General features: G+C 46.6%; 3 protein-coding genes across 3 annotated transcripts; 2 read left to right on the top strand and 1 right to left on the bottom strand.

Annotated features, from left to right (window-relative positions):
- Positions 1 to 30,493: 30,493 nt before the first annotated feature.
- On the top strand, positions 30,494 to 32,779 carry LOC146236671 (uncharacterized). Its single transcript, XM_084686596.1, has 5 exons — positions 30,494 to 30,582; positions 31,155 to 31,463; positions 31,700 to 31,817; positions 31,926 to 32,033; positions 32,614 to 32,779. Exons 1-5 carry the CDS (start codon positions 30,534 to 30,536, stop codon positions 32,777 to 32,779), a joined length of 750 nt encoding a protein of 249 aa, XP_084542722.1. The 5' UTR covers positions 30,494 to 30,533.
- Positions 32,780 to 33,994: 1,215 nt separating this feature from the next.
- tyrp1b (tyrosinase-related protein 1b) lies at positions 33,995 to 38,862 on the top strand. The gene is made up of 9 exons (XM_084686595.1): positions 33,995 to 34,039; positions 35,235 to 35,590; positions 35,834 to 35,942; positions 36,046 to 36,259; positions 36,379 to 36,583; positions 37,499 to 37,666; positions 37,956 to 38,135; positions 38,276 to 38,422; positions 38,568 to 38,862. Exons 1-9 carry the CDS (start codon positions 34,026 to 34,028, stop codon positions 38,771 to 38,773), a joined length of 1,599 nt encoding a protein of 532 aa, XP_084542721.1. The 5' UTR covers positions 33,995 to 34,025; the 3' UTR covers positions 38,774 to 38,862.
- A 3,229-nt stretch (positions 38,863 to 42,091) lies between these two features.
- LOC146236669 (multiple PDZ domain protein) lies at positions 42,092 to 65,572 on the bottom strand. The gene is made up of 43 exons (XM_084687403.1): positions 64,460 to 65,572; positions 63,950 to 64,116; positions 63,320 to 63,568; positions 63,129 to 63,197; positions 62,872 to 62,994; positions 62,549 to 62,743; positions 62,323 to 62,425; positions 61,984 to 62,075; positions 61,400 to 61,610; positions 61,075 to 61,155; positions 60,617 to 60,696; positions 60,302 to 60,448; positions 59,372 to 59,551; positions 59,054 to 59,215; positions 58,408 to 58,617; positions 57,654 to 57,806; positions 56,180 to 56,300; positions 54,105 to 54,303; positions 52,441 to 52,767; positions 51,385 to 51,582; positions 50,968 to 51,148; positions 50,738 to 50,848; positions 50,511 to 50,570; positions 50,141 to 50,212; positions 49,807 to 49,912; positions 49,306 to 49,541; positions 49,001 to 49,092; positions 48,792 to 48,867; positions 48,595 to 48,663; positions 48,356 to 48,448; positions 47,935 to 48,009; positions 47,357 to 47,821; positions 47,150 to 47,233; positions 46,794 to 46,987; positions 46,469 to 46,616; positions 46,198 to 46,278; positions 45,991 to 46,072; positions 45,801 to 45,832; positions 44,570 to 44,692; positions 44,323 to 44,427; positions 44,071 to 44,177; positions 43,850 to 43,973; positions 42,092 to 43,153 (listed from the first exon to the last, which is right to left on the bottom strand). Exons 1-43 carry the CDS (start codon positions 64,473 to 64,475, stop codon positions 43,007 to 43,009), a joined length of 5,946 nt encoding a protein of 1,981 aa, XP_084543529.1. The 5' UTR covers positions 64,476 to 65,572; the 3' UTR covers positions 42,092 to 43,006.
- Between the last annotated feature and the right edge of the window lie 4,428 nt (positions 65,573 to 70,000).

Here is a 70,000-nt window from a genome sequence, read left to right as displayed (position 1 = left end):
GCTTCGTAGTATAAGCCTCTGGTCACACCCAGAGGTACTGGTAAACAAACCAAAAGATAACACCTACCGACAGTACACAATGTCCACATTCATCTCTCTTAGGTTAGTATAGGTTTATATGGTTACTATAGGTTATTATGTGTATTAGAGTTTTAGTATACTGTATTGTATATTGTATATTATTTTGTATTTTTAGGAGGTTAATCATATTTGAGCTTTTCATAGATGTAATCTGTGTTCTAACTACTTATATGTTATGTTATACCAGGTTGCTTTGCGTTGGCTTGTCCCAAGTATTTCAGTTCTCAGTCTAACCTTGTGTTGTTCTGACAATAAAAGACTTGAACTTGAACCGCATGTGTTGTCATACATGTTTTCATTTTGACTGTATTCAACCACTCACAACTGTTAGTGTGTCAGCACTGAACTCCGCATGCCCTCCCTGGAGTGCTGGACTTATTGAGGAGTGCTGGATTGTATCATCTAGTCGGGCCTGGGCCCAGATACAGATCGAGGCTTGATAGTTTGATTAAACTGTAGCCGGCCAGGGCTCTGTCACCTACATGGGGGCCTGTCTTAAATCAGGGCCAGGGCCCAGATTGGGTATTGACTTGTTGTGAGAAGACTACATCCATCACGCTGAGAAACGATAGGGACCCGCCCCATCTCTCTGCTCAAGGTGACGTTAGGTTATGTTTATCACGCAGATGGGAGGCGTCGTGGGAGTGCACACACGCGCGGAGATATCGACACACACACGCGCACGTTCTAACTTGAATTCTATGAAAGAGGTGTCTGGCCCACGGGCTGGAGGCCTTACGTTCGAACAAGTGGACTTGATATGCACACGGACACACACACACACGCTCGCACACACATACACACACACACACACACACACCTACTGCGGAGGTCTTGAGAAGTGTCTTTTGACTCTGTGCCTAATGATAATAAATGAGGCATCATGTCCATGGATTGAAGCACTAAGTCATCTGCTTCATCGACAGGAGGAAGACTAGGGGACCCAAGGTCACCTCCCTGTCACCATTACTCTCCCTAATGAGAGATCTCAAACACACACACACACAGACAAACACACACACACACACGCACACTTAAGAGAACCAGCTAAAAGAGATGTGTTTGCTGATGCCCTACTAACCTATTACTACCAAACAAGTATAGATATACCAGTCCAGTAGTAATAGTCTAGTGGCAGTCTGGAGAGACCAATGTGGCCCATATACTGTGAATGCCCCCGCCCCCTCACATACGCGCACAAACACACACACAGACACACACACACACACACGTGTATAGCTACCCTTGTGGAGACAGACAATTCAGTCACATTCAAAACCCTGTTTTCCCTAACACCTAACCCTAAATGTAACCCTAGCCCCAACCTTATCCCTAAAACTTAACTTAGCTCCTAAACTTTCCAACCCTTAGTGCCATTCTAACCCAAACACACATACTAATCCTAACCCTAAACCCCTTAAAGACCCTAGACATAGCACTTGGACATGTGAGGGCCAAGAAAATGTGAAAAATTGTGAGAAAAAAAAATTCCGGAGTTCAGGTCCCCACAAGAAAAGCTTAACAAGCAGACATCGTACTCACTTTACACACACGCACACACACACACAGAGCACACACACAAACTGGGAATTGGAAATACAAAAAAGAAGAGACTATCTGAAGATGACCACTCAGCGATATGTGATTCCTGTCATTTAATAGAGTATTAACCTTCTCCCAGACATGGGAAACCTCTCACCTCACACAATGGAGAGGTCGGAACACTTACAGTACATTAGAGCACTCTCTTCACACATGTATGTACACCACACACACACACACACACATGCGCATGCGCACACACACATGCGCACACACAGATTAGAGGACAAGTTTAGACCAGAACTGTAAAAAACTCATTTACACCACATTCAAATGCATCTCAATTAAGCAGAAACACATACAGGTGCCAAGGGAGGAGAGAGGGATGTGAGAGAAAGAGGGGGAGGGAGAGTGTGAACGAGGAAACGAGAGAGAGAGAGAGTGTTGAGAGCCAGAGAAAGATAGCGAAGTAAGGTTTGGGTTTTCTCATCTTCTCCTGGAAAACATTTCGTTTAGAGATGAATCCGATTCTGGAGGTGCGTTCAAGCGCTGCCAACTCCTAACTAACTTCAACCTCGTTATCTCAGTCTCTCTCTCTCGGGGAGCCACCAGGGCTGTCCCGGATTCAATAATGTGTGTGCGTGTGTTTGAGTATGTGTGTTAGTGCACCTGTATATGTGTGCTTAGTTTTGGAATCTGTGTGTGTTTGTGGGTGTATGCATGTGTGCGTGCGTGTGTATGTGTGTTTGCGAGCCACTGTGATTCATAGCGCTCTGGATAAGAGTGTCTGCTAATTGACCAAATGTAAATCATATGTACAGTATATAGGTAAATGCTGTGTGCTTAAATGTGCGTATGGGTGTTTACATATAGTGTGTGTGTGCGGGAGTGTGTGTGTGGAACACGTGCGCAGTTGTGCATTTTTAGAAAGCACAAATAACAACTCGAGAAAACCCACCCAAACTGTCACAGAGAAGACAACGTCTACCATTAGCATTTCTTGCATGCTGCCATCATCTCACAGAATGCACCATGTGTTGAGAGTGTGATAATGCAGTCACACGGCTCTGCCATGAACGCTGTCATTCTGTCAGATGAGAAACAGCCATGGACTCCAACATTCTGTCTCTGGAATTCAGCAGACCTATTTGTGACGTCATCATTCTACGACTCCGTCCCGTCGATCTTTTGGGCATCACAGTCATCATCGATGTAAGCCTCATCACTGTCACTGTCAAGACTTGTCACTTGTCAATCGTCTGATATCAACCAATGGGAGCTCTTTGAAGTGTGGAAAGCACACCCTCCTTAGGGGAATATGGATGAAAGTTCTTGATGACCCCAAAGAAACATAATAGATACTTGGAACACGGATCAAAAGGGTCACCAACCACAAGCAGTCTCATCTGAAAATCAGTAAAACTTGCTTTGTGTAAACCCTTTATAACATTTGAGAAGGAGTGTATGCTGGCCAGTCATCTTAGTTATAATGCTGTTGGCCTGTTCCAGCCAAGCTGAAATAAGCATAAATGTAGTTGCATAGACAGCCATGTCAAACGCTGCCTATCAGGACTAGTCTGACAGGAAAATATATAAATATAAGCTCACAAAACTGCTTACAGGGTATTCTTCCCTGTCCGCCTGCTTTGAGTTAGCATAATCTGCCCTTCTCTGTTTCTTTTTCTGGTCTTCTTTTACACACACTCTCTCGATTTCTCTCCCCTCTTTTCCTCTGTCTCACCATGATACACGCATACCCATACTAGGCCTACATTTATGCACGTGCACGCACGTCCGTACAATCCAGTGCAACGCTTTAATTGCTTCGATTACAAGACAATAAAACATCAGCAAACTATTCACAAAAGCTCCATAAACAATTTATCGTGTCTATTATGTTCCTATAAAACCCTCCGACCGCCCTCAACTATCCTACGGATTGTCAGCTCAACGACAGACACACGAATAGTCATTAACTCAAATAGGGACCATTAAGACAAACAATGTTACAGCGACTGGCAGTGAAGACAAGTTGGAAGTGAGATTGACACCAAAGATGAGTGCGTGTGTGTGGAGAAAGTAACATTTTATCGTTGTGAAAGAGCTATAATACAGACGCGCTTAATTGCCAAACAAACAATAAAGAGGAAAATGATAAATTCTGCCCGAGGCTTGTGAGTTATTATACCGCAGGTTTCAGAGAAGATCATTTTAGTGAAATCCTTTTCGAAATAGTTAGGCTACTTCGGTGATTGAACTATAAATGAACTGCAGAGCAAATGCATCCACTGTATAAATATAGGATAAAGATTAGGAGGAAAACCAGGGTCCCTAGATGCACTCACCCGCCGCTTCATTCTTCCCACTCACACACTCTTCGTTCACCTCATCCCCCTTAAGACGCTCTCTCCTTCTCTACCGTCTCTCGGACTGTTTTTCGTTCTTCACCTATATATTTTTAATGTGTACCGAGTACTTTGTTTCACAAAATGTTTCTAACCGGAAATTATTTATTGATCATACATAGGGTATTATTATTAGTATACAAACAGTCAATGGAACAGAGTCTTGCTTTTCGCGCGCACGTCGGGCGTGTGAACAGTCTTATTTTAGGCGTATTTTCAGGAATTCAGGTGTGCTTACAGTATAATAGGCATTCCAATGTAAATGATCAATGCATACACGGCAGATACAAGATCAATTTGGAAAGACTGACCACTGATGGATCCAAAAATAATAATACCTCAGTGTTTTATCCATGTCAAACTGTCAATGATAACTTCATTACATGATATAGAAAACTTACCAAAATATCCGTCTTAATTTTCGGTGTATGGAGAATCCCAAGGAGTTTCCTTATCTTTCTTCACCCAAGTTAGAAACAGCGATACGATCCTTCACTCCCGAGAACCCAACTGAACTGAAAGAGAAGGCAGACCACATATAAGGCTCATAGATGAAGCTATCGAGATCAGGACCAGAAAGTGAATTTATAAATTGCATCAACTTATTGGCTGAATTTCTCTCAAGCGTGCAGCTGCGTATACCTACGGTGTTATCGAGAAGACTGGAGACGAGGTGAACGCGTTAAAGGGCAAAGAAACAGCAAGAACGCGAGTCTCTCGAGCGGCTGTCAAATTTGACTGCAAACTGATGCTGATGATGCGAGCGGAGATAAGATAGCCTACTGTACGGGAGGAGAGAAATAGAGAAGGAGTGGGGCATGAGAAAAGAGAGAGAGCGATAAAGATGTCTCTCTATCTAACCCTAACCCATATCTAGATATATATGTAAAATAAGATCTAGATAGAGATACGTAAGTAGTATACATGTACATGTGGTTTATACATTTTCTTTGATGTTTCGGTTTGCATCAAGAGAAAGAAGACCCGTGAATTTTGGCCAGATCCCCAACATTAGCTCCAAGTGTTGAGCTCGATCACGTGATTGCTCAGAGCAGGTGTGAGTTAGGTTATTGAATTATGCATTCAAGGCTATTTAGTCTTGCCTACCTGTCGGGAAAAGAAGTTCACCTCCAATCTAAACTAAAACTATATAACAACGTAAAAAATTACAATCAAATATGAAAATAGCATAAAAAAACCTTTTGGTTCTCAATCCTTTGGTGGAATCCTTAACACAGCCACATATACACTGTTCAATATTATAAACCACAACCATCTGGATAATCATACCCTTTTGCTATTTGCCATGCATATCCCTCATATTCAGAGCATGTAAATATATCTGACTGACTTTGAAAGCTGCACATTAGGCCCACAGGTAGGACAGAGTGAATGAGGAAGTGACACAAGGATGGAGAAGAGGCGTGTGGAGGAGAGGGAGAGGGAGAGGTATGGTCCGTGTCAGTCTTCAGTTCAGACCCGGGGACTGGGAGAGGAGGAGAAAGGAGGAGTGCTGAATCCTTTCTTTTTGTGATATCCCTTTCCTGAGTCATCACTTCATCCGTCCACCTACCCCCCACCTCTCTCTCTTTCTCCCTCTCTCTCCGTCCATCTCATTCTTTTCCTGTCTCTCTTTCTCCCTCTCCCTTTCTCTTTCTCTCACCTCCCTCCCTCTTTCTCTCTTTTACTCCCTCTCTCTTTTGCTCTCTCTCTCTCTTTCTACCTCTCTCTCTCTCTCTTGCTCTCTCTCTCTCTCTCTCTCTCTCTCCCTCCAGGAGAGCCTCTTCTGTTTGTTCCAACGCTCAAACTGATGTCTGCAGTATCCACTTCTCTATTTGCAGAACATGTGGGAAGATGAGTGTGCATGTGTTTGTGTTTGGTGTGTTTGTATATAGTGTAGGTGTGTTTGGGTGAGTATTTGTGTGTTAAAGAGAGAGGGGGACAAAGGAATACAGTAGTGAAATAGAGACTGACGGAGGAAGAGAGAGAGAGAGAGAGAGAGAGAGAGAGAGGGGGTGAATGTACCACTGTTTGAAGGTAAACTTTTGTGTCTGTGTGTGTAGTTGACACACGGATCTGTATCTGTAATTGAACACAAACATGCCATAGTTGAAAAACAAAAGAGAAAGTCACTTCCTAAAGTCAAACTGACAAGAAGGTCAAACAGGAAGTGTAAAGACAGAAACAGTTCTTATCAATAGATGTTCACAAAGGTGATTCTAAGTAGAACTTTCCTAAGTGTTTCGAGACCAAAGTAAAAATAATGGAAACAAATGGAAAGGACTCTCCAGAGGTGTGATGTCATGCAGTATAAGTCACCAAGCAAACTGAGGTGATCAAATGGTGAGCGCCCAGCTCTTACCGAAGCACGGGCAACATGTTGCCGGCAGTCTGAAAGTCTGTGAGTGCCTCTCTTCATCCTAGGAGCTTTATACTCCACAACATCATCCTGCCCGTTCGACAAACCATGAACGAAGCAAGCTGTCAACGCACTGTACTGTACAGATGTTGTGAGGAGTTTATTGTGCTTTTCTACAGCCAATCTTGTGACTTTATAAGCATTCAGTTCTACAACGATAAAGGCAGGGCTGCATAATGCCAGCACACTGTACCACCTGGCACTGCGCCACGTGTGTTTTTAGACACGTCCAACCATCCTCCTCCTCCTCACTCTCCTCTTCTTCTTTCTTCTTCCTCTGAAAGAAAGAGAACACAAAGCCTCCACAGACGTCTTGACGGTGATTTGCTTATGAGGTTGGCAATGATCTGAGAGTCTGTGTTTGTGTGCGTGAGAGCTTGAGTGTTCATGTTTGCAGCAGGAAATTCCAAAAGTAGGCCATACAGACCACCCAGCAGTTTGAAAGCTCAGGGGTACGAAAGCTACATGATCTAAATAAGAAAAGTGCATTTCAAACACCATTAAGAGAAAATTATAGGCCTTCACAGAATACACTGTAATACACACATACACAAACACACACACACACACACACATAAACAAACACAATTTGCCTACAGCACATTATATTGTGTTCAAATAAAGACATCAAACATTTAATCACATTCATGCATGCGCAATGATATTTCAGGTCTGGTATTCATAAGTATTACTGTGGGCACACCTAAGATCAACAGCTATTTTCATATAGAGGGGAGATCTCAATGACAGGTTCAACCTGGCCAGTGTGTGTGTGTGTGTGTGTGTGTGTGTGTGTGCTTGTGTGTGTGAAGCAGAGAGAGTGATGAGCTGCAGAGCTAGACTATATTGATCCAAGTTAGAGTATAATGGATATGAATGGGATTAGCCCTGATTGGTTTTGACTTGGTGTCTTGATTTGCCCTTTGCCCCCACAGTGATTTCATTTAAGGAGTATGTGTGGTGTGTTTGTGTGCGTGTACAGAAAGTATGTGTGTGCTTAGGGGAGCGGGGTCATACAGTCATCATGTTCAATTTGTCTTGACAATTCTGTGGCTTTATCCTTAAAGCCATTGCATGTGTGTCTGTTGTTAAATACATAACATTTAACAATGAGATCTCAATTTTGCGTTACCCTATTTTTTAAACAGTCGTCAGTCTAAAGGGGTTGGGCTGGAGCATTCACTGTTGGGATGAAAACATTTACAGTTTCAAATTAATGTAAAAAAACGATTCAATGATTTTAGAACAATTTTAAGTGATGTCAGAGTTGTATGTTCTATTAAGGTTTGTTGTACTCTAATGATCAATTTAAAATGTTAAGATCTTCTATGAATTTTGAGCATTTTTTTTGTGAGCACGACATTTGTGCACAAGCACAGTACCCTTTGCACCACCGGTTTTAAAACATAGAATTGCCTATGGGTGGAGGGGTGATCACCCCAGGGGCTCTATACCTGGTAGGCAGACGGACACCAGTTCTTGGGTATTCTCTATGGAGATGACCAGGGCTATCAATAAAAACATACATCAATGACCTCATATCCTTTGCACACAGGTCCTCCCTTCACTTTTATAACTCCATTTAAACATTGATTGTTTCATTCCATTACCAACATTGTGCCGAGACAAGATGGTCACCCTCAGCGCCTGTCAAATGTTTTATTATTTTAGTAATAACATTTTTGTATAAACTGTGTGATTAAAATGTTTATTCGATGATATATATCTTTGACCAAAGGTTAAAAGCAGTGTTAACGCTTGGCTCCTCCTGTGAGATCTGACTTGAGCATTGCCCAGTTCAGTGGACCATAGACAAATGAATCGCTACACCTGTGGTGTTTTACAACGCTAGGTTGGTTTATTTGCAAAGCAGTGGACCTGTTTGCTTATGCGGTGTGAGAGGAAGGAGGAGAGGAGAGAATTAACAGATTAAAGGGAGAGAAAAGAAATAGAGAGAATTAGGTGTGGAAGGTTAAACTTATCTGTGTCCTCAGATGTGTTGATCTAACTCTGAGAGAACTTTATTATCTTGGTCTTTCCCACGTTAGGAATTTGTGTGTGTGTGTGTGTTTGTGCATGTGGAAGGTGGGGTGGGGATGTAGAAAGAGATAAGAAAAGAAGATGTGAGAAAGAGGAAGGTGAAGAGATACAATTTGAAAGAAGGAAGTCGAGGGATATCAAACGAAACAGTGAGTGGGATGAGAGAGAGACAGAGACAGAGAGAAGGACGAGAGAGATGGAGAGAGAGACAAAGTGAGAGGAAGAGAGACAGAGAGCTTTGAGAGGAGCGACACAGAGCTGCTCTCACCTAGTTGGAGATGAGTCACAGGACTGAGAGCCGTTAATTACGCCCAGGGCTGAACCAAAACGCTGAGAACAGGAACAGCTGTCTGCAAATTTACATATCACACACTGTCTGAACAAGGGAGGGAGGGAGGGAGGGAGGGAGGGAGGGAGGGAGGGAGGGAGGGAGGGAGGGAGGGAGGGAGGGAGGGAGGGAGGGAGGGAGGGAGGGAGGGAGGGAGGGAGGGAGGGAGGGAGGGAGGGAGGGAGGGAGGGAGGGAGGGAAGGAGGGAGGGAGGGAAGGAGGGAGGGAGGGAAGGATTGAGGAGGTGAGAGAGGGCGGGCCGAATGATAGAGAGTTAGATGTGTTAGGGTTTAAAAAAGAAGGCGGGTTGGGTTAGAGGGGGAGGTAGAGAGAATGAGGGCAAGGGAAGAAAAGGGAGGTTGGTGTTAAGGGGGAGAAAAAAGGGGGAGAAGAAAGAAGTTGGTGACAAAAACAGATGGTAACAAATGGAAAGGTTAAGAGAATTGTACATACCAATGTACTGTTTATGTAATGGAAAGGTTAAGTGAATCATACATAGTCAGATCTATCTATGTAACTCAAAAGATAAGATACAATATTACTTCAAATAGTGGTCTGGACTGTCATGGTGTATGGTAAAGCTAGTGCTGGGTTAAATGGACTTGCTTTGACTCTTAAAGGCAAGAGACAGCAAAATTAACATACAGCTGCCAAGAAGCTAGCCTGCAGCTGCACTTGTAGCTTTCCCCCCCCCCCCCCCCCCCCAAAACAAGCAAACAGTTTTTTTTGTGTGGAGCAAAATCCCAAACCTACAGAATTCTTTAAATGGGTTGTCCCCTTTCACTAATACCATAACGCAAGATGCTAAATCCACAAACCTTGACATGAATGAACTAACTGAACAAAATGGCTGCTCAAAGACTTTTCGCAATATACTAAGAACACAAAATGTGTTGTTCGTCGCCTCAATCCTGAGCTCATGAGATCTATTCTAGCCTCGCTCGTTGTGAAAAGAAACAAAAAAACATGCAAAACCTTTTTTTTCTCCAACGCTCACCAGCACACTGCCTGGAGTTAAGTGAAAGATAATTGTACTGACATTTTTCTAACTAGGCATACAGGGAATCAACTCACATTTCACTGGTATGTCATTGAGTTTCTCTGTTGTTTGATTTCAGTGTTATAAAAACAACTATAATACTTTCACGTTGATACTGCACATACAATATAAAGAGATAGGGTTCTAGTGATACTGTAAGTGTAGGATAATGAAGGTGTTAGCATTGATTTGATCCTCAACCAGGAATTTGTTCGGTGCAATCAACTGTGAGATGACACGAGAGAGACACAACATGGGTACATTTATCTGCCCAACAACAGACTAATGTCTCACATGCACAAGGATCAGACATGTCTGATTCCCAGGCTAGGTCAGAAAAGTACTTAAAAATCGTATGTAGCCCACTATGCATCATATATACTGGTTCTTGCTGTTTAATTGTAACTTGTCTAACAACATGCTCTTATTGTTCTTCCCTTTGGGACTTATTTGGTTTCACAATGTATGCTTCATGTTTGGCTACCTGCAATGTTTGGGGTTATCTCGTTGTTATGATCAGTGACCTATGCACTTTTGTAAAACTCTCTTGGAAGTCGCTTTGGAAAAAAGCATCTTCTAAATGCATAAATGTAAATGTAATGTAAATGTAATGTAAATGTAATGTAAATGTATTACAGTATTGTCTCCCACAGGGGTATCACATTGATCTCTGTGCACCAGGCTACAGTTTCAGTCACTGGCCAGGTACACTGTACCTCATCCCAATACAAAGACGGGAAGGGAGATGTCAGACACACAGTAAAATGACAGGAAAGCGACAGAAAAAAAGAAACTCCACCTCTATAAATCAGAACGTTGCATTTGACAGCCTGTGATGGAGGGCAGGGCTGAGAAGCGGTGACGCGGTGCCTAATTTGTCGCCCCCCCGAGATTTATTTGTTGTGATTTCCATTTTGAGTCTGAACAGCCATCATGGTGTGTGTGTGTGCGTGTTTGGGGGGCGGGGGGGGGGAAGACACAATAAAAAATGTGTGTGCTCCACTCCTCAAGTGGCAAGGGCACGTCACAGCTAGGACCGTGAGATAAACACAAATGAGGCTGCTAGGGTGACCACAAGGGCCAGTGTTGTTCCCTGCAGGGGGCTGGGGGGGTGCCGAGTGGGAGAGCCTGAGTGGGTGGGGAGGGGCATAATAAGAGGCATGTATTTATCTTAGTATGGATTTTTTATGTACTGTATATATCATTTAACTAAACATACAATTTAACTTACACATGTTATGTACAAATCTATAGGGTTTACAAGAAAGGTGTGACATTGTATAGTATAGTATAGTATAGTATAGTATAGTATAGTATAGTATAGTATAGTATAGTATAGTATAGTATAGTATAGTATAGTATAGTATAGTATAGTATAGTGATACAGCACAACAAGCGTGGATTCAGTTTGAAGATCATGACAAATTCATAGACAAGACATGTTATCAGCTGACATGAGTGAGCAGGCACAGTCATTATTAAAATCAAGTGTGATGTGGACTGGCTTTAATACTCCAATCCAGCCAGGCACTTTTACACAGCAGGTCAAACAGGTGCCAACACTGTCTTGGTTCCTTAATGAACAACAATGAGCAATCATCAAACATTTTACAGATCAAACATCTACGTAAAGAACATCAACAATACCCATTTATTGTTACTTACATTAGGATTAATGCTCTGGGGAAGAAAAGAACCTGTGCAGCTATGAAATCTAAAAAGCTGGAAGTAGGACACAGTAAATGTGAAATGTTTACAGTGATTCTAGGATGCTTCGATTTCCATTGACCATCAACTGTCATTTAAGATATCAAATGCAAGAACATTTAAGATCAGTGAGACTTCCCCTCTCTGTCTCAGCATCCCCTGATGCAGGGAAGTTTCCCAGCTCGGTGGATGAAAACGAATGGCTGAACAAACCCAATGGGCACAAGCATTACAATGTAGATCGAGGTGGCAAGAGAGAGCTGACTTCTGCTTAAAAAACTGTGAAAGACTAAGAGTAACATCAGTGGTAAGTAGTTGACAGCCATGACCACAGTGATGAGCAAAACGACTTTAAACGCCCTCAACTTTGTGTTAGCCATTTCTCCATTCCTGTTCCCCTCCCCTGGTCCGTTCTGCCTCAGTGCTCTGAGGATCAGAACAGAACAGAGAAACTGGATGGAAAACACGACACCTACGTAGCCCAGGTGCAAATACAGGACATGAGTGAGAACATCAAGTGAAAAAAAGCCAACAGAGCATCCAAACACCCCCACCCAGGTCACGCCAGAGCAGACCACCTTGTATCTCAGTGGTTTATACCTGAGAAAAACGACAGGATGGACCACCGCCAAGAAGCGCTCCACACAGATGCAACACTGGAACATGGGGCGACTAACGCAGAGAAAAACACTGGTAAACACAATGAAAGTCATAAAATGCACGTTTGAAAGGTATGTAATTGCATTGAAAATGCTAGCTACACAAGACAACGCCTCTGTGATAACTAAATTGACCAGGAAAATCTCTGAAGACGCCACAGACTTCCCAGTTCCCATCAGTATCAGCCACAGGATGTAGACATTGGTGGGGAGGCCAATGACAAGGTTGATAACATTGCTGACAAAGGTAATTAAAATATTTTTAGATTCTGTAAGTAGCTCAGAAAAAGTAGGCAAGTCATTCAGTGTTGAAGTGTTCATGTCTTCACAAAGAGTCTTCACAAGTCTTAGTTTAGCAAAAATCCAATATGTTGAAGGGTTACCTAACGATGTGAAGGCAGATAAAACATTGTCCTTGAATCTTTGATTACACTGATTAGCACTGAAGCAAGACTACAACAATGTAATAACTTGTACAGAATCTAAGGAGTCTATGGAGCACACAAGGTATTCAGACATGTCTTACCAGGATTAGAAGTGCTGTCTTGTTGCTTACAAAGTGGTAAGTGTTGTGTCTGAAGACCCATACAGTAGCTCAATTCAAAGTTGTTGTGGGGTTGCATGAGGGAGGGAGCAACATAGCAAATAGAAAAGCATAGTATAGAATGGGCATGTGCTTTCCTGCCATTCAGAATACATGGCAGTGTCAAGTCTGTACATTACATTTCTATACACATCCAGAAAGCTTACTCCTGAATAATACAGTGCACTTTGTAACACCTGCATACTGTGTCATTCCTGTCCAAAAACAACATGGGAAAAAGTCCAGAACAGATTTGCAAATGATTTAACATGACAGAAGGCCATTTGCTTTACTTTCCAGGAAGATACAGTGCTGAACAAGGAGATAAATAGATATATGGGGAAATTGAATTGATGTGTAGTTTCATAAAGCACGATAGAGATACACAAACTATGGAGTTAAGACAAGTTAATATGAACAAATCAGAGTGATTTAAGCAGTCCTTTTCGGCTATATGCAGAACATGCCACAACATGGAAAACAAATCATTTTGTGCAGTTCCTGGAAGTGAGAGTTCAAATGTATTATTGGGAAGGAGGCTGATGATAGGTATAACACAGATGCCTTACTAACTTCTTCACAGACCTGTAATACATCTGTGACACGGGTTTGCCCTAACCTAAAGTAACCCTGTTTTGGGAATGGGTATCAATCTCGGATACAGGCCAGTTTCCCCCATGGAGGTCGAGCAAAGGCTGGACAAACCCAGTGACTATGGCAGAAGTAGAGCAAATATAGGCAGCCAAAAAGAACTGGCTGAAGTTGAGGTGATATAGACTGAGGAGGGTTACAATCAATGGGAGATAATTCACCAACATGGACACTAGGATCACTAGAATGATCTTAAAATCTTTCCTCAGAGGGTCTGTTCCCTCCGGTTTCTCTCCCCATCTCCAGGCTTTGGTTGCTTTAGGGCTCGCAGGACAGCAATGGAACAGAAAATGTTCACAGAGAATAGAAACAGATACATCTCCACGTAAAAGTATTTGGCCACCCTCATAAAGCTCACAAATATGGAGGTCATGCAGGACCCCAGCCCAGCAACCAGACCAGCCCGAGCAGATCAGCCGGTATCTTAGGGGTCTGTACTTCTGGTAGATTACAGGGTGGACTACCGCTAGATATCGCTCCACACACATGCAGCACATGAACAACGGTCTCCCAGAAAGGATGACACCGTCAGAGAAACCATGGGCGCAGGAGAGATCTTTGTTTTCAAAGACATATAGCTTGACCTGGGCTAACACATTAGACAGGCAGTAGAAGATCTCAGCCGTGGCCAGGTTAAGAGGGAAGAACTCTGAAGCCACAAGTCCTTCTGCTCCAGTCAGGATCAAACACACCACACAGACATTGGTGGGGAGGCCCAGCACAAGGTTGACTATGGTGGTCACAGTTTGAAATGGTACCAAGACATTGGGATTAAGGGGGAAGTTTTTTGGGGGAAGAGAGGAGCTGTTCACTAAACTGATGTTCATCCTGGCAGAGGTTCTGTTGTTGTTCCCAGTGTGATTATGTGTGATTACGTTCCAAGGAATCAGCATCTTTGGAAACTGATAAAAGATAAAACAGGAAAAAGAAAGTTAAAGAGAAGCATTCAATATTACTTGGTTAGATAACATTAAAGTGTCTGAGGATTTCTGGAGGAGTGGCTAAGAATGAGTCCATAGAAAGTCCATACAAATATACAATAATCTGACAGTCTGCACTTTAATCTCATTGTCATGGTATTCTATCAAATGCACTATGGTACTGGTCACCAAAATGACCAACATGTATTTGTTGTCCCATTACTTTTGCAGAATGGTACAGTATTTTATAGCCTAATCAAATTGATCAAATAATAATGATAAAATTGTAAAATACCTGGAAAGATGGAATGCCTTGAGCGTTTTTTAAGACTGTAGAGAGATGACCCTGTTTGGTTTAAATACCCAGGTATGTTTCTGTAACATAACTCTAAGTTGCAAATTCAGAAGGACACATGCATATAGGGGTCAGGTGGCTGAGCGGTTAGGGAATCGGGCTATTAATCTGAAGGTTGCCAGTTCGATTCCCGGCCATCTCACATTATGTTGTGTCCTTGGGCAAGGCACTTTACCCTACTTGCCTCGAGGGGAATGTCCCCTGTACTTACTGTAAGTCGCTCTGGATAAGAGCGTCTACTAAATGACTAAATGTAAATATAATGTAAATAACCAAAGTGTTCCATGTTCCATAAAGGCCAGGTGACAACTGGTTGTCCTAAACAAAGACTAAAGTCAAGACTAAAACAAATATGCAACATAGTTTTACGGATATAAGGTTGTATCCTAATGAACTTGATACAGATCAAATCATCCATATGGTATTTTAGAAGGAACATTATTTGAGACAAATTTGCATCAGGTTATAAGGCTAAATGTGTTACATCAAAAATGACAAAATAGGTTTCTGTAACATATCTTTAAAAAGCAAATTCAGGTGGCCAAGAACCACCAAAGTTTTGCATAGTTACCATATGTGAGACCACTGCTTTTCCTAAACAAAACACAGGTGTTTTGGTAGGAACAAAGCTGCAAACTGATTGGAGGGGTAGGCCAACAAGATTGTTCTTCCTACAGGTATGACTGGTGTCCAAGGAAGAAACATTTAAAGAGATTTAAAACAAACTGAAGAAGCTATCAGGATCAAACATGATCTGGAAATAACATGTAAGAAACATCCTGCTTTTTATGGGTTCAACTAATCAAATTCATACCAACTTAATCCCCAATGTTATATAGTGAAATTGAATGTGGCATGCAAGGAGAAGCAGTCCTTTCTCTCCCTCACAGGGTCTCCTGATACAAAACACGTTCCCTGCCCTGTGGAGGTATGGACAAACCCAGTGGCCACTGAGAAGATGAAGGAAACAGAGAGAGACACATAGAAGGTGGGTTCATTCACGTACGACCGGAGGGATACGGTCACCAATATTGCAAGACAGTTCACGACAAAGGACCAAGGCAGAATGATGAGAATGATGGAGAAAGCCTTTCTCTTCATGCTGTATGACCCGTCTCTCTCCTTGGCCCCGTCTCCTGGTCCAAGACGTTTCGGAGCTTTGAGGACAAACAGGCAGCAGAACAGCTGGACCAGAAACACAACTAGGTACTGACCCATGTTGATGTAGTAGAACATGGCAGTAATGATAAGTACAGAGCCAGGCAGCTTGATCCGATGACCAAAACCCAGACCGAGCCCGAGCAGACCACCTTGCACCGAAAGGGTTTGTATCTGAAGAAGACCACGGGGTAGACCACCGCAAGGTAGCGCTCCACACACATACAACACTGGAACATAGGACGACTGCTGAAGATAAATCCTGTGTTGACTGCCTCGAGGGATAGAGAGCACCATTGAAAACATAATAGTCCAGAAGAATTAGGATGTCAAGCAGGCAGTAGAGGCTCTCGGCCACGGCCAAGTTGAGGGCAAAGAACTCTGAAGCCATGTGGCCTTCTGCTCCAGTCAGGATGAGCTTCAGCACGTAGATGTTGGTAGGAAGGCCCAGAAGGAAGGCGATAACATAGCAGAGGGAGAATATCAGCACATCCACCTGAGGGTTTAGACTGCTGGAAGAGAAGGAGGCATACGAGATGTTGTCTACAGAGGTGTTCATGTCTCGGATCATTAGGAAGTTGGTTTATTGGTGTTATTCAGCTTTCCAGCCCTCCATCCCTTTATATCTCTTGATCCCGACACATTGCCATGGCAATGATTACCCAACCGGAACAGAAATCCTGAGTATGCAAAAAAGATGGTCCCACAACTTGTACAGTATGAGTGGATGAATGGAGAAGCCATGGGATGAAGGGCTGATTCAATTTGATTTGTTCCCCCAGCCAAGATGTAGTGCCATTGAAGTCTTTAGATGATAAGAGAATACATTATTTAAAAAACAGTTAATTTGATTGGTAAAAGACAGTAAATAACAATCTCAAATGTTTCTAGTTGGTGCAAGTAATAAGCAACTTTAACATTGCAAAGTGGTTTTGTATGGCTGCAACAATCACTGTGATTTTGTCTGAAATTTGATCTACGGGTGTTGTTATTTTGGAATAAGTTTCACGAGACACCCTACTTAGAAAGAACAAAGGAGGTGGAAGATTCTTTCAGCATCTCCAGTATTAGATCTTTGAGCATGACAACAGCCAGAAGCACAGTGAGTACTACAATGAATCTACTCTGCTCAGCACTATGCAGACAACTCTAATCAAAGTATGCATCTGCAACCCAACTCACCTGTCTTTAATGCATGAAAAAAAACAAATGTGGTTCATTGCCCAGAACCTAATTTGCGAATGCTGGAGGACCTATAGATCTACAGAAATGGAATGGCAGACAAACCCTGACACAGGGTAGTGTGTGTGTGGTAGTTGTTCAAAGTGTTCTACATGAGATTTAGAACATGTCATGGTGCAAGTTTAGGGGCACATGATGTGTGCTTTGTTAGATGGGGTTTTAAACTTGGGGACAAAGTCCAAAAATGCAATTTTCCAGACCAATTTTATTTATTAATGGGAATTAGAATTTAAATTCTGTCCTGGAGTCGAAATGTGACCTGAACACCAACATTTAACCAAGCTTTACATGTTTAAAATGACCTGTAGTACTATTTATCCATCTAGATGTCCAGTGATCCAGTTCCACTCAAGATGATCCACACATCTTGCTGTGATCAGTTACACATAGGAACTGCTTTCTTCCGAACTGCAAGCTGCCAACCGTACCACTGTGCAAAAGAAGCATCTACTCGTGTGGAGTGTTTTCAAGGCTGGATCCAGCAGGGTTTTCCACACCATTTATTCTTTGTTCTTTGTTGACAGTACTAATTTGTGATGGTTACTGTAATATTTTCTAATCAAATCAAATTTACAGTATTTGTATAGCCCTTTTTACAAGCAATGTCACAGAGGGCTTCACATACGCCCATAGAACTGCCCCATCAGCCAACCTCAAGCTTCAAGGAAGACAAGGAAAAACTCCCAGAAAAACTTACTAGAGAAAAAATGGAAGAAACCTTGGGAGGAGCAATTCAGTGAGGGATCCCCTTACTCAGAGACGGTTGGCAAAAGAGAGGTGCAGAACACAGGCTAAACATAATCATACATAAGGAAAGTGTCAATGGGTGTTGAAACACCAACATCCAGTGCTTCAAAATCCAAAACGTATTTTCTTTATTGCTACAGTAAATGATTTTACTGTGTATACATGAACACATTCTTCTTTACATGTAACTACACCCTGGATGCTGTGTTTAAAATGTTTTTGTTTTGTGTCTAATGATTGCTCCATAGTGTTTATATATTGATTGGTTGTGTTTATGATCTGAAAGCAATGTTTGATTTTGAGCACAGGATAAATGGTTTAGAGAAGAGTGTTTGATTTTGCCAGAAAAGGTTTTGGGAGTTGAGTTTGAATATTTTATTTTGTGTTTGCAGTTTTGAGAAAATGGCTGACTGTTTCAAGAAATATGTCTTAGCAATCGAGAAACCCTGTAAATAAAAAGCGAAGATGGATCTTGGTTGTATTGCATTTCCGTTTTGGCACTCGGCTTGGTCCATTGATTTAATTCAATTACCGTAACTCCAGTCAAAATATCTCAAACAGTCGATCTCCCCAGATGTTTTCTGTTCTCAACCTGGCTCATTATAACTGAAGAATCAGTCACCATCACCAAAGGATTTTTGCTGAATGTTGCTGATTTTGAAACAAATACAAAATAGGTAAACTAGCACCCCATTTTTTTGCTTACGTGGACGGTAGGAACTCTTGGCAGTTACAGGTATGGTTAAAGTTAGTCCAAAGATAGACGGTAATAGACAGATGGTTCATCCAATCAGCAAGTATTTGCTTGAAAGTTTCCAAGGATGGCTTATCAGAAGGTTATGTGTGACAAACCATCTGGCAAGTCAGGTTAGCTTGGTACGTGGTAAAAAAGTCGTAATGCTCTTAAAAAATTAGATTAGATTAGACATTTACAACACAACAATCTTCAGGGAGGCTGTGGAACTGCATCCAGCATGCAAAAACAAGTCATTCTTTCAAAGTCTCCTGATACAAGGCAGTTTGCCAGCCTTGTGGAGGTAAATGACAGGCTGGACGAACCCAGTGAGCACAATGGTGGCAAAACAAACAGACAAAACCAGATAAAAATCATCGGGCCTAAGGTAGGACTGCAACGGGACAATCACCGCTATTGGAAGGCAGTTTATGACGAAGGACAGCAGAATGATGAGAATGATGGAGAAAGCCTTTCTCTTCATGCTGTTTGACCCTTCTCTCTCCCTGTCCCCATCTCCTGGTCCAGGACCTTTCAGAGCTTTCAGGACAGATAGGCAGCAGAACAGCTGGACCACAAACACAACTAGGTACTGACTCATGTAATAGTAAAAGAACGTGTTGGAGAAAGACATATACAAAGCCAGGCAGCAGGACCCAATGATCCACATATACATGAACCCAGAGCAGACCATTCTGTACCTCAGGGGTTTATACTTCAGAAAGACCACTGGGTAGACTACGGCCAGAAAGCGCTCTAAACAGATGCAACACTGGAACAGGGGGCGACTAGTGCAAATGAATCCAGTGGACAACACCCTCGCATGGTAAAAGGAACCCATGAAATAATGAAAGTCCAGCAAAACCAAGATGTTCAGCAGGCAGTAGAGGCTCTCATTCACAGCCAGGTTGAGGGCGAAGAACTCGGAAGCCATCTGGCCAGCGGCTCCGGTCAGGATCAGCTTCACCACATAGATGTTGGTGGGGAGTCCCAGGCTCAGGTTGAGGGAATAGCAGATGGTGAAGAGTAACTTGGTCACATCCATGAAGTGGTGAAGGTTTCCATAAGACATGGAGATGGTTGAAATGTTCTCCGTGGAGATGTTCATCTCTCCAGCACCTTGGAATGCTGCTTGTTAGATGATCTGCTTTCAGCTTTCAGGCAGTCATGAATACAAGAAGAACCAAGAAGAATAAGATCAAAACGACAAATGCTCCCTCACAGAGATCTGTATTGCACAATGTAACATCATCATTCTTTCTTTCTTCTTCAACCATTCAATTTCATTTGAGGAATAGCAGATTGAGGGTTTACCTGTGTTGACCTGGACCTTCTCCTGTGTTTATCGTTGCTGATATTCTGCTTGAAAGTCTGACTCTTATAACAACACATGGCCAGGCCAATGTTCAGCCTTGCTGAACCAGATTCCTGATTATGCAAAAGGAAATGTTGGGATTTCCATTCCAGCCTGTATGGCCGGATGTTCAAGGTACAGGATATGAAGGTCGTCTCGCTCTAACCAAAGGTGACCACAGATGAAGCCAACTCCAAAATCCATGTTCAACTGTCCTGTTCTCTGTCATTTATCCAGTTCTGAATAAGTCCTCTTTTTTTCTTGGGTCTAACAGTGTTGATGCAAACACAAACTGTGATAACAGATGGGGAATCCATGATATTTTGAACATGAATGTAAACATACCACATGAATCGACGTGTGATAACCAACACGGAGAAACATCAGCAAATTCCAAATGTTTGCTAGTGTTTTTTTACAGCGTGGTCTGATACATCACATTAGCACTGGCTAAATTTGAAGAATCCACTGAGCAAAGGTATGTCATCTGTCACCAGATATTCTTCAATCATGTCCTCCCTCCCTCCCTCCCCCTCAGCCACCTTCTTCTTATCATGCCTTGTGTTTTTCTGCTCCGGCACAGGAGCAGAACCTCAGCTTTCATCTCAGCACATCACAGGGCGTTTTGTTAGAAGCTGGTGTTTTTTCCCCCTATTATACATTTCATGTCTTTTTGTTTTCTTTATACTGTATATTTTCTATATTGTAAAAACAGACAGCTGTCTCGTCTTTGATTTGTAGGATGAAAGTCTTCCTGGTGTGCTCCAGCTAACTGGTTTACTGGTTTACTTAGGTGAGATATCACGGGCCCCCAATCAACACATGCACACACACACACACACTCACACACACACACACACACAAGGGCATAATGTGGAGATGCACATGCACTGCATGCATATTTACGCACACACATTTACCAAGGAAACCAACGACGAAGAGAAAACAGAAGATTGCTTGCTCGACTACTTTTCAGAGGGTGTTTTTGAGAGAGGGTGAGAAAGCGAGTGGCGGGGGAGAGGGAGAAATCTGTCATCTCCCTTCCTTGTGTGTGATGGAGGTATAAATAGCAAAGTCAGTTCTCTTAAAGTCAAGATGAAAACATATGCTTTGTTTTCCAGCGCGTAGCCATGGTAGGTCTTTGAAAACAGCCTGCACGGAGAGAGAAAGATCCATGATGTTTCCTGAATACAAGTAGAGGAGGAACAAACACAGACACTGCCTGTATACAGGAAAATGGGAGCCTCTATTTGACAGACAATGGGCCTATCTCTGGGGACTGCCAATATCGTTTTTTTTAAGTAGAAATTTGATTTTATTACTTTGGTTACGTTTTAATCTGGAAAGTAGGGTGTAAACTATGGTGAAAGACAGGGAAAACGCAAAACAGTCATCTTCCCATCTTTTTACCTTTATTTCACCTTTTACCAATTCTATAACCTTTGCTGAAAAACATAGTGCCAATATCAAGAGCAGTCTTACATTTTGTTTTTTGAGGCTGGCAAATAAGCATGCATAGCCCATGTTGTGAACATGAACTGATGCCAGTGAGAGCACCACTGTTGATGACTATGAGGATTGCAAAGCTTATTCATGAGTTTCTTATCAGATTCCCCAAGCCTGTGTGTTGTGTAATTGCCTAATCAACATCATCTAACACATACTGTCTTTGTTCTCCTTCTAACAAATTCTGATGGGTTCAAAGGCATGGAAAACTGTGTGTGTGTGTGTACATGTGTATGTGTATGTGTGTGTCTATCAGGGGACCAATTACATCCCTGAGTTGCACTTCAAATGAGGCTCATCGAATCAGTGCCCCTCCTCGATTTTGCCTCAACGGAAATTGAGGAAAGTGAACTGTAGCCACACACACACACACTAACCCACACATACACCACACCAAATTCCTCTGTCGAAACTAACCCAAGCATCCACATCCACGGATGTGGTATAGTTATGTAATAGATTCTCTCTGATGCACCAGCTACTTTGTATGATAGGTGAGGCGGAGGCTGGCCTGCCCAAAAGCCCAGCACGACACTGAACTGGCTCAACACACAGTTCTTAGGCGCTCACTAGCCGCTAAACATCAACCACACGCGTTCCAAGACCCCACCCCCCAAAAAAAAAACAGAACAAGAATACGACTCTAACTGGAAAACATATTTTTCCTGCCTCTACACCCACACCAGCACGTCTAATGAGAAGGAGAAGCAGTCGCTCGGAAGACAGCTTAAGATAAAAGTTAGCCCTGGCAAGTGCACGCTATGTCAACACATGAATCCATAAACACAGCCTACCCTACCACCAGTAATCCCTGTATTCAATAATCCCAGTGAGGCTGATACAGTAATACTAATCTCCTACTCGTTTTCCTAGGGCCAGGGCATTATTCCCAGGTAAGCCCTATTCCCATGCCATGCCCAATCCCTCTCACACACCAGATGCAGGCAAGGAGGTTCAGAAGTGTGTGTGTGGGTTGGTTGAGAGACAGTCTGTGTGTGTGTGTGTGTGCGTGTGAGTGAATGTGGGGCGGGTGGGAGAGAGATAGAGAGAGTGTGTGTCTGTTTGTGCCTGCCAGCCTCACTATGAAAGCCCTAAGGCATCCTGACCCATTTCTGCCTGGGAGCAGCTCCTTTATCAGACCTGATCCCAGCCACCGCACCTTGAAAGACTTTTAGTTTGTGTTCACTGATGCAAGTACACACACACAAATTGCTGTGTGCCAAACGTGGCTTTATCAGCATGCAAAAGCAGCCAGATTGACACACACCTTAACATATTTGGTGGATCCACTCACAGTTGTACAAACATGATTTAACCAGAGAGAGAGAAAAAAAAGACAGACAGACAGACAGAAAGCGAGAGAGAGTGAGAGAGCGAGAGCAGGATAGAGTGTGAGAAAGAGAGAGGGGGGGGAGAGAGAAAGACAGAGATAGAGAGAGAAATCCTAATGATTGATGATAGGACTAGAATATCCGCAGCCACAGCAAATCAGACAAACAGGTTATCTGGGGCCTCGAGGCGAAACAACTTCAGATGCTACGGTGGGTGCTTAGGATCATTAGCTCTCACACCATTTACACACATATGCATACACACACACACACACACACACATGTTCTGCTGAGAAGGCAGGTGAGCAGACCGTCAACAGAGCAGAGGAAAAATGAGTCAATGGAGCAGCAAAATGGAGCTGGAATATGTTCAGTTCTGTAGCAGAACAGTAGGAATAGAGTGGATAACAGCCCAACAATTCTTAACATTTCTAGGAATTGACTAAAAGGAAGTAAAGGAGACCTTTCAAAGCACTACATAGCCACAGCATGAAGACCTTGACACATTCAGCAAGTGATACATCATCTTTTTGATGCCGTTTTGTTCTTCAAAAGCAAACAGGGTAGGTTTGGAACTTGGAAAGCACTCTGTCACAGACTGTTCCTTTAAATGTGCTTGGTTTGGTTGTCTTGCTACTGTAATGGTGGAACGTGTGTCGTCTTTCCCAATGACGTAGGTGCCGAGAGGAGTATTCTCAAACCATGATGTAATGGTATGAAGAGGTAGCAGCCTCTCTCCCTCTCTGCCTCTCCTGTCTGCTATCAAGGGATTTCAGATTCAAAGCCCCTGCAGCGCCCTCCACTGGTCAGGACAGGGCAGTGCAGCAAGTTGCACAAAATCTGTACTGTCTGTCAACCTGACTGCCGTTCTGTCTACATGTCTACCTATCGGTCTGAGTTTCTGTCTGCCGTTCTCTTTTCCCTGTCAGCCGCTGTCTGTCTGCCGGCCTGTTATTTCTTTATCCGTCTATTGACGCCTCCACCCTTCCATCCCACGCTGAAACTCAAGGTTCAGATTATGTACCTTTTCCTATTCCCTTTGTAGAGAGCAAAAGGGCTTTTGTCAGACAAACCGTCAGGTCCCTGACATGCATCATTCATTCGACGCAAGTTTTCTCCTTCTCCCCAGCCACCCACCCTACCCCCTCCCCCCTTTCCCCTCCTCCTGTCTCTCCTCCTCTCCTCCGTCTCTCCATCAAAGAGTGAGCAGGGGTCCAAATGGTGCCGGAAACCAAAAACAACTTGAGATCGTCTCCTCTCCGAGTTCACCCCCCACCGCGACAAACACACACAGACATACACGCGCACACACTCCCCCCGCACCTCGGCCCTCCTTCATCTCCCACAGACTCACACTCAGAGCCAAGCGTGGGTCTCTAGTGGGTGTCCTCTCCTTGGCTTTCCACCAGGGCTGACATCACTCTCCCTCCAAAGTGCACGTCGGCCAGGGAGAGGAAGCTCACGACATAAATATCCAATTACCAACACATCAAACGCACAGCAGATGAAATATTGATAACGCAGAGGCATTTATGTAATCCACAATGGTGACTTACATAAGCGTTCTATTTGCTGCGCAGTGGAGAAAGTGCAACGAGGTATTGTTTTGTTTTTGAAGTTGTCGAGCACGCCGCCCCAGAAAGAGAGTCGAAAATGAATGACCGGGCGTCGTTTGTCAGAGGGTGAGGGATGACGAGAGGCTGGGACAGCTGGGGTGCAGATCGGGGTGTTGTGTGCACACGCATTGCACCCAAACCCAGGTTCCCATGCACTGGCAGATTTACAAAAGAGATTCTCTCTGAGGAAAACGTGACACACCTTCAGCCTCTCGGTAACTAAGACAAAGTGCTGCAACAACTGAAAAGCAAAACAATAGAATCGTCTGGAAGTGAAGCGTAGCTTAGTTCAGTATATGTATTTTCAAAGTAGGAAGCGGATCTTTTATCTGGAGGGCATGCAGGCGGCTGTCAAAAGCACCATCTAAATGCTAGTTTATATGTGTGTGAAGATGACAGTTCTGTGTCCTCTTAGTTTCCCTCCTTTGAACAGATGATCATGACTCTGTACACAGATGTAAACAATCTGGGAAGTATAGATACTCCCTCTAATTAATGGTAAATTGTCATTGCTTAATGGGATTCCTACTGATGCCTAAGAGAGAGAGAAAGAGAGAGAAAGAGAGAGATAGATAGAGAGAAAGTGTTTTTTGGTGTGTACGTGTGTGTGTGTGCATTTGTGTGTATGACTGTGTCTGTGAGAAAGATAGTGAGCCTTTGTATGTGTCTCGTGCGGGTGTGTACTTGAGTTGTTTTTGAAGTTTTTTTGCGGAGAGAAAAAGGCTGAATAATTTGACTTGTCTGTTATCAACAAGCTCACTCATTTTCCCTTTGAATCTCTTCTTCTACCCCACTAAGGCCGAATAAATTAGAACGCGAAACACGAATAATAATGATGCATATATTATTTCTGTTGTTGCAAGTAGTGGAAGTTGTTGTTTTTGTTGAGGTTGTTTGTGTCGACGGGAGGCTCAACTATGCATATGCAACAACCTCCCAAAAAAGGTAACGTGTGCATTTCGCTACATTTTTTCGCTACATTTTCTTGTAGTACATCATGGTGACCTAAAAAGATGTCCTAGATATTTTGGAAACATCTTTTTTAAATTTGTTGAAACTACATGAGAGACACACACACCCATACCCTATAAAGAGAGAGAGAGAGAGAGAGAGAGAGAGAGAGAGAGAGAGAGAGAGAGAGAGAGAGAGAGAGACATAGAGAGAGACAGAGAGAGAGAGAGACACAGGGAGACTATGCAGTGTAAGAAATCTTTTCATGTTGTGCCCAAAAAACAATTCCGCCACTAAGAGAGAGAGAACTATTGACATTGGGGGCCTAAGTTTCACTGTATGACATCATTTGAGGGCATTTGAAAAATTATCATATCGCCCATCAAATGATTATATGTATTATTGACTATAGTTGTTATAAAATATGTTTTTAATATTAATAATACATTTTATTTGCAATGCACCATTCTTGCACTCGAAGCATTACAGTACAGTAAACATTACAATCATAAAACATTATGTATAATAACAATATGAACGGACACAATAAAATTTACAATTAAAAACAAGATTAAAAAGGTATGTTTTGAGCAATTTCTTAAACTTAGTATTTCTGATGGAAACAGGTAGTAAGTTCCACAGTTTAGGATCAGTGCATGAGAAAACCCGTCCACCATGGTTTCCAATTTGCAGAGAGGCTGGCATTGGTCCACTCAAGCATCCTGTGATCCAAAGTCTATAAGAGAGCAACATGTCCATCTAGTGGCCACTAAATGACCTAACACTGTTTGCCCATGGGAGGCGACAACCATTAGACCCTATTTCATAAACAATGTTCCCGATGAACAACATATTAGTCTTAGAACATATTGCATTTAAATTGCTTATGAATGAGGAGACTGACAGGCTGAATTGGGTCGGATTTAGATTAATCCAATATTTGTAAACCCTACATCACTTTCCTCCCTCTCATCAGTCTCTGGTAAAATTCATTGGGTATTACCACATTTATAATAGGGATTACAATTTACGGCTTATGTGCATTGACAAGATATGTTTAGCTTGCCAGCACCCTGTATGTGTGTGTGTATGTATTGACAGAACAGTATGTGTGTGTGTATAGCCTCCTAGAGAGCAGGTCTGAAATGCCGGCGTTATCGTGTGAAATACAGCAGCTCCTATGGCCCCTCCAGCACACAGACGCCCAGGACAGTCCCTCCGTCCTGCAGGGTGACGCAGACACACACTCTCCCACAGAGACACCAAGGAAGTGCCCGCGGCCGCGCACGTTGGACGCAGTTCCAGATTCTCATGACTTGCCTGAGAATGTTCAAGTGTGCGTTTGTGTGTGTACGTACTGTGTGTGCTTCAAGCCCACATACATCTCCTTTACTATAAAGAGAATATCTTATAAGAGTTTCTAGGAACTCCCCTATGAACCCATTCTACTTCAGTCACAAGCCAGCTGTGAGTTAGTACACTGCCTGGTGTCGCCAAGCACAATGTGAATCACATGTGACTGTATTAACATAGTTACCCTTTCAAAACTAATCTCTCATAGTCACGAATACGAGAAAGGGAGGGGGAGAGAGCGAGAGACATACTGAGGTGTACAGGGAGAGAGAGAGAGAGAGAGAGAGAGAGAGAGAGAGAGAGAGAGAGAGAGAGAGAGAGAGAGAGAGAGAGAGAGAGAATTGGAGAGAAGAGGAGATGGGAACTAGAAAGACGGAGAGAAAAGTAAGAAGGAACAGGGGAGATGGAGTTTTTCTCAAACAAGACACTACTAAGACACACCAGCCTAACACTAACATCAGGATCATGCTGGAGTCACTTAATACATTGAATCCAAACACGGGTCTGTGAAGCACAACAGACATTGACACTGCCAGGGCAGTGAGCACACACACACAAGAGAGAGAGCAAGACATTTGAAAGGTCTTCATTGTATGCTCCACCCTGTCCATGCTTTCCCAGAGTGGGATAGTTAGAAACATAAGTCCCTCATGGCATTCCGTACATACTTTCACCTAGTGCTGACAGAAGTATATGTGTGTGTGTATGTGTGTATGTGAGGGAATTACTATTTGTGTGTGTGTGAAGGAGTGAGTGTGTATATGAGTGTGTGCGTAGGAATGAGTGTGTGTTTTTAAGGGTTGAAAAATAAAGTTTTACTGATCAGATCATTTTATCCACAGCTTCTCTTCACCCCTCCAGAAGGAACTCCCAGAACTGACTGAGTGCTGGAGGACTGAAGCCAGACAGCTTATCAAACATACCTCTGAATCCCCATTGAGCCCTTCTCTATCACTCGGGGTAAATCTTTTTTGGGGGCCCACATTTGTAATCTCTGTAATCTCAGAAGCCGTACTCACAGACAACATTGTGGTTTCAGAATGTTCCTCTCATTGTGTGTCTGTCTTCACCTGAGACTTGAGATTAAGTCTTATTAACACTCAGTATTAAAATTGTTAGAACTTAGACGTGTTCCGTTTAGAACTTAAATTAAATGTACATTTTACATATAAACATTGTGGGTGTTGTACACAATCAGTGGGTGACTATGAATGGGAATTAGTCCAGACTTGGACCTGCCTTGATATGTAGATTACAAGACTACTTTGTTTGGACATAACTGTCTTTATTCAAACTGCTATGCTTTGTTGCCGAAAGCTGAAAACTGGTACAGTACACCTCAGAAGATGTATACATTTGACATGCCATTTTGTTTACTATAATGCAGGAAACTGGAATCAACAAAGCTGCTAGACCAGCTGTGACACACTGAATTACAATGAGAACAGTTGTAGTAGCCAACATGTTAGCCACCCGTCAGACATGCAAAGTGCTTGTTATGCAACGTGATGGACAACAGTTTTTATTAGCTTCGTGGCACACCAGGGGGACATGCTGTGGCTAGAGACATACCAAGCCTCCACAACTCTCTCTGACCTAAAAATAAGTGCCATCTTGTAGATAGAAGAGAAAAACCGCTGTCGGTCTAGAGAAGCTCTCTCACAGTAGGCTCAACAGACGACCATGTTGGCTGTTTTGTTGTGGCCTGAGCAGTGTGTGTCTTTCTGGGGATCCAGGGCCTAGGCCAGTCCCTACACCCTCATAATCACACACACTCCTCACAGCCCACCTATAATTGCTGCCACGGTTCACAGCGGCTGTGTGACATACTGCCTGGGCTTCACCAGCTCTATCGTAAGAATCTGACATGCATTTAGCACCAGCATGCCACTTTCCCCGTCTGCCTCGTCCTCACCCTGTCAGGAGTCCGGCCCGGGACACCCCCAGAGGTGGCAGTATGTAACATGGCGGATCCACGTCACACAGTGATATTGTTGACCTGGGCCAGTTCCATCTTACTGTCCGACCACCCTGCGGGCTGTACACACTCCACTGTGCGCCTTGACGTGGTTGGACACACATACTCACTCATAAACACACTTGACAGAGAGGAAAGGGAGTCTTGTTTGCTTGTTTTCGGAGCTAATCGTGGAGTTTTTGTTTGGACACCATGGAGTTCCATACCTGGAAAGGCCTGATTGTGGTTTTACTGATCCATCACTGCAAACCTCAAGGTAGGATGGCAACCTGGACTAATTACATGCTAATATATCACTCTATGAACCATATTAAATAATGGGAGTAATGATTCACTTTCCATAACCATCCTCATACATTGATGTTGATAAAGTAACTGTATGCATAGTGTAACCTTCTGAACCTTTTGAAATGAATGTCTCTATGCTATAATGATATGCTATACTTGCTTCACTATCTGAATAATCTAAATTAATTATAGTAATAATTCACAGAAATTAGTAAACATTCTTGTACATTGATGTTGATTTCAACTCCAGACTGATTGCATGTATTGATTTTATTTTACATTTAAATACTAATAATCAAAGTAAAAATAATTATCTCAATATCAATGTTGCTAATAAGAAAAATCTAAAATCATAAAAAATGTATTCTGTTTTCATCCATCAAACAAAACTATGGGACCTTCTCCCCCTAGACTTGTCCACCTCCACCCTCCTCTCCACATCCGAAACCACCCAGGAAACTGAAACATCTCCCCTGGACCCTGAGCTCTCCCCTGGGGAGGTGGTCCCAGAGGTGGCCCCCCCAAGCCTAAGGGAGGTGGAGGATGCTGTGCAGGAGGCCTCGGAGCTGGGTGAGGAGCGGGGGGCAGAGGAGGTGCTGAAGGAGCTGCTGGAGAGAGTTGTAGAGGCTGCACTGGGTGAGACAGGCAAAGGAGGGGGAGGAGAGGAGGTGGGGGAAGCTGTGGAGGAGGTCAGGGCCGAGACTGGGTTAGAAGCGGAGGTGGTGAAGGAGGAGGCAGGGGTAACAGGAGGAGAGGTGGTGGCAGAGGAGGCTGCTGGCTTGGGGGAGGAGGTTGATGAAGGGGAGGTACACGCTACTAAAGCAGATGGGGAGGAAGCCCTTGTGGAGAAGGTGGAGGTGACGGAGGAGGCGGCGCAGGGAGAGGCAGCTGCTGGGGTCGCGGAGGAGGCTGTGGTGGAAGAAGGTGGTGCTGGAGAAGGTGAGGAGATCATCGAAGAACCAGCAGTTGAACCCGAAGTTGTTGAGGAAGCCGGAGCCACACCGGAAAAAGGAGAGGAAGAGACAGAGGTGGAGGAGGCTGGAGGAGAGGTGGAGGCCATGGTCGAGGAGGTGGGGCAGGAGACAGAGGGGGCCACAGCTGCTGGAGAGAAGGTGGATCAGGAGATAGTGACTTATCTGGACTCTGCCCCGGGTGTGGAAGAGCAGCTTGTAGGAGAGGAGGGTGAGGGGGCAGTGGAGGAGGCAGAGGCCCAGGGAGGAGCAGGGGATGGTGGGAAGGAGGTGGCCGGGCAGCCCCTAGACAACTACGAGGAGATGGAGACCACTCAGTCGGTGGTGGGGGAGCCAGTGGACGAAGGGGAGGGCGGAGAAGAGGTGGAGGAGGTGGTGGTGGGAGCAGGACAGGGTGAAGAGGAGGGGGTCACAGAGGAGGGAGGTGAGGGAGAGGCAGTGGGGAAGGGGGAGGAGGGAGAGGGGGAGGCAGTGGGGGAGGAGGGAGAGGGGGAGGCAGGGATGGCAGCTGAAGGTGGGGGTGAGGATGGAGATAGTGTGAGGGAGGTGGTGGAGGAGGAGGCGGCGGGAGAAGAAATGGACGTTGCCGCGGAGATACCGGTGACCACGGACCAAGAGCAACCAGGTGAACTAGTGACACCAGATGAGTAACAGACCCATTTACCCCTGAATAAAGCTTCACAGCAAATGAGAAACAGTATTGGACCAAAACAGTTAAGAATTGAGTGGAACACCAAAATGGCATCAGATCACAATATAGATATAGCAAATATTGAATATCTGTTAAGTGCTTGAACTACTGCAGTGGTAGGCCTTGCAAGCATCGTGCCCTGCGAGCATCACGCCCTGCAGCTTTGGCTAGTCCTTGTTTCCTGCGATAACTAGACCAACATGTTCTCATAGGTTTTAACCCCTTGGGATCACATATGCTTAGAACAGAGATGACAGCAGGCTGCAGGCCACATCAGAATGTGAACAAGCCCTAGACTTAACATTACTTGATTACTTATTATTCACTGCCAATCAAGAGTATTTAGCATTTGGGTATACACACACACACACACACACACACACACACACACACACACACACTTGTACCCGTACTCTCTATATATCCTCCCACATTCCAGGTTTTCATTCTAGGGGGCCCCTGTCTCAATTTTCACGTGTTTGCCAAATACCGACCTCCTTTCCTAGAAGTGGTGCCAGATCCAGGAGAGCCCTCCATAGAGGAGGAGTCTCAGGACCTCACCATCACCCTCACATCCTCGCTAAGCGGAGGGGAGACCAACGCCGTGGGCGGAGACGACAATCTGGTGGGGGAGGAGTCTAACCATGACAATGAAATCTTCACCTCCAAGGACAACCTCAACCTGGAACCTGTCAAGGCCGCGCCCACACTCGACAACTCTGTGGAAGAGATTCCGGCCACGCCCCCTCAGCCTGAAGAGGAGGAGGAGCTTGGAGAGCCCATTGAGATTGGAGAGACAAGCACCAATGTTTCAGGTAGCTATGGTTACAATAAAGCTCAAGCACAACATAGGCCCGACTTTGATGACACAGGAGATATTCCTACATCAGCGTGTCCCCAACATAATATAATCACTGTAACACAAGTAATGAATACTATACTGTGAGTAGCCAAAAGCCCTCAATTCCTCCCTCCTCTCTACCACCTTCCATCCTCCTCCCCTCCCTCTCCCCTCCTCCCTGTCCTCCTCGCTCTCCCCCCTCCCTCCCAGACGGAGGCCTGGGTCTGGAGGCCTGGAAGATCGGAGCCATCTCCGCTGCAGTCTTCCTCGTACTGGAGACCATCGTCATCGTCGTGTACGTCCTCAAGTGTCGAAACAGAAGCAACAGGTGGGCCTGAGGGTGAACTGCTGACGAGGGTTGGAGCGTGATAGTGTGCTCTGGACAGCTGGCAGTACGCTTATGATGATGATGATGTGACACTGTGTGTGTGTGCAGTGCCCCCGCCCCAGAGAGAGCCTGTGAGGAGGCGTGCGTGGAGGCAGAGCCCGCCACAGGAGTCTGCGAAGACGACACACTTCTTGCCGGCAACGGGGACGCCCAACAGTGAGTGTGTACCCAATTACACTACATTACCCAGAAAGCCTTGTGTCAAAAAACAACACCACTCCATGTCTCAATAACTTAGGTGGTCAAGCTACTGAGAACAAAAAAACCTACGCTATTAACAGAAAGCTGCACAGTCTGAAAAATAACTGCCTGTCCAGTTAGCAGGGAAAAATGGAGCGCTGACCCGAAATGAGTCAAAATCTGCTCATTGGTGTGTGTGTGTGTGTGTGTGGTGGAGCTTGCGCTGGTGTGCTTCTCAGCTGATCTCCAAGCGCTTGTGTAAACCCAGAGTAGAATGGGCACCGGCTGGGTCACATGAGTGGGCTTGCGTGTGTGTCTGTGTATGGTTCCTGATTTTACAACCCCGTTGCTGCTTGTAATCTGACTGGGCAGTGGAATGGATATACTACGCCAGTGTGTGGCTATGTGTGTTGTGTGTGTGTGCGTTTTAGAGCAGGAAAGGTCAGATCAAATCAGGCGGCATTGATTCTCGTCAGTATAATGCCAATATTTAACAGTATTCTACCCTCAATCATGAACTATGCCATGCGTCTTTCTCTCTATCTCTAACATACAGGATAGCAGCTCTAGACCCCTCGGATCTGTCCCAGGTTGTAACTCAACAACAGGATGTGGAGGAGGAGGAAGTAGCCATGACAGACATCCAGCTGAGCTCCATAGAGCAGTGTGTGGAGCCGAGCCAGCCAGCCTCAGAGCAGGACCTGCGGACCTCAGTGCTCTAAGAGACGGCCTGCAGCCCCCCCCCCTCTCCCCCCCCCCGCCCCCAACACATTCTGACTTCCGGTTCTCCCACCTGTAGCTAACTTTTGTCCCCCCCCCCCACGACCCCGATTCCACCCGCCCTCCAATCCCACCCTCCCGTTCGCAAACTACTGTGACTTCAGTTCTTTCTGTAATGTCTACTGTATGTGTGACCCTGTAGGTGCTAGTGTGTGTGCGTGTGTGTGTGAATACAGAACATGTGAGAGCAAGGTAGAATGACTGGGTGTAAAAGTGTGTGTGAGAGTACGTGTGAAAGTATGTATGAGAGTTTGTGAGCATGTGTGAGAGAGAGTGAGAGCAAGAACTTATGTAGATGAGTTATGTAAAATCTCTTAAAATACAATGTAAAAGGTCCTGCTAAACCTGTCTAGACTGTTAGTATTGGCCAACCAAATTGATCATGTGCATTCTACAGTACTTGATCCAGTATCAATGTTCTATGGTGAATGCATGAAAACCTTTTTCTTTTCTTTTTTTTGACTGTAATATTGTCAAAAGCCAAAAACTGATGATGGTCATGACATAAAACGATTGAAGTTGGATGATTAAGAATTGATGACCTTTGTCTCATCATTTGTAATTGACGTGTACAGAATAAAATGATGTAGAAGGTGCAGTTGTCCTCTCTTTCCCCTTTTCCTTTACTCTCTCCTGCCTCGTTTTTTTGACACAGCTCATGTACCTATAGGTGTATGGGTTAAAGGAACGTACATGCTTCAAATGATTCACACGATTGTGTGTGTCTGTATGTGTGCGCGTGTTTGTGCGTGCTTCTCCACAGTAGTTTTTGTGAGCTTCCACAAATGCCTCTGTGGGGCTTGAATCACGAGGGGGTAGAACTGTGTGTGTGTGTGTGTGCGCGCGCATGAATGTGCACAAGAGTGTGTGTGTGTGTGTGTGTGCGAACACGAATATGAGCAGGCTTATGTGCACCCATCTGTGTGTTTTTGTGACAGAGTGAGGGCGTTTTGTGCGTGCCTGAGTGAGTGTGTATGTTTCTGTGTGTGTGTTTCTGTGTGTGTGTGTGTTTCTTTGTGTGTGTGTGTTTCTGTGTGTGTGTGTTTTCCAGCATGAGCACGAGGAGCTCAGGGAGGAAAGGCCTGGTCATGTGATCATGTGGTAGAGAGCTATTTAAGACCAGAGAGACCAACAGGCCTCCCCTAGGGGGTCTGCATTGGGCCACAGAGAGGGAGAGAGACAGCCATCATGCACCATCAGAGGTAAGACAACACTCCGCTCTCCATCATCTCACTTACATACAACAACAAGAATGATCATCGAATCAAATGCATGCATAATTATACCCAAGTACATCAATGGTCATCAATAAGGCACTTTCCTGCTCAGAAACCCTATTCTCTCTTCTGATCAAGCTACTGGGAATAATAATTATTTTATTGTTGGAATGTTCTGGAACTTTCTGTTGGAATTCATAAACCACCATGCTGGTTAATCCTGTATACCTGACTAGTGAGTAACCACAGAGGCAGAAGATCCTGAAGATCCTTTTAGACTAGGTTCACCCCCCACAGACATGCACGCTTGGCTTTCATAGACAAGGACTGAATTCCAGGAAACGCACTTGTTGCATTTAATAACATGTTATTAAATGATCATAAATTGTTATGAAAGGTTATTTCGGACCATTCTTTAAATTTGTTGGTAAACAGTGACCGCAACTTGAAGTAGAACTAAATACTGTAATTGTACATTGCTCCCTAGAGTTGGAAGTGTTTGTCCAGATAGTGAATTAAAGACGGTTTTCACAGGTAGTTTGCTACAAGAGATTGAGAAGACTAACACTGACAGAAAGAAGAATAGCAAACAACACAAACTGCTTGAAGGAATATTCTATGTAGTTATATTTAAACGTTGTTTTCCATCTTCATGATAACTATACGTATAGTATGACACTAAGTAGAGAAAAAGAAACTGCTATAATCCATGTTTGATTGTTTTAAATTGAATCTTGTTTAAAGTTTGGGGAAAGAAGTGTGGGCTTTAGAGAAGCTAGTTTGTTTGACACATGAGTAGAAGGTTGCAGACTCCACACTTCAGTTGGGAAAGATTCTGAGAACTTACATTCTGTCTACATTATTTAAGTGCCAAACAGGCAAATTATTCCAACCATGGACCTTGGATATGTAATCCCTCTCTGCTCTGCGCTCTACCTCCCTCCATCTTTCCATCCTACCTTCCATCTCCCTCCCTCCCTCCCTCCCTCCCTCCCTCCCTCCCTCCCTCCCTCCCTCCCTCCCTCCCTCCCTCCCTCCCTCCCTCCCTCCCTCCCTCCCTCCCTCCCTCCCTCCCTCCCTCCCTCCCTCCCTCCCTCCCTCCCTCCCTCCCTCCCTCCCTCCCTCCCTCCCTCCCTCCCTCCCACTTTTTGCTCTCTCTCTCCCTCCATCTCTCCCTCAGTACTATGCTGGGAGTCCTGGTGGTCACCCTGTGTGCAGGCTTGACGGCAGCCCAGTTCCCCAGGGAATGTGTGACCCCAGAGGGCCTCAGGAGCGGCCAGTGCTGCCCCTCTCCGACGGGGGTGGCGGGTGACGAGTGTGGCTCCAGCACGGGCCGTGGCCAGTGCGTGACCATCGCCGCTGACCGCCGGCCCCACGGGCCCCAGTACCCCCACGATGGGCGGGACGACAGGGAGAGGTGGCCGCTACGCTTCTTCAACCGGACGTGCCAGTGCAACGGGAACTTCTCTGGCCACAACTGTGGCCGGTGTCGCCACGGACTGACCGGGCCCAACTGTGACGAGAGGATCTCAGTGGGTGAGGGAGGAGAATAGGCTGTCTGGTTGTACATTTATTTCTCCTCCCTCCCTCTCTCTCTCTCTCTCTCTCTCTCTCTCTCTCTTTTCTTTCATGCTTCTTCATGTACTTGATTTACAACTACACGCATTTGTTCCATTTTATTCACTTTTGTCCAAAGGAACATATACTTAGTGCACATAGTGAGTACAGCGGAAAAATCTAAATAGTGCAGTACTCATCCCACCCTCTCTCTCCCTCCAGTCAGAAGGAACATCATGCAGATGAATGCAGCAGACAAGCAGGCCTTTGTGAATGCCTTAGACCAGGCCAAGAGAACTGTGCACCCTGACCTGGTGATCTGCACCCGACGGTACTACACCTATGACACACACACACACACACAGCCTTCCAAGACACCATCTCCTTCTTCCATCTATCCATCCATCCACTCCCTCTGCTCTTATACTGCCCAGGTACCAGGAGGTGTATGGTCCGGATGGCAACACCCCCCAGTTTGAGAACATCACCATCTATAACTACTTTGTGTGGACCCACTACTACTCTGTCAGTAAGACCTACCTGGGGCCGGGCCAGGCCAGCTTCGGGGGGGTGGACTTCTCTCACGAGGGGCCGGGCTTCGTCACCTGGCACCGCTTCCACCTGCTGCAGCTGGAGAGGGACATGCAGGTGAAGAGGGCGGGGCGGGGCGGGGCGGGGCGGAGGGTGGAAGGGAGGAAGGGCCTCCCCCAGCCACAGAAGAATCCACGCTCACCTCCTCCATTCTCTCCTACTTCTCTTCCTTTCAGGACATGCTGGGCGACGCCACTTTCGCCCTTCCCTACTGGAACTTTGCCATCGGGGGCAGCGAGTGTGACATCTGCACCGACGACCTGCTGGGCGCCAGGAGCAGCTTCGACAGCGACTCCCTCAGCTCCAACTCTGTGTTCTCCCAGTGGAGGGTCATCTGCGAGAGCGTGGAGGACTACGACACCATGGGCACCGTCTGCAACAGTGAGACAGACATGATGTTAGCCTTGGCTCTTTGACGCTACACGAGCCACCAACTCATTTTTATGAGCTAGAACTCATTCTTGTTGCAACACCAGGAGGGCTGGCAGCAACAGTGCAGCCATGGTATGGCCTCTGCTTCTTCGGGAGCACACATTTCCATAAACCTTCTTTAACAGTCCCAAATGGGGTCCTGAGATTCTGGACTGGGGACCTGGTTAAATAATCCGATAGTTTTCACATGACTTCAGATTACCAGATTAGACTGAGATTGGGGGATTGCGGCATGAGATTAGGGCTCAATTCATTTACCTCTATTGTTCTGGGCTGTTTAGCACACCTCAGCACACCCAGCCAGAGAAAAACAGTCACGACTGTGACTACAAATAGGAATATTTTAGTGAAAACAAAACTACAAAATATGATGTGTGATGTTGAGAGCAAGAAATAGTTATCTGTCCTCTTTGGGAGACTAATGAATGAATGTTTGTGGATTCTGCCTGGAGAGAGCATGTGAGTGTGGAGACTGTTAGTGATCTGTGCTGTTAATCCTCTTAGGATTCAAGACTCACATGGTATTTCCTCCCAGAACAAGCAAGACATTGCCTTATATGGGCTTACGGTCTGATGAGGAAGGAATCTCATCGACTGGCTCCTTTGATCCAAAGGAATTAGCCTCAAACCATTCATTCAGGAAGTAGCTACTGCAGTGTTTGTGTATAACATTTCTAGTCATTGTAAAGCATGAACCTATGTTATTTTATTTAGTAGTACTATTCCAATTGTAGGGTGTGACATACTTAATGGGTCATTATATTAGTCAGTGGCTAAGTGTAAGTACAGAAAGTACAACCATAAATGCATGTTCATGGTTTGTGAACAGTGCAGTGACCTTGATCTGCTCTTTCCTACCTGTAGACACAGAATCCAGCCCAATCAGGAGGAACCCTGCGGGTAACGTGGCCCGCCCCATGGTGCAGCGGCTGCCAGAGCCCCAGGACGTGGTGGACTGTCTGGAGCTCAACGCCTTCGACACGCCGCCGTACTACTCCACCTCCTCCGAGAGCTTCAGGAACACCATCGAGGGTGAGACCAGGAGGCGGGAGAACACACACACTCATGTACAAGGCACACTCGACACAAAACTCTGGCAGGTAAAGACTGAAACACTGCACACACAAAATCCAAAACCAGAAACGTTTCTGCCTATAGACAAATAGTTAGACCAGACCGACCAGACACACACGTCCGCTTACAGACTTAACATTCAAACTGTAAAAATACCCAATGATCAAAACACACACACAATGCATGAATCGACCCTCGACCTGTACCAGAGACCTGTTGTAATGTCCTCCTGCTCTCCCTCTATCAGGCTACTCTGCCCCTCAGGGGGGATATGACCCGGTGGTCCGCAGCCTCCACAACCTGGCCCACCTGTTCCTGAACGGGACCGGGGGACAGACGCACCTGTCACCTAACGACCCCATCTTCGTCCTGTTGCACACCTTCACTGACGCCATCTTCGACGAGTGGTTGAGCAGGCACAGCCCAGGTTTGGGGGCACACACACACAAACATACACACACACACAAGGATAATGAAACACAGTCACGTGCCCAAGGATGTGCGCAAACACACACTCACACCTCGGACTCTGGCATAACATGCTCCATCCTCTCTCCCCTTCCTCAGGTGAGGCTGTGTACCCAGAGGAGAATGCTCCAATCGGCCACAACCGACAGTTCAACATGGTTCCCTTCTGGCCCCCTGTCACCAATGCAGAGATGTTTGTCCCCGCCCCTCAGAACCTGGGCTACGCCTACGAGGTTCAATGGCCAAGTGAGTCACACCCGCATGACCTTTAACCTTTTCCCAGACGACCCGAGTATACCCAGAGGCTGGGGGAAGCACGCTGTGGCCACGGTTCTGCCCGTATGTAGTCAACGTCTGCAACCTTACCCACGCTCTCTGTCCCCTTCTGCAGCGCGCCCCTACACGCTGTCTGAGATCATCACCATTGGCATTGTTGCCGCCGTGCTGGTGGTGGCGGTGGTGGGCGGGGTCATCGCCTGCGCTGTGCGCGCCCGGTCCTACCGCTCCGCGGAGGGTCTGGAGCCCCTGCTGGGGGAGACGTTCCGGCGCTACTCGGAGGACGACCGGCGGATGGACAAGACGCAGTCTGTCGTTTAGCTCACTCGCCCCACGGGCCCTAACAGTATACCTTGACTTGTTGTGTTTTTTATTCTTCCCTCTTCTAATAAAGTTCGACTGGTTTTGAACCCTGGGTGTGGGTGGCTGCGAGTGTGCTTATTCACGGACCTGGAACGTCCTGGGGTGCGTTTCCCGATAACGATGGATCGTAGCAACGATCGAGCAAAAAAAGAAACCATCGATATTTCTTACGTGCGTTTCCCAAACATGCTCGTAAGGAGTAGGGTAATCTATGCGCTTTATAGAGCTACGAATTTTCAACGGACACTTTAGCTACGATGTCTTTGGGAACGGCCCGTAAAACTAAGATTCGTCCTACGATGGATTCTAAGATCGATTTAGCCTAACGATGCTTTCGGGAAGTTAGGGAGTTATCAAGCACAGATGCGTGATAGCAATGAAGTGCACGAGTAGTCTCTTGTGGACAAAATGGGTTATTACAGTTTGGCCAAACACCGTTTTGCAAAGACTGCCCAACAGTGGAGTGGTCTAATTTGTGGGCAATAATGCGGTCATAACACAAATAACTGGATGCAAATGATAATTTCGGGGAGGCCTACTACACTAACAAATGTTTGGACTTTCTTGGGATTTAGTTTTCAAAACAAAACAGTTTGGGCGGGGTAATCCACCTGTTGAAAATATGCAATGATTGGGTTCCTGCTGTTACGGCAGAGGGCGGGTATCAGAAAATATGTCACCGGTGTCTTTAAATGTGGAAAGAGAGGGGAGTTCTATCTCCCACTTGACGTAAGAGGGCCGTGCGTAATTACGCGAGGTGAGCAGCTTGTAACTTTAGTTCGATGTCATTGACTAAGTCGTGAAGGGGGACTGTATAGAAGCTAACTTTTTAAATGGATACCAACATTGGAACAGATCTGAGAGATATCGAGAAGAAGTTGGGTCGGAAGATACCAGACTGCCTTTTTCGTTCCATCACGGATGGAAAGTTTAAGGATCCCTGCTCATTTGGCAACAGATTTGAATCGACAAATAAATGCAACTCAGACAGTTTGACAAGCAAGTTACGCTTCCTTAGACAAGAGATGGTAAGTTGTTTTGGATTTGTACTGACGATATGCATAAAATAGTGGCTGTCATGTGCAGGCAAAACTATAATGATTATGGTGCAACATATGCCCTACCTTTGAAAATAGATGCTACATTTCAGTCGATCAGATATTACACAATGCGCTTCCATAACTTAACCTGCAGGCTGAGAACTGCTCTTGTGTACCTTTACACCGCATGTGCTGATGAAACAGGTTTATCCATATAAATTATTGTTTATTAACTGCTCAAGTGTTAACTTGCCCTTCTGAACACAGACTCACCTGCGGGGCACAGACGTCAAACTGATGCGCCAACTCCTGTCAATCAACGATTGCATCGAGTCGACGCGCTGGTCCTTAGAGGAACGGGGGATGGTAGTGTCAGCGAGCCGGGAGGGTAGCCTCGCGGGGAGTCTCTGTAGCCTTGCGGACAGCCAGGACGCATCTCTTCGGAGCAGCGTGTCCAGTTTGCAGTACGGTAGTGACACTCTGGACGCGATGTCTGTGGGAAGCTACCTCGACAGTCTAGGGGTGGACCCCATCGCACCGCGCACTTTCACTGGATAGCATAAATGCGCAATGGCATCCAGCAGTATTGCAGTTATACATGCAGTATTGGACTGTCACAAGCTCAAAGCTTAGATAGGTGGGCTAATAAAAAGGAAGGCAACACTTTACATTGCATAAAATAAATGCAATTAAATAGTATTAGCTGTGTAGATGATTAGAAAATGGTCTTAATAGTATTAAGAGTAAAAAAATATTAATAATTATTAGTAATTGTCACAAGTTTAAGGGGTACTGTAAGTGGATGTTGTAAAGGGGCAGTTGAAGGTTGTGCTACCAAAACAACATCAATATTAACATCCTCTCATTTCTGGGAACCCCAACAGTCCTATAACAAGATCCACTTGGGGCATGTTTAAAATGTGCAACCTTTTTCCTTTTCAGTCTTTGTGTTCTTCGTAATGAGCTCAAAGGGCCTACTCCAGCAGAGTGCCTTAGATCCTTCCACAAGGGGCCCCCTGTCATCCTTCTCCTGAGCCTGGGTCTGCTCGTGTCTGGCTGGGCAGACACATGTACAGACACACAGACAGACAGACAGACAGACAGACAGACAGACAGGCAAGCAGGGAGATAAGTACGGAGACCTGGGAAGAAACAGCTTGATGTTTTCACAGAGGGCCTAGTAAAAATCCCCCATCCTCGATCCTCATAAATGTTACAGGGGGAGAGAGGAATATAAGTCCGGTAGTGTGGATCACTACCAGGTCGGATTTCCTAGATAATGAGAGAGAAGAAAACATTTTAACGTTTTCTCTGCTGGTAAAACCCAATAAAGGCTTTGGGCTAAGAAACATTAACTTTGTAACAAGTGGTAGTCGGGAGAGCACACAAAACCAAAAATAACATAAATAATATTGTAATTTCAAATACGATTCTCAATCTAGAATGTGAAAGTTAGGTTCTCACCAGTGTTAAATCTGAAAGGAGTAACCATGTTTTGTTGATGCTGAAAAGCATCTGTATTAAACGTCCAGTAGAGCCCCAACTGAGTTATACAAAGCCTCCTGTAATGAAAAAGCCTTCAACAAGACAGGACCCTGCAGGACCGGGGTTGAAAACAAGCCCTCCCCCCCCTCCCTGTCTAATCCTCCCCTCTCCAACTCTGCTGTCATCTTAATCATGGCTCTATGAGATAGTGTCGTTCCAGTGCGTGCCACCCTCCCTCCCCTGGACCCTAGACTAAACACAAGCGCTTCTCTGCAAGTGTGTGTGTGTGAGAGAGGAACAGGAGACGATTGGTGCGTGCAGTATGTGTAAGGGAGAGAGAGAGAGAGAGAGAGAGAGACAGGAGGTAAGAAAAACAGCATTGGATGTACAGTGCCTGAGCTTGCACTGCTTTCATTAGATTTCAAGTCCGATACTGTCCGCATGGTGTGTGGCATCCTGTATTATGACCGACGCACGGTTTAAACATTCCCCTCTTTACAAAAAAAGCTGTATGGTACAACAACAAAAAAGTTTGCTTGTTTGCCTATTTTTCCTCAAAACCATCAGATAGATCTAGCAGCCATATGAAAGGTCCGTACGCATAACATTATTAACACGTTCATTAGATCATCTCGTACTGTAAAGTATCGCTGTGGTCTAAACTCTACCAAAGGGACGTTTAATAGGATTGCATAAAGACAACACACATGTAGGTCTCGTACAGTAACTAACAAAACTACTTTCCAACCGAACATTGAATGACTAACTCACAATTAAAACATACAATGCAAAATCAGATCCACAGAAGTCCACAGATACTTTTCTACACAGAAAGAAAACACAAAAACTATGACAGAAACATGTGCCAGCTGCTACAGACTTTGTTGTGTAGAAATAGATGTTCCATAACTGTTACAAATAATACAGTGTAAAAATAAATGAATAAATAATGCTAAATGTATTAACAAACCAAGTTCTCTCTCACACACCATAATAATACTTGCCAGTTGAAAGTCATGCCTATAAAATAAATATCAGTATAAATCTGTATCTTATCATCTGAAATAAAATGTGTTAAACAACATTGTTAAGATATATATTATTCAAAGAGAGTAAGTACTGAGTTACAGTAAAAAAAAAAAAGAAAAAAAAAAGAAAGAAGATTGTGTGGGACCCCTCAATCAAGAAGAAACAAGCATACATGAGACATGCTATCCAATGGAAGTTCTAGAAGGAAAATCTTCTAAAAGCTTATTGCCACATAAACGATTGGCAGAATCACTTGATTGCATGAATTTGCCACGTGTCTTATTATACAGACTTAATGTTATTAGAGGTGGCCTACTAAACTGTGGTTAGGCATGTAAGCTCTAATAGAATGCAATACATACCAATGAATAGTCAGATTTTAAGTGCTTAAAATAACTTGTAAGTACTTTCAATACTTTTCATCATTTTTCCTGAAGGTCTGTATAGTCTGTATAGATGCTTTGCTGTGTGTACTGTATGTAAGCCTGCAGTCATTTACTGTAAAGCTAGTCAGAAGCACTTCTACATTCAGATGGTTGAAGTTTAGCCTGTAGAGCAGGGGACAAGCTGTGTGACTGACATCTACCTTCTACGCTACCACATGTGCGGATGACATCATCAAAGCGGGACGCAGCGTTCAGGAGAGCACGGTGAGGACTACGGTTCCCTTGGTTCTCTTCAGAATGTCGACGGCCTCGGCGTGCGACACGCCCTCCAGACAGTGTCCATTGACGGCAATGATCTGGTCGCCCCCCTTCAGTCTGCCGTCTTCCAGGGCTGCCCCCTGGGAAGAGCATGACAGACCAGTCTGTCACCATGCTGGACAGATCCTCCAGGATCCAATCAACCACAGTCAAACAGATCACCTCCAAGATCCAATCAATCACAGTCAAACAGATCACCTCCAAGATCCAATCAATCACAGTCAAACAGATCACCTCCAAGATCCAATCAATCACAGTCAAACAGATCACCTCCAGGATCCAATCAATCACAGTCAAACAGATCACCTCCAGGATCCAATCAACCACAGTCAAACAGATCACCTCCAGGATCCAATCAATCACAGTCAAACAGATCACCTCCAAGATCCAATCAATCACAGTCGAACAGATCACCTCCAGGATCCAATCAATCACAGTCAAACAGATCACCTCCAGGATCCAATCAACCACAGTCAAACAGATCACCTCCAGGATCCAATCAATCACAGTCAAACAGATCACCTCCAGGATCCAATCAATCACAGTTAAACAGATCACTTTCAGGATCCAATCAACCACAGTCAAACAGATCACTTCCAGGATCCAATCAATCACAGTCAAACATATCACTTCCAGGATATAGTCAATCACATTTTACACATAATTTTATACATGATATAAGTCACGTCCAGTTTTCTGTCATCATCTTGTTATACAGACCACTTCCAGGATCCAGTTCAGTAAAAAGCCCAGGTTTAAACCCCAGGTACTCTTACCTTGCCAAACACTGTTTTGACATAAATGGGCAGGTCTCCATGGGGGCTGCCGAACCCCCCCACGATGCTGAAGCCTAGCCCAGACGAGCCCCTGTCCAGGGTGATGGTTTTATACACACGGGCGCTGAGAGAAAGGGGAGCAGGGGGTGTTGTTAACCACATGAGGGCTGAACACAGTTGTAGTCTAGGGTCAGGCTATGGCAGAATGGAGGAACCCCCACCAGAGGCTGTTGGAGCAGGCTGGGACTCCACTGGGCAGTCCTGATGAGGGGCCAGTCACGTCCTCACTCTGATCCAGCATGCCACACCCTCCAGACCCCGATACCACCTTCACACACACACACACACACACACACACACACACACACACACACACACACACACACACACACACACACACACACACACACACACACACTGTGATAGGGGAATGGGGCGAGGTGGTAAACAGAGTGTGCTGTGTGGGATGATACCTGAAAAGTGATGGTCCCACAGGTGTTCTTCAGCAGAGCTCCTGCATGGACGTGAGTCATCCCCTCAGTGGGAACCCCGTTAATACTGACCATCCTGTCTCCAGTCTACACACACACACACACACACACACACACACACACACAAATAAGCCACACAAAGCCAAAGTGAACACACCATAGGTGTACACTGATGAGCACAAAGTGATATTACAAATCGGGTGCCCCTCCCCCTCCTCTGCCCCCCCACCTGTAGTTTCTGCGTCCTGGCGGCCAGTCCGTTGGTCTCCATGGAAGCAATGAAGAGAGGGATGTCGCCATGGGGACTGCCTATCCCTCCTGCCACACTGATGCCCAGAGAGTCCCCAGGCCCCTGGATGGACACATGGAAAAGGTTGCAGGTCACACCCCCACCCAGGGCTCGCAACTAGGAGTCAGGTGGCTGAGTGGTTAGGGAATCGGCCTAGTAATCAGAAGATTGCCGGTTCAATTACTGCTGTGCAAAGTGACGTTGTATCCTTGGGCAAGGCACTTCACTCTACTTGCCTCTGGGGGGAATGTCCCTGTACTTACTGTATTGCCCTGGATACGAGCGTCTGCTAAATGACTAAATGTAAATGCAAACTAACTTTTTTCCTCACTGTCCCAGTAACATCCCAAAGTGCAAAATTAACTGTCCCAAATTGAACTTGACCTGTCACAAAACGTTCGTTCTTGTGTTTTTGCATTTTGACATGGGTCTAGGTTATTTGCAACACTAAGTAATCCATACAGTCGTGGGCTCAAACCAATGTCTGAATTTCAATGTGAATACATACAAAATAGAATACACAATTACAAAAATGCTTGTTTCATGGTGGGGCTTACACAATGATTGGTGTGGATGTAGTAAATAAGTGTATATATGTTTTGAAAAAGTTTTGTGACATAAAAAAGTTTAGGAAAAAAAGTTTAGATGAAAAAAATACAATTAGGTTTGCATCATTGATGAGTACTAAATGAGGACTCTACTAAACTCTATTGTACTCTGTTCTGGGCTTCTCTGTTGCAAGTTGGATCTATATATATATATATATATATATATATATATATATATATATATATATATATATATATATATATATATATATATATATATATATATATATATATATCAGTCTTTTACAGTGAGAACTCAGGGGGAACAGATTCCCCTTGAGGCCTGAGGAAAGTGGTCCCCCCTGTGTATTACAGTCTGGCCATTTATGAAGCAATGTAGTGAGGTCAGACTTATATACAGGGTAGGAACCACAGCAATGATCACTGTAAATACATCACCTGCTTCACTGTATTGTTTTAATACACCACTGCTGTACATTATAACTGGATTGTGTTTTCCCCAAAAGTAGCTGTCTGTCTGTCTATAGCACCTGCTGCCACTACCCTGTACTACAGCCATAATCTGACAAATGTGTGAATTCCTTCAGAAGCTGCTGTCCCACCTTGTGGATGACCACTGTCCTGGGCTGACGACCTTCAAACCCTGAGAAAGGGAGCACAATCAGCATCAAGACAGTATCTGTTGTCATAAATCACATTTCTACATTTGAAGAAAACAATACCAACGGAATATTCCTGTGAATATTTGCGGCATCGAGTGGTGTTGTCTGAGTCTCTTGCAGGGGTGCGTACCTCTGCTCTCTGTCTCCCTCTGGCGGGGGAGGCTGTCACCAGCACTGGATGGAGTCAGAGTGGAAATGTCCGAGTCACCACTCTGGACAACAAGCACCCGGAAGGAAACATACACGATCATTCCAAGTACAAAACCCTCTCACTGAATTAGAATTCCAAAAGTGTACTGGTACATTGGCAGGATTCACTGTTGAAATGGTCACACACCGCAGATACATGGCTGCCCAGAGAGTAGTGCAGTCCTGGTTTGAAGCGAGCCACCTCTAGTTGGACGACCGCCCGGCAGTTCTGAGTGGACCCAGACACAATAAGGGGAGAGGTCAGAAGTCTCACAAGAGGCAAAGGTCAAAACAGGCTCTCACAGATAGTGACGTTTTTACGTGTGACATAGTCAATAAGGAACCACGTAACCCATGGGATCTGGTGTGTGTTTGTGTAAGTGTGTGTGTGTGTGTAGGTGTGTGTGTGTGTGTCAGACCTGCAGCAGCACCCCCACGTATTCCTGCTCCGCTGCTTTCACGTCCTCCCCGTTGATTGACAGGATTTGGTCGCCCAGCAACAGCCTGCCGTCCATGTCGGCCGGCCCTCCGCGGACGATCTCCGAGACGAAGATGCCCGTGTCATTACTGTGGGACACGTGGAGCGGTCACTGAAGAGATCACCTTCACATGGCGCTCCAAACTAAACCTGCGTTGCTAAGCTGTGGTCTGACAAACGTGTTCCTATTTCAAGGATCATAATGTGTCGCAGAAGCTGTGCTAACTCCAGCCCCATCTCCAGCCCGAGCCCCAGCCTCCTCTCACCTCTTGCCCACGGTGGCGAGGCCCAGGCCCTGTCCCGGTCGGGGTTGGAGCTCCAGGGAGAAGACGTCCCACAGGTCCTCCTGGTGGGAGGCCTCCTGGTGCCTGAACACGACGAGGCGCAGGCGCTGGGGGGTCAGCCGCAGCACCGCGATGGCCTCCTCGTGGGAGGCCTGCCGCAGGTCCATGCCGTTCACCTGGGGGGGAAGTAGTTCTGAGTAGTTCTGAACAGATACAGTTTGGCCTGATACTGTGTGATGTTATGAACCAGTGTAGGATCTGCTGCCAAAAATATAGAATTAACTGGGTATGAGTTTGTTTTTGAGTGTGTGCGCATGTGTGTGTGTGTTGGACTATACCTCTAGGATCTGGTCTCCAGCCCACAGTCTCCCATCCCTCTGAGCTGCCCCCCCAGCATTCACTTCATGGATAATTACTGCCCCCTGGTGGACAAAACAGTGAAGCACTGTCTGAAACAATATTCACCTGTCAAATATTTTTAGCAAAGAGTCAAAGACTTTTTATCATGTAAGCACACACACACACACACACACACACACACTTACCAGCAGTGTGTCATAGCCACCTACGATGCTGAGGCCAAGTCCAATATTCCCCTTACAGATCTCTATGGTGGTCTCACACCCTGGTATGATTGGACAGCTCAGGAGGTCAGGGGTTGCTGAGTCAGCCACCGGCCAATCAGATTGCCCAGCAGAACATTTTCTCACTAATGAAGCCGTGGAGGAGAGGGGGATGGGATGGTTGATGGAAGAGGAGGAGAAGAGGGGGAGGGGGTGATTGGAGGAAGAGGAGAGGGGGTGATTGGAGGAGAGGGGGAGGAGGTTGTTGGAGGAAGAGGAGGAGAGGGGGAGGGGCTGATTGGAGGAGGAGGAGAGGGGGAGGGGCTGATTGGAGGAGGAGGAGAGGGGGAGGGGATTGTTGGAGGAAGAGGAGGAGAGGGGGTTATGATGACAGGAACTGATTGAGAGCTTGACTGTGCTCTTTGACTTCCGTAGTAAACTAGAGACCTAGAGGAAAAAGGCAGAGAAAAAAAAGACAGAAAAAGAAAGAGAGAGAATGATTCACTATGCATATGTGTGTGTGTGTGAGCTTGTGTGAGGAGTGTGTGAATGCTTCCCACCTTATCCAACGTCAGTCCCGCCACAGGCTCGTTGTCCACAGCCAGGATCCTGTCACCTGGTCTTATCCTGCCGTCCTATCAAGTGACAGGATGGCCTCAGACTTGGATTTCAACACACACACAAACACATTTGTGATAGACAGGAAATGAGTGATTATGAGAGACAGACTAACAGAGAGAGAAAGAAAGAAAAAGAGAAAGTACCGTATTCCTTTGATTAATGCTGCGTTTCTTCGATTAAACGCTGCAGCGTTTAATCAAAGAGCGGATAAACTGTGTTTATTTGAGGGCGGTGTTTAATCGAAGAAATACGGTAACTGTGACCAGGAGAGAGAGAAAAAGAGAAATAAAGGAGAAAGAGAGTGACTCTGAGCAAGATCTAGAAAGAGGGAGAAAGAGAGAGACTGTGGGCCTGCAGTACCATGCTTGCTGTGCTCTGAGGTATCAGAGATCTGACGATGGCTCCTGCCTTGGTCTCCTGCTCCCTCAGAAGAAGCCCCAGACCCACATGATCCTTTCCCCAAGAGTGAGGGACATACATTAGAACTCAACCACAGACACAATACAATCTCAGCTAAACATGTGTGCTAGCCTGTGTGTGTGAGCCAGTGTGTGTGTGTGTGTGTCTGAGTGAGGGAGCGAGTGTGTGTGTGTGAGTACCTGAGCCAAAACAACATCATGTACGTCTCTGAACAAGCCGACACTGACTGAGTTAGGAGACACATCTGTCTATGGGAGAGAGAAAAACAATTACAAAACATAACATTGATTTTTCTGGCCTGCACATTTCAGTAACCTTAATGTATGTGTGTGTGTGTGTGTGCGCGTAGTGTCTGTGTTTGTGCGTGGGTGCGTACCTTGGTCTCGGAGGTGAGCAGGTCCACATAGTCTCCCCTGGGTCCCACTGCCATCTGGTTTAAGGCGGCAGGATTCCTGATCAATCAGCCGCGAGACACAAACACATTGTTTACCATTCTATCCACATCCTTTTAACTGCAGCAGTCATGTAGAGAACAAGAGTTCAGTAGATCCAGTAGCTGGATGATTGGTACCAGTGTGGGCGTACCTGATGAAGATGATCTTGACTTTAGATGGAGCACTGTTGATGATGGAGGAAGCGTTCTGGTAGCTTCGTCCATACAGGATCTGACCGTTAATCTATACCAGATAGGAATAAGAATTGCTGTACTGTCTCTTAACCGTGAACGAACAAAGAAGTGCAGAAAGTTTGTTGTGTTATCCCCAGACCATCCTTCACCCTCCACCTTCTTTTTTTCCTTCCTCCGCCTGTCCCCTCCCCACCTCTTTCCTTCCTCATCCCCTCCTCAACTTCCCATCTCCAAGCCCCCCTCCCCCCCCCCCCCTCCTCACCTCTAGGATCTCGTCGCCCACCCGTAGACGCCCATCGGCGCCCGCCGGCCCCTGGGGGTCCAGCCCGGCCACGTAGACGCTCATGCGGGCGCGGGAGCTGTCCCGGTTCCCTGTCAGGTGCAGCCCCAGGCCCCGGGCCTCGCTCCGGGCCTCGCCCTGGGCCTCGCCCCGCCCTCTCTCCAGCTCCATCATGTGAAGCTCCCCTGGCAGGCTGCCATACCTCTGCATTATCTTCTCTGAAGGGGGCGGGGTGCAAAGGGTTAGGGTGCGCACGCGCGTGTGTGTGAGTGAGAGAGTGTGTCTGTTTATAACTCGTCTGGATGGAAGTGGAATGGGATTTAGTCGGTTGGCCATCTCTGGACTGTGGTTGTGTTGCTCTTGGACTAAAGCGTCTGCTGAGTGACTGAATGATGTGTGACGGTCAGCAGGTGTGTGTGGTGGCGGTGTTGCTCATGCGTGTGTGACGGGCCGTGGTCAACATCACACAACGTGACAACCTACTCCAACTGTAGCCAAACTCATCCTCTGTGTCATCCTCTGTGTTGTCCCCTGCGATTGGTGGAGCAGCTGCTGTGGGGCTTTTCTTAGCTGTCCTATTGGCTGTTGGCTGGGGTATCAGGGGAGGAACAGTCTTTTATTATTGAACAGGCAGTTAGATGCCTCAGGGGTCCTCCAGGCATGGACTGAACACACCCTAAAGCTAGCTCAGTGTGCGAGCAGAGAAGGAATCGAAGATGTAGGGAAGGCTATAAACTGGATAATAAAAACTAAGCAATTTAACACACCCTCACAGAGACCATCACACACACACACAGGCGTGCAAGTGTGTACGAACCTTAAAGGGGGTGGGAGTGAAGGGGTTGGTGGGGGAGAGACTAAGGAACAGGCCACAGTGAGTCTCTGGTTCCTAGTCCAGGTGGTGGGAAGGAGACACAGGACACTCAGGAACACACACGGGAGCAAACAGAAAAACAATGTCTTCTAGAGGGAAACAATATTCCACCATCTAGATTCTCACACATCGACACAATACGCACAATACACTATTGAAAACCTATAAGATATGCGGAATATTGTTTGGAAAGTGGTGATGTTTGGAGACGTTACTGGGTGAGGTGTCTGTCTATGGTAGTATAGATCTAGCATGACTTAAAACATGACCAACATGCAGCAGAGAGGGTGAGAATGACAAAGGAGCAGCCTACCTTGTTGTTGTGAGAGCTGGTGTGAGTAGCTAGTCTCTGGTGGTTAGAGAGCACAGGAGACTGTCGGCAGAGAGAGGGGTGCACAGCTCGTAAGAAGTGTGTGCGAGTGTGTGTCTCTCTCTTTTTCAGCCATGAGTCAGAGCGCGGGTGCATCCGAGTATACACATGCGTCAGAGTGTGTATGTGTAGAGTGTGTGTGTGTGTGTCTACTAGACAGAGGGACTGACCTGAGGTTTGTGGTGGGCAGTCTGCACCAGGAAGACCACAGAGTCTCCAGCTCTGCGGATGGCCTCCACTGCCTGCTCATGACTGGCCTCTCTCAGGTCCACGTCACCGACCTGAGGGGGTTACACACACACAAACACACAACAATTCACCCCAAAAAAGCAAGCTCAAATATTCTTCACGCATGCAGATACACATACACACTCTCTGCCTCCACTCCTCCCCCCTTTACCTCCAGTATCCTGTCTCCAGTCTTGAGGGTGTGGTTGAGCCCGGCGGGGCTGTCAGGGGTGATGTGTTTGATGAAGATGCCCCTCATCATCTCCCCGCTGCTCAGTCTGCTGCCGATCCCCTTACCCCCCATGATACCAATGCCCAGACACTGGCCTGGCACCCCGCGCCTCAGCTGCACCCTGGAGCGGAAAACAAACGCACCCATTATCTGTCAAAAGGTCACCCGGTTTGACTGATGAACACAAACAAACAAAACACAGCAGAGTACTTTCAAGATTATGGATGTACTAGACTAGACTATACAATCTACCCGTCTATCATCACCGAAAAAAATATCTTGACGGATGATTTAGTCATCCACCTGAATGGGTTTGTAATGACGCGGACATGATTCATGTGAGCCCGGCTCCCTGACCTTCGAGGCTCGCTCCAGGACAGGATGGTGGGGCACTGCGCCTCCTCCTCCTTCCCCTCCTCCTCTCCTCTTCCTCCCTCTCTCCCTTCGAGCGCCTTGCCCTTGACCTGCGCTCCCCCCTTGTCCTGGCTCTTCACCTCCGTGCTCTCTCCATCTCCTCTCCTCTGCTCCTGGGGCGGAGGCTTGGGGACGCGGTCCCTGTGGCGGGAGGATGGCGAAAGAGGGCGAATCGTTAGGACTTCAAAGTGCAGCAGTTGCTGGATATCAGCGTGCAACCCCCCAAAAATATGACTCTGTCGTATCACTGGTGAGCGATGCTATAGTGCTGTGACGTAATGTCATAAAAGCTTTCACGCATCCAATCACGGAATTTAGAAGAAAAATCCAAGTATATTTCCCCCATTATGGAAGGGTGTGAAAGATGTGACTGGGTCAGCTTCAATGGACTGCTCCCCCTCTCTTAGTAAGGGGCTGAGTTAAGCTGACAGAGGGACAAAGGCACATTTCTAATCCGGTAGAAGGAGGATGTGGCCCAAACTTCTGTGTTTCTGAGAAGAAAAAAGTCCCAGCAATAAAAAAATAAATAAACACTACACATTTGTGCTGGGGATGTCACACTGTGATGGCTGGTGTGTGTGTGTGTGTGTTTCTCATGAATACGTTTAGTCCACCATGAAGTGGAGGTAATAAGTCTATAGTGACTGATGGTGGTACAGTATATATACCCAGCAGGAAGCTAGAGGGGGATGGGCCAAGAGGAGGTGTAACAAATGGTTTAGGAGGAAAAGGAAGAAAAAAAGAGAGAGGGAGAGAAAGAGAGTAGGAGAGAGAGTATTCATTTTCACTGACAGTCAGCACTGAAATCGACGGATGGCTAAAAATAGCCCAGCACAGAGGCTTCAGGGTGAGAAGCAGAATAAGGGTTTAAGGAACAGCCATAGGGTACTACAGGAAGTGCTTGTTGCATCCGAAAGACGTCCAACAACAACCTCTTCTGGGTGTAAAGGTCCAGGCTCAGATACAGTTTGAATATGTTTGAATACCACCCCTCTCTACCTTGTGTTGGAGGCTGGAGTTGAGGATATTGATGGTGCTGGTCCTGGTCTTGGTGTTGATCCAGGGTGTGGTCCTGGTGCTAGTCCTGATCCAGGGTGTGGTCCTGGGCGCGGTCTTGGAGCTAGTCCTGATCCAGGATGTGGTCCTGGGCGTGGTCTTGGTGCTAGTCCTGATCCAGGGTGTGGTGTTGGGGCCCAGGCTGGTTCAGGAGAGGGTGTGGGGGGGATGGGTGAGTGTGATGGCCCGTCCACTGTGATGGCTGCCAGGGGGGCCTGAGCCAGACGGGCTCGGTGCTCCTCAACCTGAGAAGCTGGGACATACGTCACACTGGAGAGGGAAAGAGAGAGAGAGAGGGAGGGGGAGGGAGGGAAAGAGGTCGAGCAGGAGAGAGTTAGGATAGCGGGAAAGGAAGGAAAGAGTAAGTGATTCAGTGAGTGAATAAAAGAGAGAGAGAAATGGAGGAAAAACAAGCGAGACAAGGATTAAGGGACATGAAAATGGAGTGAGAGGAATATGAGGAAGAGAGAGAGAGTGGTTGTAATGTGGTACAGCATGGCCTCACGGAGATCAGGGAGGGCAGGTTTGAGTTCCTTCTGACAACCACTTAACGTGCAGAATGGACTTGTCTTTCTGTTATGCTGCCAACACAATGCCTCAGCCCATCTCTGAGTTATTCTATCCACTGACTGTGTGTGCCGTGGGTGTGTGTGTGCCGTGTGTGTGTGTGTGTGTGTGAGAGAGAGGTGAAGAGGCGTGTGAGAGAGCTTAAAAACACTATTATTCAGAACCACACCCGAGGTGTAAATCCCAGGTATAAATCTCTCATGCATGTTTTCTATCAAGATAACAATTCCCCTCCCCAAGGTTGTATAAAGATGGAAGATCTAGTGTGCCAGTGTGTGTCCATCAAAGTCAATAACAGACATGACTCGTTAACAGACATGACTCGTTGACAGACATGACTCGTTGACAGACATGACTCGTTGACAGACATGACTCGTTGACAGACATGAATCGTTGACAGACATGAATCGTTGACAGACATGAATCGTTAACAGACATGACTCGTAACAGACATGACTCGTTAACACACATTAAAATAACAATGAAAAGGATGAATTCCAGTGAGGTCAAACAATGTGGACAGAGCCATGCACGGCACAGCGGTGATCGGCACGATGCCACGGGGGTCATGCAGACGGTGACACCGCTGGTGCAGGTCAGTTGGGAGTCGGTGTCTATGTGACCACATAAAAACCGTACTCACTCATCAAAGTAACCCTCATCACCAACTGCTGGTGGAGAAGATCTAAAAGGTAAATAAGCGCCTGGTTCATTAGAAACAGTCTGGTCCAGCTGAATACCATCCAGGAAAAACAAGAGCGCTTCGACGTTTGTCCCTCAGACCGAAACTTTGGTCGTTCCACACCGCACCTTCTGCAGGGTTCTTTGGAGGTCAAGTTCCATTTCCTACGACTAACCTTTGTCAGACAAGGATTACTCTACTGGAACCAAGTGGTTCGACAAGGAGTTCTTTTTTTTATGTGACAGAAAGATACAATTTTCAAGTGGACAGAAACATAAGGGTTGGATAGAGACCTGTCAGCCTGGAGTTGGTGTGTGATGGTGTGTTTGATTTGCTGATGCGTGCGTGCCCTCCTCACCTCATGTCGGGCCCCATGACAGAGTGCTGCCGGAGCATGGCCCTGGCCTTGGCGTTGGTGAGGCAGGTGGTGGGTTCCCCGTTGAGGGCCAGGATGCTGTCCCCCACCCCCAGCCTGCCGTCCTGGCTGATGGAGCCGCCGTGGACCACGCTGCGCACCAGGATGGCCGAGCCGTCCTTTATAGCGCTCACGGTCATCCCTGCCAGCGCACACACACATATACACATGCATGTGTCCACACACACATTATATACACACACAGTTCACGCACACACACACACACACATTAAGGGTACAGGTGACTAGAGGGTTAAGCAGGTAGAGTTGGGCAAATGCCAGCAGTACTTCCACACCAACAGGCTGCAAAGGGCCCCTCACTCTCAGGTTAATCAGGGCACAAGGAGGATTACAGCTGCGCGCACACACACACACACACACACACACACACCTATCTGGGGATCTTTATGTACGACAGGAAACAGGTGTGTGAATACTAAGAACTCAGACATACTAAGGCAGACCTGGGTCAAGTAAAAATAAGCGTAATCATTTGCTTGGAATATGGAAAGCACCTAAAGTATCTGATGGTCCACTGTTTGACTCAGGTCTGCATTCCACCAAACGCCACGACACAGCACCACAACACTATGGTCGTACAGAATTTGATGTTGGTAAAAGAAATGACTTTCAAAGGGGCTTTAGAATTATTTTGGTCAAATGGAGGCTTTATTGCGGTTTCTTGTTACATTCAAATTACAATACAATCATAGTGCATGGAATACAATGGGTTTTCCGGCTGCAGACGCTCTTAAGAGACACTTGACAGAAGCTACAGAGAGAAATGTTGTTTGGACAAATGCAGGTACAGCACAACCATGACTTTACTGTGGGCACATGAAGGACAAGAACCATGATGGAATAGCAAACAAATAATCTAATTCCATTAACAAGATCTCTGCTTACAATACCCATATCAAACTCATTTTGAAGACAGCCAAGAATTTGACCTACAGAGTGATAGTCTTATACACACCTACTGTACACCGTTTATAGAGAGACTACAGTACAGAAAAGACTGGGGGGATTCTCTCAAGGCAAATGTCCCTCATCATCAATCTTTAAAATCCATCAATTTCCTACATATTTTCTTAAAATCATTTTTTTTTTCTTATTAAAACATTATGAAGGTTATTTTTCAAAACGCTTCAACTTTGAAGTACTAACCTTTTTAACAAGCAGCTTTAGAACAGACAAAAATAATACTAGAAAACAACCACAATTCCTTAACCATTCATACGTGGATGAATGTGGATGCTCAAGAATGGACATTCTGACTGAGCGTTCATAAATAAAGTACTGCAGTACTATTTCAAATACAACCTGTTTGTTTGCCAACTACAGTACAAAACCAGAACAGAACAGAATTCTACCGGCCTGCTAAAAATATGACACCTAAAATAATGTAATACTGTAGCAGTGCTAGAGTAGCTATTAGCAACCAGCACAGTTTGCTTCCATGGCAATTTCTTTCCACATACGTCATTTCACTGCATTGTGCCCTTGAAATAATGTGCAACATTTTCCAGCTTAACTCCACTCAATTTCAGTTTGAAAGTATCTAATTTCAACTAATTTTACATTCCACAGCTCATTGTTCTCCTCAGAGCAACTTTACAAACGGTACATTCGACGTAGGAAGGTCAAACAAACACATACAGTACCAATCTCAAAATACAGGCTTCCAATCGCACGTGCTAACAATACCACAACTATTTCTGTTTCATTTACATTGAACAAGTATGAAACATAACGCCACCACAGACATTGCATAGTATGCATCATGAAAAGTACAGGCCAACTCATGCTTGGTTGTTATTCCTCTCTCTCTCCCTCTTTCTCACAGTCTCTCTTCCTCTTTCCCTCCCTGTTTCTCCTGCCCCCCCACTCTCTTTTTCCCTTCTCTCCCTGGACACACACTCAAAAATCATCTGTGACCTCCAAACCATCCATCATCGCCGTGACAATGATGTACACACACAGCGACACCAACATCATGAAAAACACTGTTAACATACCAAGGCTACGGTTGCCCCGGACAACCGTTATTGTCCTCTCAAAACTGCTTCTGGGAAGGGGCGGGGCCTGCGTCTTATCGGCCACCTCCATGTTGCCGTGGCTCTGCACAGGCTTCTCTTCCTGACAGGAGAGGACACACAAACGGATACATGAATGTTTCAGGAGTCACAAACAAACGAATGAATGGAGCGCAAATAGGAAATAAAACATCAAGATGGTCAATGTCTCACAGGACGAGCTCTTTGGCGATGTGTTTTATATGCGCAGCACTACATGACAAATCCTGAATGACACGGGCTGGGTTAACAAACATTAGCAGCCCGTGAGACGTCAACTTGAAACTTGAAGAATCAAATGCTTTGCAGATGTCATTCAGTAGACATGGAAGAAAGGTTTTTTTTTTTTGAGCACCGCCAGATTTGGAGATAGAGGTCTCCTTAGAAGCTAGGAGATGGAACCCGACCAGAGAATATAAGGATCTCGAGTGGTTCCAGGGGGCATTGAGGAGCACCGTGGAGGGCCTTGAAAGAGCTCCTCTTTGAAAATGTTCACACAGGAAGTACTTCAGAAGTATAGCAGCCTTCACAAGAAACTGCCTCTGCTGACTTCACAGCTGCGGAATTCAAACAACTCCCATGGTGGGACACGATAGGTGTGATAGAATGTGTGCGTGCCCCTTTGTGTGTGTGTGTGTGTGTGTGTCTGTGTGTATGCGCGCTTCGGGAAACCATGCATGAACGTGTGTGTGTGTGTGTGTATGCCTGCCCTATCCTCCACCTACATATCAACTTAAAACCACTGAGTAATCCGCAGCCGCGGCAATTACAATCAAGTGACGGCAGGGGAGTGAAAGGCTGAACATGGAGCTGTTTGAGCGGTTAGCGGAGCACAGGACTGACGCACAATGGAGGAGCCGGTCATTGACACGGGGCACTTTCTCCCTGCCTGACTCAGTGATACCGATACAGCAGGGAGCTAAGCTCTCGGGACACCTGAAACAAGGCAGCAAAGATCAAGCCGATCAAGACACCTCCAACGCTCACTCAGAGATCATTCGTACACAAACCCCAGTAACCCTGCGAGGGGTGCCATGACATCATCTAAAAGAGCTTTGCAGGCTAGAAAACACAGACCTTGTCTTTTCAAGTGCTTATTGGGAAACAGAGCACGGTCTTCAGTGTTATGAAGAGCCGCCGTCCTATTAAAGCATATTTCGGTGTCAGAGCAGAACCCACTTAGAAGCTGTCAGAGGGGATAAAATAACGAAACGGTGAGGTGAATTGTTATGGTTTCGTGCACCGCCTGCAATCCCCTCCCCCGACAAATGAACCGGCTTTAAATCCATCAGAAGAAATGTCAAAGATTAAGATGAGTTTAAGAAAAGGAACCAGGCCAGGGCAAAGCGCATACACGGCTGGGGCCGTGAGGGAGTGTGTGAGGATGTGAGGGGGGGGACGACATCTGAGACCGTACCTTTAGCTCGTAGCACTGCTGCCTGTTCCTCTCAGACGTGCAGGTGTTAGCGTGCGGCTGTGCGGCTAGCTGGGCCGAGGGCGGCCGGTCATCCTCGTCCCTCGCCGGGGGGGTCTCTCTCTCCGGGATGGGCTCCAGGCCGCACGCGTCCAGCTGAGGGGCCGGGGGCAAAGTTGAACGGGGGGTCAGAGAGTTACGTGAAAAACAGAAACCCAAATGCAGGGGTGAGTTTTGGTACGCGCTAGCGGCGATGCTAACGCACTCAAAAGTGGGTGAAGGTGAATAGGACACCTTCTCCTTCTCTGTCTCTATCCTTCTGTCCCTGGTAGTGCGGTCTAGCATTGTGTTCCTTCATGGAGAGCATTAAATATTCAGACGGCTTGTAACCGGACGCTGGGCTCCTCGTTACCAAGCCACAGTGCACAACACAAGAGCAGAGAGGGAACCACCAGGGCGGCTGGACAGAAACTCCACTCATCCTCTGTGACATGATGTTGGAGTGGTGTTAGACAATGACCACTACAACAATGGGGGGATTAACATTAACAGAGGGCTGGTGGGGTTCCTCCATGATGCTTCCTTCAGCGGTTTTCTTGTGACACACGACAATATCAACAAGAACTTAAGTGTTCCGCTCTGAAATTTTTGAAAAGAACTAGGCAAAAAGGTTCCCAGTTTAATAAGTCCCATAAATAATGTGATTTCCTGATTTAACACATCAGTGAGATGCAGAAGGCTTTACTGGGGACATTACCGGCAGTGGCTTGGCGACGCCGATGCGCACGGTGCCGTAGGGGGTGGACTTTAGGACCTGGACGGCGTGGTCCAGACTGGCGCTCTCCAGGTCCGTGTCGTTGACGAACATGAGGCGGTCGCCGGGCAGCAAGCTGCCTTCCATATCCGCTAAGCCCCCAGGAACCAGTGACCGGATCACCAGAACCGTCTTATCAGAGTCCTCCGGGTCCTGGGGGAGAGACAAGGATGAACAGATGGAGGAGGGAATGGAAGAAGGAATATAGAAGGGAAAGCAGAGGATGGCCAGATGGATGGAGAGAGGGATTGAGGGAGGGAGGAATAAATGCATGGAGAAGGACATTTTATATAGTGCACTGAAGTGTGGGGTGGTTGTTCCACTGGGCCCATTAACTGAGGAAGTATCTCAAGGCTTTTCATCACAGAATTCCACCGTCCAGCCCAAATCTACATCTAGTCTAAAATCTACCGCTTTGACCTATCCTCTTTGCATTTCAAACAACTGGAAATTCTAGAGATGCAGTGCTAACCAGTTATTCAGAAGCCATCTGGAAGCTATGCCACATAAGATTACACATAATCCTCTCCGATCTTCCAGGTTCATAAGAGGTAAGGCGCTGGGGTTCTGATGATCCATGTGATCTCACCTGGTAGTCCAGGATGCTGAAGCCCAGGCCTGCCTCTCCTTTCTGCAGCTGCACCACTTGTGCGTCTCTCTCCCACATGGCCAGGGGGGGCGAGACCGGGGGCAAACTACGCTTCCCACAATCCTGAGCAACACCAGGAAGAATACAGCAGCCGTGGTCCAACTGGGCAGGCGGAGAAGGAAGAAGGACAGGCCGGGTAGATCAGTGTAAAACAAACACACTCACTCTTTACTTAATCGTTTGTCTTCTCTATAACCTAACCCTCCCTCCCTCTCCTGCCTTCATCCCTTCCTCCCTCCCTCCATCTCATCCCTCTACCTTGTCGTTGAACTCAGCCAGCAGCTCTTTGAGGCTGAGGTGGAAGTCCTCCTCGTCGTCGCTGTTGATGGGCGGGGGGGGCACGAGGCGACAGCACACCATACACACACACACCGGCAGCTCCCTCAGGACGCTCACCACCTCCTTGTGGGTCTCCCCGACCAGAGGGATCCCGTTCACCTGGGGGGACAGAGACAGACCGGGGGACAGAGACAGACCGGGGGGACAGAGACAGACCGGGGGGACAGAGACAGACAGGGGGGACAGAGACAGACCGGGGGGACAGAGACAGACCGGGGGACAGAGACAGACAGGGGGGACAGAGACAGACAGGGGGGACAGAGACAGACCGGGGGACAGAGACAGACAGGGGGGACAGAGACAGACAGGGGGGACAGAGACAGACAGGGGGGACAGAGACAGACCGGGGGGACAGAGACAGACCGGGGGACAGAGACAGACAGGGGGGACAGAGACAGACAGGGGGGACAGAGACAGACAGGGGGGACAGAGACAGACAGGGGGGACAGAGACAGACCGGGGGGACAGAGACAGACAGGGGGGACAGAGACAGACCGGGGGGACAGAGACAGACCGGGGGGACAGAGACAGACCGGGGGGACAGAGACAGACCGGGGGGACAGAGACAGACCGGGGGACAGAGACAGACCGGGGGGACAGAGACAGACCGGGGGGACAGAGACAGACCGGGGGACAGAGACACACCAAAGGGTCAGCAGCTGCTTTTCATTTTGAATCGATGATCCAAAATACCACATACCTTTCGATCAAAGAATATGCTAAGTGCACACATGAATGTCATTGTGTAACAATCCTGTAAGGATTACAGAATGCAATCCATGAATTTCTGATAATTAAGTCATGTAAATCCCCCTAAACATCTACACGAGTGACGTATGGATGGATGACCTCCAGGATCTTGTCCCCGGCATAGATCTTGCCTCCCTGGCCCACAGGGCCCTCAGGCAGGACAGAGCAGAGGTAGTGGTGGCCTGCCCTGGCCTCCAGGCTGATGCCCAGGCCACTGGTCTCACTGAATCTCTCCAGCTGGCACACCTGGGGGGGGGGGGGCAGTTAACAGTTGAGAAACCTCAAATGGTGCAGTCTGCTGTCTACATGGTGATTCTGTGCACACTTCATTAAAAATGTGAGCGACTGAGAGGATCTAACAGCGAGAAAGAGGGAAAGTTTCCTTTCAGACGGGTTACAAGTGAGGAAACACACCACGACTTGGTATCTGGGTCCGAGAGCGCGCTGCCACCTCCTCCTCAGATCCTCCTCCTCTGCCTGGGTGAGCTTCACTGCTGAGAAACATGCCAGCACACAATCAGCCTGGTGTCTTCACACACACACACACACACACACACACACACACACACACACACACACACACACACACACACACACACACACACACACACACACACACACACCCATCTTTCCCCACACTGGCTCCTCAAAAGCTGCACATCTCAGCCTTGAAGCGATCAGAGCCAATTAACCCAAGTCTCTAATCAAGTCCAAGCAGCTATAAATACCCTGCGCTGAGAAAGAGAGAGAGAGGAAGATCATTCGAAATCAGCAGAGTTGAATAAACACACTTTGCTGGAGTAAGCGCTGAGTGGGAGCCTGCTGGAAATCCCGCCTAATGATGTCACGGCGGGGCGAGTGTTGGGGCTCACCATCTCTGGACTCCTGGGGGTGCTCTGGGACGCAGGCATAGGCGGCTCTCTTGGCGATCTCGAGCAAGGAGAGAACGGTTCCTGTCATCCGAGAGGACACACGTGCATGCACGCACGCACGCACGCACACACGCACACACGCACACACACACACACACACACCATTAGGAGCTTGAAGGAATTTCCATCAAATCAACACAGTGTGTGATACTAAGTGTCAGATGTGTGAGGATGATCACAAAACACTGAAGACCCCCCACACCCTTCCTCCCTATCCAGACCCTCCACACACACCATGCCCCATGGACCAGTCTGGTCCCCGTACCTGTCTCTTGGATCTGGTTGAGCCTCCGGAGGGGGGGCTCCCGGCAGCTGTGGGCGTGGCGGAGGGCCGGGCGGGGCGGCGGGGGTGGGGAGAGCAGGTCCTCCAGGCGGAGGGGCGTCCGGGCCAGATGCAGGCGCACCTTGGGGCCGGTCTTCCTCAACACCTCCAGGGCCTTCTGCTCACTGCAGCCCTGCAGGCTCACTCCGTCCACCTGGAGGGAGGGAGGGAGGGAGGGAGGGAGGGAGGGAGGGAGGGAGGGAGGGAGGGAGGGAGGGAGGGAGGGAGGGAGGGAGGGAGGGAGGGAGGGAGGGAGGGAGGGAGGGAGGGAGGGAGGGAGGGAGGGAGGGAGGGAGGGAGGGAGGGAGGGAGGGAGGGAGGGAGGGAGGGAGGGAGGGAGGGAGGGAGGGAGGGAGGGAGGGAGGGAGGGAGGGAGGGAGGATGAGTGTGGCTTTGATATAACCCAGTAACAAGAGTCCAATATAAAAAACCTTATGCATTTGAAATAAAATTCTAAAACAGTCTGTAAGATGATGGCAATATTGCCCCCCCCCCCCACTCTTCCTGTCATGGAGAACATCACTCACAGCTAAGATCCTGTCTCCGATGTGGATGCGTCCATCCTGGTCCACAGTGCTGCCCTTCACTATGCTCTTCACTACCACCCCGCCTGGGGTCACTGGAATGGAAACACACACACACACACACACACACATCTTCAACTAACAGTAACCTCAAAATGAAACAACAAACAAAAAACACCAACTAATTTAGAAACCAGGGTCAACCCTGATTTGAATTGACGTGAAATGCTTTCCCTTCCACTCGTAACTAAATATTCTTTGTGCTTTCTAAACTAACTTAGCTAATTGTCAGACAGAATCCTTATCTCCAGTACATGTTAAGTGTTAAATGTTGCACCCTACCTGAGTTGAGGTACCCTTGGCAAGCAGTGATGGTGATTCCCAGTCCCAGGCTGTTCTTGGTAAACTGGACATCAAACTCATAATCCTCCTCTATTTCACCCACCTGCAACAAGAGGACCACATACAGTAAAACATGACCTTATTTACACAAGTACTGCTAGTGCTACCTACAAACTACTACAGCCACGTTACACACGCTCTACTCCTCACACACACACACACACACCTCTGAGTCCGTCTCCTGCTGCAGGCTGAGGTTAGGCGTGGAGTGGTCGGTGCCCGTGACCATGTTCCTGGCGATGAGCAGCTTGACCCGGGTGCCGGCGTTGCGCAGCACCTGCGCCACCTGCTCGGTGCCCATGCCCTCCAGGTCCTCGTCCCCGATGCGGAGCAGCTGGTCGCCGCTGCGCAGCCGCTTGTCCTGCAGACGAGGGGTGGTTCTGTGTGTTGGTTTCGGGACGTGGAGTTGCACTACAGCGGAGGGAGGTGTGGTGCTTCTTTGACGGGTAGGGACACAGTGAGGGTGGACGTGGGCGTGCGTAGCCGTACCTGGCCGGCGGCTCCTGAAGGGAGGATGGTCTTCACCATGACCCCCGTGCTCCTCCCTCCCACGATGCCAAAGCCCAGACCCTGCCCCTCGTTCTCCAGCGCGATCATCTCCACGTGCCGCCTCTGAAATAGGGGGGAGGGGTTTGACAAGGATTGTGAAGGGAGGGGGGAGAGGATTGGGAGGTAGGGGAAATAGCGGTTTTAACAAGATGAGCGGCGGGGTAAGGGTCAAAGGTTCCTCATAATGAGGGCCTCACCTCATTAGCAATAGCTGACAGGTTTCTCCCCATCGATAAGGTACGGGATATTCGCGGCGGGGTGCAGAACTGGAAAAATAAAACCAATTGAATACATGAAAAGAATAAAAATAATCATACAGAGGTCACTGCAACTTGTTAAAACTGTTAAAGGTTTCGCCAATGCTGAATCCTTCTGGGTGAATAATCACCTCAGACACGGAGTGTGTGAGCTCCGCTTGGTCTCTGGCGTGTTGGGACTCCAGGTACGTGTTGGTCACCGAGGAGAAACTGCCGCTGACGCCGCCGCGCTGGAGGGACCTGCTGGTGCAGGTGAGGTTGGGGCTGTGGTTCTGCTGGGCCCAAGTGTAGGAGTCACTGTGACTCAGAGTTCGCAGGTTCAGAGCCATGCCCTGGCACAGGCCGCTGTTCAGGGACGCCGACTTGGTGATCCGGTTGACCTGCGTAAGGAGGGAGGGTAGGAGGGAGGGAGGGATGGGGGAGTAGAGAACCAGGATGGGAAGAGAAGAGGAGGGCAGATAAGAGGAAGGAGAAGAGAGAATATGGCAGGGAGGAAAAAGGGATGGGGGTCAAGAGGACAAAATTACACACACACACACACACACACACACACACACACACACACACACCAGGGGCATAACCAGAATATTCTTTCTGGGTGGGCCTAGAAAAATATGGATAGGCATCTTTTCAGTTTTTTTTTAACTTATTTACTTTGCGATGTGCACCCGGTGCATAATTTTTCAGAGATATTTTCGTTTTTGGGTAGGCCTTAGAACAACCCAGGCCAACCCGTGGCTATGCCTCTGACACACACACACCTGTGTTCCCAGAGGCAGCTGGGTCTGCTGCATGGTGAAGATGTGGTGGAAGAGAGGGCTCTGCAGCACGGTCTTCAGCAGGGCCAGCTTGTCCCACGTGGGGGCCTCCCCTCTCTCCTTCAGCTTGGCCTGCAGCCGCTCCACCGCCTGCAGGGCTCGCTGCATGTCTGGGAGGGAAACAGCACAACAAGGCTGGTGACGAGACAACAACACACCCCCCGCTGTGGGGGAGAAGGTCGAGTCCTAAAGCTTGGTGCCTTTCCATGAGCGCTAACTGACAGCGACCCAGGTTAGAAACTAGAATTCTGAAACTAGAAATGTGAATTTGAGTGTTAATGATTGAGTACTAATGTTAGACTAGGCTGTATTGTTTGGTAATGCAGCTTAAGTCCTAGGACAACCCTGTCCAAACACATATAGTCTCTAGGCATTATTTTTACAAATTGCTTTATGGTATTGGAGCGCCACGTTGATTCTTAATCCGAGACAAGCCTATGGTTAAAGCCTTACCCAGGGTTTCCATCATTGATCCGTCCTGTTCTTCTCTTCCTCAGGGAAATATTCAGCGATCCTGTCTCCCATGCCTGTCAGTGGCTCGCATTGATGTCTGAGACCTGCAATGTTGGGGGATCCACCTTCATTGATCTGAGTCCTCTTCCTGTGTATAAGCTGCTATATGCTCTCCATTGAGGTCTGGAAAATCATGTTCAGCAGAGCGCTTCTGCCTAATCTATTCATCTATGTACCCCTTTCAATTTATGTAATAGGCTACAGCACCGTACAATATGTCTAGTTGCACTCCATTACCATATAAGTTAACTGAAGACAGTAACAGACTGGCTAGTTTTGAGGTGTCTCCAGAGTCAAGTAAGGCTCTTAGCGAAGGATTTAGACTTCATCTCCAAATGGCTTTAAGGGGAACGGTGATTAAGGTTGACATACGGTCTCACCACCATTTTGAGATGGGTATCCAAAATACATGAGGACAAGTTGGTGTGTTGAATTGCCGGTCATTGTATGCAGTAAACAAGCACAACAAATTATGATAATTGACGCTGGCATATGACAACTAAAGATTCCGGCTATAGCCTAACACTTCCAGTTTGAATCACAGCAAGCTGTTGTTTGCAATATTTGTCACGACGTTGACAAAGTAGGCTACATTAAGTTATACAGCATCCTACAAGTGGCAGTAGTATTTTCCAAGTAAGACGGGATCGAATGATAGCCTACTTTTGAATCAATTCAGAGTAGACCTACTCGAAAATTCTAATATCCACGATTTAGATTTACTCGGTTGAAAATAAAAACTAATTGATATTTGATAGAAAAATTAACGACTCCACTGAAGGTTTCCAACACCGATGCCACCGTTATTTTACCTCCATTGCAGCGTCGGTAGTGGGGCTACATTAAATCAACAGGTCCAACAGGCGAACTCATTGTCACCGGCAAGTCTCACCGTTCTTTCCGTATGGTTTCCATAAAATAATGGCGGACTATCGTTATATGTACAATCAGTTAAGGTTTACAAGCGGGTAAAAATCGAATGTAACAGTTTTTCAATAGATAGTAGCCTGGCCCAGCTGTACAGATATCGTCGCCCGAAAACGGCGCACTTCATTTGTGGTCTATCTGATCTGGAGTCGCGCGTGTAGACACACACCTGTTCGTTAATTAATTCCAAATAGCCTTAGCCAACGACAGCCAAAGCTAGGAATCCACAGTTGTCTGGCCAGAAGCACAATAACATAGATTTTAAATTCGTTTTAGAAGAAGATAATTTGAGTGGGATTTGGGATCATTGTGATCTTGACACTACTATTGTGAACGTATTGACTGAATATCTTTGACCATTAATGGCATTGTCTACCGCAGTAAAACAGGAAACAGACCTCAAAGTGAATAATAACGTCAAAGCCTAATGCTAATTAGGATGCTCCCTTTATTTGTTTATTTATTTGATAGGGTATAGCTTTTCTTGACAGCAGATGGAGCCCGTGTCCACATGTCAGGCGTCTGATCCAGATCCATGTTTTCTCCCGGACCACCTCTCTCCCTCTGCAGACCCAAATGGGGACCACAGCCCGCCTGCGTCGCCCTGCTCAGCACTCAGCTCAACCGAGCATCCACCTCTAAATTGGTTTGTCATTTCCAACCCTTCTCTACTCTCCTGCGAACAGGTCACGGTTCTTTGGTGTTTGGACGTCTGAAGTCATAGCGGAGAGAGACAGAGAGACAGAGACAGACAGAGAGAGAAAGAGAGAGAGAGAGAGAGAGAGAGAGAGAGAGAGAGAGAGAGAGAGAGAGAGAGAGAGAGAGAGAGAGAGAGAGAAAGAGAGAGAGAGAGAGAGTCTTCCTTCGGTACAGGACTCGGAGCATTAGGACGGACGCAGTAGGCTCCCTCTTTTGCCGTGGTTTGAGCAGTGATCGGGATACTAAACACGGAGCCTTCGACTAACCGTGAGCGGCGAGCCTATCCGTTCACGCGGTGACGGCCGAAAATATTCACTTGCATTTTTGAAGTGACGATTAAGCCGTGACGAATTAAGCGCATCACCGACTTGGAATCAAATTGGTTGATCACCATTCTTTCAGTTAATATTTTTTCTTGCTGAAATTAACTGCCACGTACCATCACTTATTATAAGGTTATTATAAGGACTCTTCCTTGTGGATCTGCAGACGAAACGTTCACCGTAGAAAAAAGCCTTGAGGTAGGCTATGTGGTGAGTTGGCTACATTACATTTCTTATTAATGATATATTAGATTTAAGACTATCAGTAACTGATATAGCCAACCAATGGCCTGCATCAGCGAGTGCAGTCTCCGATTCCCATTGAGGCTCGCCAAAAGCTTTCAGGCAAATCTTGTAATTTAAATTGAGGAAATGTCATGTTTTTAATGGGTGTCACGGATTTTACATAGTCCTAGATAAATAGACTGCTGATGCTGTGGCGCGCTTTTGTCGCTTAACGAACTGAATGGGCGTCGCTCGGCGCGAGGTGTTGGTTATAGCCAACTTGACGCCTTCTGTCTCTCCAATAATCAACGGAGGCAGCAAACATTCCGCTGCTAAATTTTTTTGCGTCCACATTTCCCGACATTGTTACAGGCAAACGGTGCTGCATGATCTCTTATAATGAAGGTTAATGTCATAAATGGCGCGTCTTTCACCTGTAATATTCTGTGTGGGTGTCAAGACAAGCCCGAGTCCTCAGCATAAGAGGTTGGTGGCCATGCATGATGCAGGCAAGCCGAGGATGCAAGGCGGGTCCGGGGATGCGTGTTGGTATGGCAGCTGCAGCCTGCTCCGGTTGTTACTTTGTCCCGAACTGGTCTGCAGCAGCCTCTTTATTCTAAAAGGTCTCCGTAAATCCAGCAGGCCTGGACTGTAAAGGCGCTGTCAGTCACTCTGCGGATGATTGAGACCTGTCTTTCTGTTAGCAAAGTAAGACATAGTCTGCAAATGACCTTGAATGAGCAGAATGCAATAATGTGGTTAGAAAATGTTCAGTAACGACTAATGAAAACTATAAGAAATGCTATGTAAACAGCAACACTTATGTGTTTTCTTTTCATGGTGGAAACAGATGTGTTTGGGCTCTTTTCTTTTCACTGAGTGAATAAAAGGAGATGATTAATCACTAGAAATTGTCTCAGTAATAATGAGATGTAACACTGAGGCAGTGGGTACGTACACACACACACACACACACGCACACCCACGGCACTGAATAGTCAATTGTTCCCATTGGGGGGAAAGCTGTACCTCATTTCAACCGCAGTTTTCCTCTCAAGGCAATCAAGCTCCATGATGTCATTATCCATCTTGTAACTCTGGGTTGTGATTGTCCGGGTGACACAAGGACAGTTGGGAACGGCAGGGTGCCCAGTGAAAGGTTACAAGGTGACTCATCGTGACACAACATCTGGTGGTACTGTGTAAAACCCTTCCCTTAAGAGCTTCAGAACAGGTGGGCCCAGGCCTGTGTATTCTCTCCTTCTGTCAAGTATTTTTAGATTGCTGGTAATGTCCAGGGATGGAGGCTTCCTGGGTGAAAATAAGCAGAGGGGATATCAATATTAGAAGGAGAGAACAATCCTTTATTCATCTCATACAGTGTGGACACACACACAAACGCATGCAGGGAGTGGCAGAACACACACACACCAAGAATGTCTACCGGAGAAATGAGTCTCCACCTTGTGTCCCATCCTGCTGTCCTTCCTCCCAGGGCAGCCAGGAGCCGTGGGCAGCCCGTCTGCAGGCCCAGGGTCCAAGTCCTGTGCCCACTCCGTGTGCTGGCCAGGGACATGGGCAGGGAGCAATATGTTCTGTAGGTTTTTATATTGGGGTTCTTTTATGGAGGGAAGCCAAGTGAGCATGGGGAGGGCATGCAAACTCCATGCAGAAAGACCCAGGAGATAGCCCGCCTGAACACCGACAGGGCCCCAAGCAGGAATCGGGCCGATGACCTTCTTGCTGGGACGTGCCAGTGCAAGGTACTATTCCACTGTGCCACATTATTGGAATATTTACTTCTCTGCCAGACTTGGGTGTACCATGGTCTTCCTTTCAACTCCCTCATATAATCAAAATACCCTCTATCTTATCTAACTCTATCTTCCATAGTTTTCATCTTCTCTCTTTTGTTGGTATATAGCCCCTCCCAAATTATTTTCAGTAGTCTGCGCAGTTCAGTCTGCAGTTGTTCAGTCCCCCAGGCCAGAGAGCCATAACAGAGCAGAGATGTGATGATTCTGAAGGGTGTCTGAGAGCATCTCAGGCCAAGCACACAGACCCTGGCTGAGGCGCAAACTACCACACAACCACCCACGACCCCCGACCCCCAGGCCACTGGAGGCAGCGTGCCATAACTGCCATCAGGCCTTTCTGCTGACCTCTAGACTCTGTAAATTAGAAGGGATTTCACTTGGTGTAATGGAATCAGCAACAAAGAGAAAAAAGGACATGGTGATAGACAATGGTTAGGCTGTGGTTAGTGTTGGGGTTATTGTTCCAGATGACTAGTGTGTTGTTCCAGATGACAAGGTTCCAGGTTTTGGGAATTTGACACTTTTAGATTCCGTGTGCTCCAGTAATTCCCTTCCAGGTCCATTGAGTGGAAGCAGTCGTTAAGGCAGATGTTAATACTGTTAAACATGTAGGCTGCCTGTAGGCTTGTGTTTGAACCGTGGTCCCTGGTCATACAGGCCCCCATTCTCCAGCAGTCTAGTAGATACAGTCCACAGCGCCAGCACTACAAAATGGGGCCCTCATTCGTAAACGCTACCCTTCCCTTGAACCTGACGTCTTTATTCCCATACTGGAATAATAAGCCTTGATGTTCATCCATCCCTAGGATCCACCTCCCAAAAAAGCACCCAGTCATGTGTTCCCTGCTCATCACTTCCTCCCCCCTCCCCATCCAACCCCCCCCCCCCCCCAGTCCTCTACATGTGAATGCAGGCTTTGCAGACTTGTGTTATCAGCTCAGTTCACCTCCCTAATGTGTGAATCGCCCCCAATATCATCTGGCCTTATTACCCGGTCCTCTCATGCGCGCTACAGAGGGGTCTTGGGCCCCCTTGTCTCCACGGCAGCTCGACTGCTTGATTGGAAATGAGCACAGAGGTACGAAGGAGGGTGTGGAGCGAGGCTGGCCCTGTCGGCCCCCCAACCCAGTTCACCCAGACGGTCCCCCCTCCCACTCACTTCTAAATATGGAAGCGTCTCGGCGGAACCAAGAAGGTTAATAATGTCTATCTCGCTTTTTTTGGGAGGTGGTTTGTCTGAGAACGCGAGAGTGTGAATCCTGTGTGGGCTTGTCAGCCTAGCGAGATGCATGTGACGTTGCCCTTTTTTTTGATATGTTGTTGTCCTTGTGGCAGAAGGGCATCGATGGAAAAAAAGTGACATGTCATAATGGGTGTCTTTCTACATTCTGAAATCCTGCTACAAGTCTGTATTATGGTGTCGTATACTCCAGTACAGTGTAGTAATATTGTTTTTCCACTAATTGACTCAAGGTCTTAAGATTTTTTAG

Source organism: Hypomesus nipponensis, chromosome 22 (genome assembly GCF_054491055.1).
Source record: "Hypomesus nipponensis isolate SF chromosome 22, ASM5449105v1, whole genome shotgun sequence".
In the NCBI taxonomy this organism is placed as follows: Eukaryota; Metazoa; Chordata; class Actinopteri; order Osmeriformes; family Osmeridae; genus Hypomesus; species Hypomesus nipponensis.
This window is presented reverse-complemented; position numbering and strand designations above follow the sequence as displayed.

Bases quoted from the DNA above. Each gene is read 5' to 3' on its own strand.
- LOC146236671 (XM_084686596.1), top strand. From the start codon at position 30,534: ATGGACGTTGCCGCGGAGATACCGGTGACCACGGACCAAGAGCAACCA. The intron at 30,583-31,154 runs GTGAACTAGTGA...CTCCTTTCCTAG, and splicing joins CACGGACCAAGAGCAACCAG to AAGTGGTGCCAGATCCAGGA. The intron at 31,818-31,925 runs GTGGGCCTGAGG...GTGTGTGTGCAG, and splicing joins TGTCGAAACAGAAGCAACAG to TGCCCCCGCCCCAGAGAGAG.
- tyrp1b (XM_084686595.1), top strand. The intron at 35,591-35,833 runs GTGAGGGAGGAG...CTCTCCCTCCAG, and splicing joins TGACGAGAGGATCTCAGTGG to TCAGAAGGAACATCATGCAG. The intron at 37,667-37,955 runs GTGAGACCAGGA...TCCCTCTATCAG, and splicing joins CTTCAGGAACACCATCGAGG to GCTACTCTGCCCCTCAGGGG.
- LOC146236669 (XM_084687403.1), bottom strand. The intron at 48,449-48,594 runs GTACTCACACAC...TCTTGGGGAAAG, and splicing joins ATGATGTTGTTTTGGCTCAG to GATCATGTGGGTCTGGGGCT. The intron at 46,279-46,468 runs GTCTGACACACA...GGGTCCACTCAG, and splicing joins ACGTGGGGGTGCTGCTGCAG to AACTGCCGGGCGGTCGTCCA.